Raw genomic sequence first — 70,596 nt, 5'->3', positions numbered from 1 at the left:
TTAATATTTTTGAATCAAATATAAGTAGACATGTTTATGACATCAGGGTGAGGAAGAAATTTTTTTTTTGGCTGCACTGCAGAATATGGAAGTTCCAGGGGATTGAATCTGAATCCGAGCTGCACCTGAGCTGTGGCAGTGCCAGATCCTGAACCCACTGTGCCAGGCTGGGGACTACATCCGCATCTCAGCAGAGACAACTCCGCATCCCTAATCTACTGTGCCACAGCAGGAACTCCACACATTCTTAAGCAAAGGACACTTCTAGGAAGGAGGACTGGGATGTATTTTCCATTTTAGCCACTGCGGTGGGCAGGATCTCTCTGTGCATAATTTACAATTCCCTTTTGAGGAAGGAGGTTTGGCTCCTTTTCCTATGTTTACTGGTTTTTTGGATATCCTCTTTTGTGACGGGTCTTTTCAGGTCTTTTGCCCATTCTTCTATTAATTTGTTAGAATTTTTCATGCCTTCTGGGTGTGTACAGTTTGTCCGTGTTATAAATATAATACTGTGGGTTTTTACTTTCTTGCTGCTGCCACTCCCTACTCTGGGCAGCCCACAGTCGATGGGAGAATGAGTTTCAATTACTTATTAGGAAAAGTCCTAACACAAGGAGTTTTCTGAACCCCACTTGCTCATTCAAGCACTTAAAAAAAAATTTTTTTTATTAGAGTATAGTTGATTTACAATGTGTGTCAATTTCTGCTGTACAGCATAGTGACCCAGTCATACATAGATACACATTCTTTTTCTCATATTATCTTCCATCATGTTCTATCCCAGGAGACATAGCTCCCTGTGCTGAACAGCAGGACCTCATAGCTTATCCATTCTACATGTAATAGTTTGCATCTACTAACCTCAAAATCCTCATCGATCCCACTCCCTCCCTCATCCCCCTTGGCAACCACAAGTCTGTTCTCCATGTCTGTGAGTCTGTTTCTGTTCTGTAGGTAGGTTCATTTTGTGCTGTATTTTAGACTCCACATATAAGTGATATCATATGGTATTTGTCTTCCTTGTTTTGACCGACTTCACTGAAGTGTCTTCTAGATGTTAGTCTCTCCTAGGTGCTCAGGATATTTGGAAACAAGACAAAGCCTCTGCCCTTATGGAGCTTACGTTCCAGTGAAGAATTAGAAAAAGGATAAGTTGGAATCTTCAATATGAGTGAGATAATAAATCAGCAAGACTGCTGAGTGGGCTGCGTGGGATCAGACATGATGAATGTATAAAACCAGAAAAAAAGCTATGACCTTCTCCAGCAGTTCTCAGAAACCTGGGAAGAGCTAGAACCAGCAGCGGAGGGTTGTAAATTAGAATGAGGGGGAAAAAAAACCAGCAACTCTTTGATTTGATGTTCCAGAAATATATTCCAGGCTCCAAAGGTTACAGCCACAGCTAATTTGCTTAGCTTTAACAAAATACAGCAATGCCCAGATGAATCCAGTGGTCAGATTTTTGGCATAAACACAAACCAGGAAAACTAGTGAGGATGAAAAGCTTTAAGAAAAATTGTTGCTGTGCAGCCTTTGGCATCCTGAGCTCCTCATCCAGATAATGTCATGTAAATTTAGACAGCAGAGAAGGAGAATGAAGAGCCACAGCAGCCATCGTAAAGGAGTGGTAAACAGAAAGAGAAGAAAAAGTAAATAAATGCCTTGAGAAGTAAATAGAACCAAAAAGGCACAGAAGCAGGGGGAGTACCATCAGTTAAGGTGATGGTCCGCCTGGGTGTTAAAACTTCTCATGATTATTTCCAAAGCCTAATGTCATTAATCACTTGCCCTTGTGAGCCAGTAAGAGGAAGTTTATTTACATTTTGTCTCCTCTCCATGAACTCAAGAACAAATGCCACACTCTGGAGGACGGAGAATTTTTTCCTCAGAAAATGACATTTTTAAGTTATCCTAAAGGAGAGGGGAAACTTCAATTATCAAGAAAACAAATCACATGTTTGGTAGCTGTCTTTTTTTTTTTTTTTTTTTTTTTTTTTTGGCTGAGGTTCCAAGCCAGGGGTCAAACCTGCAACACAGCAGCAACCTGAGCCTCTGAAGTGACAATGTCAGGTCCTTAACCCATTGCACCACAAGGGAATGCTGGTAGTTTTTAATCTTTAGAGTCTGGATCCTCTTCCTAGAAAACAAAGTCATATATTTCCATACAAACCAAATTGTGCCTACCATTCCAGGACCCTCATGCCTAGTTTTGAATTTCAGCTTGCAATCTCTGACTCATTTCCCAGCAATACGAATAAACAGTGTTGCTATTTTTGCTCTACTTTGCCGAAGTGAATGACCCTTCCAGGAAGCCCTCTCTTCAGTAAGACTCTTTCATAATCATATGCTTACAATCAATGTTTATAAATACAGTGTAATCTTGGCTAACCTTCCCCAGCTCTATTTCATTGCTGAGCAATTTACATAGGACTAGTATTTATTCATTTATTCAGTACCACCAGAGGCCCCACCCACTGGAGACATCTGGCCTGACCTCAGCTTCCTTCCATCCTGCAGGTCTCTTTCCAGATCCCAGCATGCCTGCTCCCCAGAGGCACCTGAATGTTGAACTCTTGCATCCTGCCTCCACCCTCCATTACTGCACCTGTATTAGGGTACCCAAAGAAACAAAATCAATATGAGATTATCTATCTATCTACTCATCCATCAATCAATTCACAGATACAGATACATATTTTTAAAAAAGATTTATTATGAGGAATTGGCTCATGCATTTCTGAGGGCTGAGAAATCCCATGATCTTCAGTCTGCAAGCTGGACACTCAGGAAAGACAGTGGTGTTTGCTCAAAGGCCTCAGAGCCAGAGCGCCAAAGGTACAGATTTCAGTCCAGCTCTGAAGACCTGAAAACTGGGAGTTCCCAGGGCAGGAAACACCAGTCTTTTTGTTCTATTCCTGAAGCCATCTACAAGCCCCTGTGTCCCTGTCCTTGGACATGCAAGGCTCTTGCTTTAGTCTCCCAAGCCTCCCTTGAGTCTCAAAGGGCTGACTCAAGAGTTCATGATTAGGAAACATGAAGATGGAGAAACAAAGAATAGCGGGTGGCCTGGACCCTAGTAAATACGCAGGCTATGAAATGTGCCACACAGCAGAACCATCAAACTCACAGTATCCCGAATGATATAGATAAAGGCCTGACATGCATTCCTAAGTTGTTTTTACAGAAAGCAGATCCCCACCAGGTGAACACTGCTGACCACAAGAAACAGACCCTAGACCTATGGAAACCAGAAGGCTGATGTTGCTTGAAACTTCATCTAGATGTCCACCAATCTGAGAACTGTGCACAAGCTGCTCATACACCTGCAGCTGCCTCCCTCACCCTGCCTTTAAAATCCCTCTCTGGGGAGTTCTATCGTGGCTCAGTGGAAATGAATCTGACTAGTATCCATGAGGATGTGGGCTGGGTCCTTGGCCTTGCTTAGTGAGTTAATGATCCGGTGTTGCTGTGGCTCTGGTGTAGGCCGGCAGCTGTGGCTCCAATTTGACCCCTAGCCTGGAATTCTCCATATGCCATGGGTGTAGCCCTAAAAAAGACAAAAAAGGAGTTCCTGTCGTGGCTCAGTGGTTAACAAATCCAACTAGGAACCATGACGTTGTGGGTTCAATCCCTGGCCTCGCTCAGTGGGATAAGAATCTGGCATTTCTATGAGCTTTGGTGTAGTTCACAGACATGGCTCAGATCCCAAATTGCTGTGGCTCTGGTGTACGCCGGCAGCTACAGCTCCGATTAGACCCCTGGCCTGGGAACCTCCATATGCCATAGATGTGGCCCTAAAAAGAAGAAAAAAAAAATCCCTCCCTGGAAACCATCAGGGAATTTGGGCCTTTTGAGCATGAGCTGCCCATTCTCCTTGTTTGGTATCCTGTAGTAAACGCTGTACTTTCCTCTTCCACAACCCTAGTGCCTATAGATTAGCTTTACTGCATGCAGGCAAGTGGACCCAAGTTTGGTTCATTAAAATTCAGACCCTCTATGAACTGGGTGATGCTCACCCACACAGGGATTTTAAAGGCAATGAGGGAGGCAGATGCAGCTTTACACATTTCACCAATTCAAATGCCGATCGTTCAGAAACCATCCTTACAGACTACCCACCTCCCAGAAGTAACGTTTAACTGCCCGTCTGGGCATTCCTTGTGCCAGTCAAGTTGACACATAAAATTGGCCTTCTTTCCTCATTTATACCCCACCCAGGGAGTCAAACAAGTCCCGATGTTCCTTTTAGGTGACTGTCAGGCCCCCTTCTCCGAATTCCTCAAAGAAATGGCTGACCTGATGCATCACTTTCCTATGACTTAAAGTTCTCCTAACTTGAACAAATGTTGTTTTGCTAGGGAGAAGGATTTTTTTTTTAGTTTGTTTTGTCTTTTCTTTGCAATGTGTGGAACTGTTGGCTGAGTGGAAGCACAAGGTGGAAGAAGAAAGGCAGATGGAAAAATGAAAAAAAATTGAAAAGGTAGATGAGAAAGAAACCCTGGAGTACTCATAAGGCACTCAAGTCATGGTTATTACCCCAATTCCCTTCTAAATATCCTGATCCCAGGTCTTTTATTAAAGGTAAAATTAATGTCCTCCTTTACAGGGAGGCACTGTGACATCACCCCTGCCCAGGGCTCACTTGAGCAGCAACCTCGATTATCCAGATGATTTCCCAGAACTCCAGAGTCAGTGAAACGCTCTCTGTGTGGTATTTGGATAGTTTAATGTCTACATCTTACAGCTCACGTTTCTGCCTTTAGCAGAGTGCTCAGGTCCTGCTCAGAGCTCATGAGTTTGCATAGTACACACACAGCATCCTGAGAAATTCATGACTTTTTTGTTGACAAAGACTAAAAGCAAAGATTTACACAGTGCAATGAGGGAAGATGGCATATTTGTGGAAATGGGTAACATTGCCTACTGTGTGTGCATGTCTGTGTTAAGTCTGAAATCAGGTGTGTATTTTACACCACAACACATATCAATATAGACTAGCCACGCTTCAAGTGCCCAATAATCACACGTGAATAGTCATTTTATATTAGACAGCAGATCCTTAGAAGATTTACCAAAGGCTCTCCTTTAAAGTGTTCTCAGAGGAATCATGCAAGAAGTGAAACCAGGAGTTCCCATCGTGGCACAGTGGAAATAAATCCGACTAGGAACCATGAGGTTGCAGGTTTGATCCCTGGCCTCGCTCAGTGGGTTAAGGATCCAGTGTTGCTGTTAGCTGTGGTGCAGGTTGCAGACACGGCTTGGATCTGATGTTGCTGTGGCTGTGGTATAGACCGGTAGCTGTAGCTCCGACTGGACCCCTAGCCTGGGAACCTCCATATGCAGCAGGGGTGGCCCTGAAAACCAAAAAAAAAAAAAAAGGTGAAACCAGGGAGTTCCCACTGTGGCTCAGCAGGTTAAGAACCTGACGTAGCCTCCATAAAGATGCAGGTTTGACTCCTGGCCTCGCTCATTACGTTAAGGATCTGGCATTGCTGCAAGCTGCAGCACAGGTCACAGATGCAGCTTGGATCCATTGTTGCTGTGGCTGTGACACAGGCCTTTAGCTGTAGCACTGATTTGACCCTAGCCCAGGAACTTCCATATGCTGCAGGTGTGACAGTAAAAAGAAAAAAAAAAAAAAAGTGAAACCAGGAAGATTTTAAATTGTATTCTTCTCTTGTCTACACCCCCACGAAGTTATGGAAATAAAAATAAAATTCCCAGGATGAAAAACTGCGTAGGAAAACTAAATTACATAATGGATACCAATAAATAGTAAATTACTGACCTAAAAAAAAAAAAAATCAGTCTTAGGAAGCTCCTGGGATTTATTAGCTAAAAGAGAAGGAAAGAATAAAAATGAGCTAAGATGTGGAAGATGGATACAGAAATATAAATACATATTCAATAATCCTTACAGAAGAAGAAAATTAGGAGAATGTGAGACAGATAAGATTTGAAGACCTAATCGCTGAGAACTTTCTAGATCTAAAGGAAAAAACAAGTTTGGTTCCATAGGCAAGAAAGCATGTAAGGCGCAGAGGCACCCAAAACCAAGAATGGCCTTAGAGAAATCAGGATTTACTCATGAGGCTGGTCATCCTTACTCCCAGTTACAGGAAGAGTTAAGAGGCAGAACACCCCACCCCCAGCCCAGAATGAGGTTTTCTGCAGCATGAAGACGAGAAATGAGGGTGGGGTAGGCAACCCACAGCACTGCAGTTACCGCCTCACCACAAATGTAGATCCTTTCAATAGACGCAGAAAAGGTATCCAGTAAAATTCAACACATATGGTTAAAAAAAAAAAATGAAGAAGTAGGAATGGTAGGACATTCTTTAACTGAAAGAGCATATCTACCACAGCTTTCAGCTAATGTCATGCTTACTGGTTAGACTTTAGAAGAATTCTTACTACAGACAGGAGCAGGACAGGAACACCTGCCATCCACCACTCCTGGTATTTAACTTATTTTAACAAAAAGTCATTGAGACAGAAAGAATTAGAGACTGAAAGAGAGAGAGGGTGAGAGAGACAGACAGACAGACAAACATAAGGAAGAATAAAGATTGAAAAGGAAGAGGAAAAAAAACTTATCATTTGCAGATAGACCAACTATCAAAACGAATGCAAGAGTTTAGCAAGGATGCTGAGTGCAATGTCAACATGAAAATTTTATTCTAGAGGGAATAAAATTCATTCATGGACTTCCCATGGTGGCTCCGTGGGTTAAGAACCCAACACAGTGTCCATGAAGATGTGCATTTGACCCCTGGCCTTGCTCAGTGGGTTAAGGATCCAGTGTTGCTACAAACTGCCGTGTAGGCTGCAGCTGCAGCTCTGATCGGACCCCAAAGCGGGAACTCCCATATGCTGCAGGTACAGCCCTCAAAAGAAAAAACATAGCGTTCATGCATGCCTTCATGCCATGTTATGCATGCATCAATTAAAAAAATGTAAATGTATCTTTTCCAACTTTGAAGGCATAATTATCTTCTAAATGATATAAACACAGAGAAAATAGAATGTTTTCATTTGGTACATAGTGACAAGAGGCAGATACAACAATTCTAAATAAAATTACAGCAAGTTAAAAATATTCATGTTGGGAGTTCCCGTTGCGGCGCAGCAGAAACGAATCTAACTAGTAACCACAAGGATGCAGGTTGGATCCCTGGCCTGGCTCAGTGGCTTAAGGATCCAGCATTGCCACAAGCTGTGGTGTAGGTCACAGACGTGGCTTGGATCCTGTGTTGCTGTGGCTGTGGCTGGCAGCTGTAGCTCCAATGTGACACCTAGCCTGGGAAGCTCCATATGCCATGGGTGTATCCTTAAAAAGCAAAAATCCCAAGAGTATGAAGAAAAACACACAGAAATGCAAAACTACAATTTTGAGAAAAAAAAAAAAAAAAAACAAAGAGAGATGACTTCTCCCATCAAGAATTTCAAATTCAGGAGTTCCCGTCATGGCTCAGTGGTTAACAAATCAGACCATGAGGTTGCGGGTTCGATCCCTGGCCTTGCTCAGTGGGTTAAGGATCCGGCATTGCCATGAGCTGTGGTGTAGGTCTCAGACATGGCTTGGGCTTGGATCCCCCGTTGCTATGGCTCTGGCGTAGGCTGGCGGCTATAGCTCCGATTAGACCCCAGCCTGGGAACCTCCATATGCTGCAGGAGCCGCCCTCGAAAAGGCAAAAAGATTTAAAAAAAAAAGAATTTCAAATTCAAATTCATAATAATGTTTAAGTGTGGTTTTACCATAGCGACAGTCAAATGGGACAGAACAGAGCCCAGAAACAGACCCATTTGTACATGGAAATGTCATATTTCATAGTGGTTGTGGAAGGATAAATTATTCAGCTGTCTTTGGGAGATTGGCTAAAAAAATTGGAAAAATTAAGAAACGACTAGATTCTGACCTAGCACAAGAAATATACATATTAGTATAAAGTATACTCTATTTTTTTTTATTTTATTTATTTATTTATTTATTTATTTATTTTTGTCTTTTTGCCATTTCTTGGGCCGCTCCCGTGGCATATGGAGGTTCCCAGGCTAGGGGTCAAATCAGAGCTGTAGCTGCCGGTCTACGCCAGAGCCACAGCAACGCGGGATCCGAGCTGCGTCTGTGACCTACACCACAGCTCACAGCAACGCCGGATCGTTAACCCAATGAGCAAGGCCAGGGATCGAACCTGCAACCTCATGGTTCTTGGATTCGTCAACCACTGAGCCACGACAGGAACTCCCTTTTTTTTTTTTTTTTAATTTTTTAATTTTTTTGTCTTTTTAGGGCTGCACTGGTGGCATATGGAAGTTCGCAGCCTCGGGGTCAAATTGGAGCTGCAGCTGCTGGCCTACACCACAGCCACATTCAACACCAGATCCAAGCCGCATCTGCGAGCTACACCACAGCTCACAGCAACACTGAATCCTCAACCCACTAATCAAGGCCAGGGATCGAACCCACACCATCATGGATACTAGTCGGATTCATTTCCACTTCACCACAATGGGGACTTCCTAGCATACTCTATGTATATACCTCATATAAAAATAAGTGCCCCATGCTGTTAACTGGTGAGAATTCCATTTAAAATATCCTAAAAATGAAAAGCTAGGTCAGGAGGTAACTGGGTGAATGGTACTGGGGGACATTTTCAGTACGAAAGCTAAAAGCACCATGTAGTTAATATATTTACCTCAGCTTAGATATCTTAGAAGCATGAAATGAAGGGCCATTTGTCTCTGAGGCATAAAGATATACGTGAAATATTTTTCTAAGGTCAAATGACTGTGATCAAATTAAATTAAATTAGAACAGAGGATGGAGGAAGAAAAGCCAAGCCACTGAGCAGCCCCAGAGAGGGGGCAGCTGTACCACTCCAAGTGCAGAGGAAGTCCAGGCTTGACCAGGGTTTCTGATACATGTTTTGGTAAATCTCAGCTTATCTCCGGGCAAAGGGGAACCCCATTTCCAGCTCTAAGTGTCCATTACGTTTCTACCACGTGCTGCTCCCTCCCCCAGTTTGGGAGGGTCAGCTCTTTGGTATGTTTTGAGTAGAAGTTATCGTGTCTGCCTTTGCATTTGTGTGGTGTGTGTCTCGGGTGAGTATAGGGCTTTGCTCCTCGGGGGTAGTTCATAGGCCATGAGTATCAGCCTCACCTTGGAGCTGTTAGAAAGGCAGAATCCCACCCCAACGCTACCCAATAAGAATCTGCATTTTACCAAGATGGCCCTATAGACTTGAAAGTTTGAGAAATGGGGGGAGAGGGAGGGAGTGGGGTGGACTGGGAATTTGGGGTTAATAGATGCAAACGATGGCCTTTGGAATGGATAAGCAATGAGATCCTGCTGTATAGCACTGGGAACTATATCTAGTCACTTGTGATGGAGCATGATAATGTGAGAAAAAAAGAATGTATGTGTGACTGGGTCACCTTGCTGTACAGTAGAAAATTGACAGAACACTGCAAACTGGCTATAATGGAAACAAATAAAAATCATTTAAAAATTTTTTTAAACTAAACTTTGAGAAATGCTTAAGACTTAAAGAAAACTCTGTTTTAAGTTTGAAAAGAGAGATAGTAGCCATGCAGGTCCCTGAGTTTCACTCAGACTATCCTTCTCCCAGATTCTCCATTAATCAAGAGAAAAAATTTCACCCCTTATGGGAAAAGGCTGTAACAGCCCTCTTACCCTGAATTCACTAGGTCATCAGCCCTAATTATCTGAAATATGGGCCACATGTTAGACTTTAAAAAAACAAAAATGTGTAGCTCAGTGGTAGTGAACCCAACTAGTATCCATGAAGATGCAGGTTCGATCCCTGGCCTCGCTCAGTGGGTTAAGGATCTGGCATTGCTGTGGCTGTGGCGTAGGTTGGCAGCTACAGCTGCAATTCAACCCCTAGCCTGGAACTTCCATGTACCACAGGTGTGGCCCTAAAAAGCAAAAAAAAAAAAAAAGAATTAAAAAAAAACCACACTCTAGGCGACTGGCACAGATGCAGCCTCTGTGCTCCACACACTGATGAGCCCTCAGACCCTGCCAATTCTACTAAACTTGCTGTTATGGTTCCCTGCACACGAAAGATTGGAAGCAGCAAATGAGAAGCAGAGCCTCGGGAAAGAGGCGAAGGGCCGGCTTGGGGTGAGGTTCGCAATGAGAGCTGATAGCCGAAAGAAGAGCCTTCACACTTTCACAGTTATTTAGTTTGAGAAATTTTGGTCATCCCTCAAAACCAGTAACTCAGATCTCGAGAGAAGTAGTTTGCAACGCTGGCTGCCTATTAGACTCACCGGAGGAATCCTTTACCGAAAACCAAAACAAAGCCTCCGTCTCAGAGATTCTATTCTAACTGGTCTGGAGTGGGGGCCCAGGCACAGGTATTTTATGAAAGCATCCCAGGTGATGCTAACAAACAGCCAGGGTTGTGATCCACTAGCTCAGTGACCTGGGGTCCTTCACGGTAGGGCCCGGAGGCCTGGATCCTAAGCAGCCCTAAAGAGGTTTTTTACAGGTTGCTACAGTCAAGGGTGATGGGATGCCACTGATGAGCAGGATTGTAAGAGAAAAACCCTTTACGTATCAGAAGTCATTGCAACAAAAAATAAAAGAGCCTAGAACTAAGCGATAAACACATATCCAAATTATTACTATTATTTTTTTTTTTTTAGGGCCACACCTCTAGCATATGGAGGCTCCCAGGCTAGGAATCAAATCAGAGCTACAGCAGCCGGCCTATGCCACAGCCACAGCCACAGCCACACAGGATCCGAGCCACCTCTGCGACCTACACCACCACTCATGGCAACTAGGGAACCCCAACCCACTGAGCAAGGCCAGGGATTGAACCTGCATCCTTATAGACACTAGTCGGATTCGTTTCTGCTGATGGGAACTCCCACCACGTATCCAACTTTGTGTCGTAGTTAGAGAATCCGTAGAGGGAACTGACATAAGCAGACAGACACCCGCCATCTCTCCCTCCTGGTCATGCCCCTGTGGGGACCAATGCTTAGCATGCCTGCTAATCCCCTGGGGACCTCGTGCCAATGCAGATTCTGACTCAGTGGGTCTGGGGGCTGGAGAGGCAGCTGGTCCAGGACCACACTTCCCGTAGCATAGCTCTAGAACACACTAATGGTCATGACTCACCCCCAAGGCCTTCTTTGGAACCCAAACAAGAAGAATGGCTTCCTCAGTCCTGAAGAAGGAATGCTACTGGGATCCCCGGTACCCAAGGCTACTCTGCTCAAAACCGCTCTCAGCCATACCCTCCTCCCATTAGGCAACTTTATCAGAGGGTCAGGGACCATTGTGTTAGAAACAGGCTTGGAGGGGACCCATCTAGTTTGGCCCATTCACTGCAAAAGTGTGGTGATGGGGCCAAGGCAGCCAAGGATTGGCCAAGTTCACAGGCTTGATAGAGGCAAAGGCAAAACTGGCTCCAAGTCAGGACATGAAAGCATCAGTTAAGGATGATATTAAAAAGATGAGTCAACCTAACTGCTTAGTGTTCCTTTCCATGTGAAACACGGTCTGGATTATCCTCTAGGAGCTGCTAGACTAATAAAGGCGAGGGTTGGAAAGGAATGCACAGCTCTAAAGCCAGGCTGCCTGGCCCTGAGCCCTAAGATGGGGCAGACAACACGGTCTCTGAGGCCACACAGGAGAGCTGTTTCCCCTCTCACGGAACTTCCATAAAGGCTCAGGCTGCCACCGAGGCTGCGCGATGAACTCCTCAGTCCTGCTGATTCGACTCCTCAAAAGATTTTCTGAATCCTACGCAAGATGACATATGAAATTGCAGAATTTGATTATTCTTTCAAAATGGTAGGGGAAGAGGGTCATAGCCCCAGAAACTTCAGAAGCCTCCAGTCAAATGGGTCCAATTCCTGCTCCATCATTGGTGGCCTTTGTGGCCTTTTGCAGAACCAGTGCTAATGAAGTCAGCAGGCCCTGGGTCACTGTGGGTCATGGAGCCACCCCTGTGGCCAGGTAGTGGCCACACTGGCTCCTGGGTATCCTTTTCTCTCGCCACAAGAAACCATCCCAGCAACACTGTTTAAGCTAGGCTTGTCTTTTTTTTTTTTTTTTTTTTTGGTCTTTTTAGGGCCGCAGTCATGGCATCTGAAGGTTCCCAGGCTAGGGGTAGAATCAGAACTGCAGCTGCCAGCGTACACCCCAGCCACAGCAACGTGGGGTCCGAGCCACATCTGCGACCTACACCACAGCTCACAGCAACACCAGATCCTTAACCCACTGGGCAAGGCCAGGGATCCAACCGAGTCCCCATGGATAATAGTCGGGTTCTTAACCTGCTGAGCCACAACGGGAACCCCTTTTTTCTTTTTTTTTTTTTTTCTTTTTTGCTTTTTAGGGCCACACCTGTGGCATGCGGAAGTTCCCAGGCTAGGGGCCAAATCAGAGCTACAGCCACTGGCCTACACCACAGCCACAGAAATGCAAGATCCGAACCCTGTCTGTGACCTACACCACAGCTCAGGGTAACACTGGATCCTTAACCCACTGATCGAGGCCTGGGAAGCTGGACTTATCATTTTTGACCTCAAAACTCAAGCCTGGGCTGAGACTTCCTCAACAGATAACATGGCTATATTATCTTACTACCAGTAGCTACCTGGGCCAAGAATTAAAAACCATTCACAAGGAAAGCCACAAACCTGAATATTAAAAAAAAATAGCACCACCAGGGAAGCTGCAGTGGGAAAAAGGTTTGCTGGGCTCATGTCAACCCCTCCCCCCACAACTCCCAACTTTACTTGGCTTTTGTCTTTTATTTTGTGTTCCTGGTAAAGTCAATTATATCTCTATTACCTTAGGCCACCTCAGCACCTTCTTGGGAATTAGGCTGTCTAGATGGGCAGAGAAGCAGATACATACCTTTGCTGTCAGAGGATCAGGTGTTGAGCTCATTTTCATTTCTGTGACATTTCGAAAGATCACACATCATTTTCTTAGTGCCTCGTCAGAAAGCGCTTGAACGTGAGGCATCAAACTCCTGCCCACTGCTGATGTTTGAGCAAGGAGGCTGCAGTTCCTTTTACATGTTTCTCATTGTATTTTATTTTCTTAATTGCCTTAATGGGCATGCGGTACGGCAAAATGAAGGGAAATTCTTTCCCTTATTGGATGTAATTTACAGAGAGGACCAGTTTGATCCTATAACCCAGGGACTTCAAATCCATTGATCTTGGAGTCGGAAAGGGGGGCTTTCTTTTTAAGCATTCATTTTGAGTGATGCTTTCACTAATTAATTCAAAAGCTTATAAAGGGAAAAACCCATGTTTCTTCACCACCGTGTTTCACAACAGCTATTAGGTGACCACAGCCTCATCAAAGACTGGAAAATGGGGGCAGGGGAGGAGGGGGCTTCAAGAGTTGCAGTTTGCCAAGGAAATTGATTCTGACACCCAAATCCTCAGGCGGAAAGTGGTGCCTTGAACCTGGGAAAGCCCAGGCCCGATTCAGGCTTGCACCGGTCTCTTCTGATTCCAGATGTGGAGGGGCCCTGGCTCTGGGTCCCCGAACGTCGTCGACTGTGAGTGAGTTCCAAGCAGAGACTCAGAGTCCCAGTCTGGGGTGTGGCTTGGGCAGCCAGAGTGGCTGCCTCCGACGGTGGGGTGCAGGCATCAGACGGAAAGGAAGACACCGGTGCCGCCTAACAGAAGGAAAGGCCAAGGCCGCAGACCTGAGCACCTCCCCAGCAGTGGGAGTGGGGCGCGGAGGGTGAGGCTGGCCGCCTGGGGGTCTGGTGGAAGTCCTGGGTCTGCGCTCCTAGGCCAGGGTCTCAGTGGACAAGGCAGGGTTGGGTGCGGGGCCAGCTCCGGATCCTGGTGGTCTTCCCACAGGGCATGGCACTCTGCATCTGGGCCTTGTGCCCATCCCCTTCCTCCGGCCCCGCCCTCCTCCCGCCCCGCCCTCCTCCCGCCCCGCCCTCCTCCCGCCCCGCCCTCCTCCCGCCCCGCCCTCCTCCCGCCCCGCCCTCCTCCCGCCCTGACGCTTGGGGGCGCCCGCGCACATCCTGCTATAAAGCATCCGAGCTTTGCATCCTGTGGACCAGCGAGTAGCTCTGAGAGGCTCCAGTGTTTGATTCCCAGACTCCAGGCACCATGGGCGAGGTCCCGTTCTTCAGGGTGCACACGGCCTTGCACCCGGACCACCTGTGGATCTGGGCAAAGGCTGTGTATGTGGACGAGAACCAGCGCACCTGGCTGCCCATAATCACCGAGGTACAGCCGCTTTGGGGCCGGGCGTTCGGGGCAGCATGGGCATCCCCATGGCCCGGGTTCTGGAGTCAGGGACATCCCCCGCCCCGGCTGTGCTGACTCTGGAGGAACCCCTCAGATTCCGCGGGGTGAGCGCAGTGGCCGGGGGGCTCAGAAAGCCAGGGCTGCCCAGGGCCGCCAGGACTCACAGATGCAACCACTTTGAGCTGGGCTCGCGGATGAGTAGTTCTCCAGGCCAGGAAGGAGGGTGGGAGAAACACAGAGGCGCGCAGGTCTGGAGTGTATGACTAGGATCTCGAGTAAAACAGGACTCTTCTGGGATTCAGGGTCCTAATCCATAAAATGGGAATAATGTACCTTTAAAGTAAACGATCTGTGCACATGGCCGATTATCAGAACTCCACAGGCGAGCCCCAGAAATCTGTATTTTGAAAGGACCCTCAACAGAGTATGATCAACTGAGTTTCATACTTCCTCTAGTTTTGGAAGACACGAGCTTCAAAAATAATATAGTATAAAAGCCAGTATTGAATAGATATTGCCTTTGTTTTATATGTGACGCCTTAAGATAGATCTTCAGTTAATGTTAACTTTTTTTTTTTTTAAAGAAATACAATTCTCTTACAAGCACTCTCAGAGCTTGGGTTTCCTCAAAGAAACAGAGGTGGAAAATGTTGAAACTTTCCATATGTAAACTGAAAAAGTACAAAAGCAAAACTAAAATCTATAATATTAGGAGTTCCCATTGTGACTCAGTGGAAATGAACCTGACTAGTATCCATGAGGATGCAGGTTCCATCCTTGGTCCTGCTCAGTGGGTTAAGGATCTGGCATTGCCATGAGGTGCAGTGTAGGTTGCAGACATGGCTTGGATCCCACGTTGCTGTGGCTGTGGTGTAGGCTGGCAGCTGCAGTTCTGATTTGACCCCTAGCCTGGGAGCTTCCATATCCCACGGGTGCGGCCCTTAAAAGCAAAAAATTTTAAAAATTTAAAAATTAAAATATGTGTATAATAGCAAAATAGCAAAAAGTTATTGAGAGTGACTGTTCCCATTTTATAGATGAGGAAACAGACATAAAATGTAAATCTATTCAAAGTAGGGCTGCTAGTAGGTCACAGGATTGGGATTCCAGGGCCCTCCAGAGTTTGGGCTTTGGACATGGCTGCCCATCTAAATGTGAATCTTTATTGGTGTTGAAATTTTTGAAATATATTTATATGTATGTGTGTATATATAATTTATATATTAGAAGTCAAGTTAAATATTCACTTTAAGTATTTGAGGAAAATTTAAATGAATATATTTTTATTTATTAATGTCTGGTCGAGAAATATTTTCTTCAGCATGCTGCCGAAACTACAGTGTAGAGTTTTTCACCTAATCATTATAAATTCTCAACAAAACATCACCCTTTAGCAAACCATGTGGCAAGGTTTGCTCCACATAACTTAAAGGACCAGTCTTTTTTTTTTTTTTTTTTTTTCTCTTTTTAGGGCCGCACCCTGCATGCAGCACATGGAGGTTCCCAGGCTAGGGGTCTAATCGGAGCTGTAGACGCCGGCCTATGCCAGAGCCACAGCAACTTGGGTCTACGACCTACACCACAGCTCACGGCAATGCCAGATCCTTAACCCACTGATCGAGGCCAGGGATCAAACCCGCAACCTCATGGTTCCTAGTTGGATTTGTTAACCACTGAGCCACGACAGGAAGTCCAGGACCGGTCTTCTTAATAGGCAAAGATTTACTTAAGTCAATAACAACAACAAAAGATGAATAAGCAAACTAAAAAGGGTTAAGGGATATGGAAGGCCCTTTACAAACACAGCAAGAATGGTGATTTCCACACTTACACCTTGCAGGATGATCTACATTATTTTTTAACAGGGAGTTCTAATTGAGTTCATAGGCAAAAATTTTGAAAGGCTATTTGTACTTTGGGAAAAGAGTCATCGAACTAGTTCTAATTCATGCACTAAAGTTAAGCACCTAGTTTATATGCCAGGCAGGATTCTGGGCTGTGGGGATTTGCAGTGAATGTGACAAAATCCCACTGTTTGTGAAGCTGACATTCTGTTGGGGAAGGACAGCAAGATAATTGAGGCCAGTGGTAAGCTGTGGAGGATAACTAAAGTGGGATGGCAAAAGCCGTTACGAGTCGGGGGGGGGGGGGGGCTTCGAGAATCTTCATTTGCATGTACCGGCCACACTTCACCCATCCTTTTATTGGAAATCTTCCTGAATGTCTGTTTTGAGCATGCCTCTTAAGCATATCATAGAGTTGGATTTTGCTGACGTTTGCCTCTATAGATAAACATTGGAGCAGAGACCTGCCTAAAAGAAGGGTGTGGTCCTGCATGGATCTAGGGGAGAATGTTCCAGGAAGAGACGAGCAGATGGGAGAGATTTCTGGGAGTGTGCATGTCCCAGACCGGGCGAGGAGAAGGCCTTGGTGATTGGAATTGAAAGAGGGTCAAGGAGGAAACAGTGGGAGGTGAGAGAGGAAGGCGCCTGCTCTCCGGGCCTGTGGGTCATCATGAAGATTGCAGTTCATCCGCCTGCATTTGGAAGGCACTGGAGGGCTTCAGGAGGGAAGTGACCTGATTTTTAGATGCACACTCTGGCTGCAGTGCTGCGACGTCACGGTGGGGTATAGGACCCACAAGGCAGCAAGCTGGGCGGTTGTCACAGTGGTCTCGCCAGAGGTGATGGAACAGAGGCAGGGCGGAGATGGCAGAAAGTGGTCTGTCACCTGATTCTCGGGTCCAGGGACATCTTGTTTAAAAGGGAATATATGGGAGTTCCTGTCGTGGCTCAGTGGTTAACGAATCCGATTAGGAACCATGAGGTTTCAGGTTCAATCCCTGGCGTTGCCGTGAGCTGTGGTGTAGGTCGCAGACGCAGCTCGGAGCCTCCGTTGCTGAGGCTGTGGTGTAGGCCAGCAGCTACAGCTCTGATTAGTCCCCTAGCCTGGGAACCTCCATATGCCGTGGGTGCAGCCCTAGAAAAACACAAAAAATAAAAATTAAAAAAATTAAAATAAATAAAAGGGAATAGATGATAAAGAAAAAATCTGAGAAAATCCCACATCAGCTGGAATAGGCACCAAATTGCATAGTTCCAGAAGCTCCAGGGCCCCATGGCATGCCCCAGCAAGCAGACATTTGTCACAAAGTGGACCTTTTGTGGCGCTCTCTGGGTTTCTAGAGCCGTTCGAGTGCTGGTCGTCCTGGTCCAGCCAGAGTCCCTAAGAGGAGCGTGCCAGCTTAAGGAACAGAGCCTAGGGGAACAGGGACACCAGCATCTCAGATGCGGGCTGGGTCAGGCAGGGGGAAGGGCAGACTCCACATATTTGTGCCCACAGGGCCCTGAAGGTGTGCCCTGGCCTTCTCTCTTCTTCAGACAGAAAGCGGCCGGCAAGTACTCATGCGTCAGGAAGATGTCCCCCTGATGGAGGCTCTGTGCCCCAGCCAGCTGACCCCGTACCCACTGCCCCTCATGTGGCAGCTCTACCCCGGCAGAAGGTACCGAGGCTCAGACTCCAGTTTCTGGCGCATAGTGTACCACATCAAGGCAAGTGTGGGCTTCTCCCAGGGACCCATCAGGCCACCGTTGAGTGGCCCTGCCCCCTCCCCCATGTCCAGTCTCTGCCCTCTATCTGTTCCCTCCTTTTCTACACCAGAGGCTAAAAAAGAACAATGGAGGGGAGTTCCCACTGTGGCTCAGCAGGTTAAGAATCTAACTCCTATCCATGAGGATGCCGGTTCGATCCCTGGCCCCACTCAGTGGGTTAAGGATCCAGCGTTGCTGTGGCTGTGGTGTAGGTTGGCAGCTGTAGCTCTGATGCTACCCTTACCCTGGGGACTTCCATATGCTGCAGGTGTGGCCCCCAAAAGAGCATTGGGACTTTTACAACTGCAGGTTTTAAAGGGCTGGATTGGAGAGACATTGGAAACAATCACCTGCCACCCTCCGAGGTCTCCCAGAAGCCTCCTCGGGGATAGGAGGGCCTCTCTGGGGGCAGTCACGTGGGTGAAGGCTAATGGGGGAGGGGCCCTGGAGTACCCCCCCCCCCCGCCCACCAAGGCAGGTTCCCCCTGCTGCTGCTTCAAGCTGGGCCCCGCCGTGGCCTCCAGCTCCCTCTCTCTCACAGTTCAGCGGCATGGAGGACATGCTTCTGGAGCAGCTGCCGGACCCGGAGGATGAGTGACCGGGTGAGCACCCCCCGCGGGGCGGGTCAGGAAGAGGGAACATCCCCTCCCCCACGACGGCCGGGCAGACCCCGACCCGACTGCGCCGCCGTCCCACGGTCCTGGCGCTGGCGACCCGTGCCTCCTCCTTTGACAGCTCGGGAGCCCATCCCTTTTAGGCCCCCTTCGTATTCGGGGCGCCCCTCGGTACCAAGCTCTGCAGCTGTGGCCGGTTCCTTATCATCGCGTCCGCCGACCTGGGTGGTATTTAACTTGACAGGTTAGAAAGATGAGTTTTCAGCAGCCCAGCGACTGAAGTGTCCAGTCACAGAGGCAGGTTTCACATCCGGGTCTTCTGGCCCCAAGCCGCTCCCTCTGCTCGCAGTCGGTCCTGGCTCAGGCATGCGGCCGAGGCTCTGGGGACCAGCAGGCCACCAAGCTCCGCAATCCAGACGCGCCCCCAGCAGCTCCACGCCCACCCGCCCCGCACCCCACGCCTTCTTCCTTCCCTTTGCCCTTGACCCTGTTTTCTCCTTGGCCCAGGTCCTGCAGCTCCATCGCCTCCCGCCCCCCGCCCCCCGCACACCGAGCCTGCGGCAGGGATGTTCGCCTTCATGTACCAACCCTGTGTGTTCTGCTCTGCCACACCTGGGGTCCAGAGGGCACGGATGGGCAGAGGATGAGCCTTCCTGGGACCTGCTCGACCTCCCTGCAGCGCCCCCTCCCCCGCTGCCCCCCCATCCCTGTGCCTCCAGCTGCCTAGTCCCCAGCCTCTCTCTCTGTTCTGTCCCTCCCAGCACCCAGTGTCCTGTCCTGCACGCCCAGGGCTGCTTCCCATTCTGTCCCCTCAGCTCTGTACCCTTCTGGCTGCAGGGGCCGGGCCTGCTCCCCTGAGCCTGGCCTATAAAAGCGCCCCCTGTCGAGCGGCCTTGGAGACAGTCACCAGGACTGAGCTCAGGACTTAGAAGCCTGCTGGTCAGCAGTCCCCAGCCCGGGACATGGCAGAAGGCCAGGCCAGGGAGTGCTGTGGCCCGGCCCTCAGGTTGCCCACCTGTAGGGGAATAGAAGTTGGAGGGCCCCCGTGCTACAGGTGCCTGCAGACCTGGAAGTTATGAAGTTGTATGTAGTCTGAACGCTTTGTAATGTTGATTGATTAAATGTAAGACGATTCATCTACGTTTGTGCAGAACCAGACTCTATCCTTGCCCTAGATTCTAGCAGAGAGAAGCAAGGACAGACAGTTGCCAGTACGACTGTTTGAAACAGGGAGTTTCCATTGTGGCTCAGCTGATTAAGAACCCAGCGTGATGTCTGTGAGGATGCGGGTTTGATTCCTGGCCTCGCTAAGTGGGTTAAGGAGCCTTGCCATAAACTGTGGTGCATCCACTGTGGCTGTGGCCGGCAGCTGCAGCTTGGATTTGGCGAGGAACTTCCATATGCCACAGATGCAGCCCTAAAAAAGAAAAAAAAAAAAAAAAAAAAAAGACTGAAGAGGAAAGAATACTCATGAATTTAGGGTTTTGTTTTGTTTGCTATGGAGATTGGCTGGAATTTTTAAAATTTTTCATATAATCCAAATGCTCAAAACCCCAGTGTTCTTGGAGGCATAACTGGCGTAAGTGACTCTAAGTCTCAGTCAGCATCTCCTGGATTTCAGGATGGCCCCCATCCCCTGTCCCCCTCACCTCCTGCCCCCGCCAGCCCTGTCTACTCCCTGCCTTGGTGCCCACCAGGCTCTGTCCTTAGATGGGTCGTTCCCAGCCCAGCAGGGGTCCCTCCTCCCTGGAGCTGTCCCCAGCCACCCACCCAGAGCCCCTTCCCTACTTCCCACGCCCTGGAGTCATGGACCAGCACCGGAAGCCTAGGCTTCCTTCTCTAGATCCGCTGCCCTCCTCCGCCGGCTGAGCAGGTGGGCGGGGCCTCAGGTGTTACAAAGAGAGGCCTTCCGGTGAGAGGAATCCATTGTGTGTGGAAGACTGCCCCCCCCCCTTGGTGTGACTTTAGTCCCTGGTTCTTCATCACAGAGCCCTGTCGGGGTAAGGACACGTTCAAGCAGTTAGGTCTCTACTGTGAGAATTAGCTAAGAAGAATGCCACTTTTCCTCTTCTGTTCTCTGATCCCAGTCTGCGTCCCTGGCACCAGACGGACAAGCATCGGGTACCACCCGCGACAGAGTGTGCGTCTCTTATCATTATAACCCTAGCGCCTTGCACAGTGCTGGGCAGACTGAGCTTGGGCTGTTGGAGCATCAGCACCTCAGAGCAGGAGGGATCATCAGAGATGAGCCCGTTGCCTCGTTTTAGGAACAGGCCCAGGAAGAAGAAAGTCCTCATTTGGGGCTACATTTTGTGTCGTTCCCCCCCCCCCCCAATTCTGTTGATGCTGTAATGGCCAATGTGTTTATTTGGAGGTGGGACCTTTGGGAGGTGATTAGGGTTAGAAGAGGTTTGAGGATGGGGGCTCTCATGATGGAATGAGTGCCTTTATAAGAAGAGGAAGAGAGGGGCTCCCATCTGTGGCTCAGAGGGTTAAAGACCCGAGGTTGTCTCGGAGGACACAGGTTTGATCGCTGGCCTCACTCAGTGGGTGAAGGGTCCAGCATTGCTGTGAGCTGCAGTGTAAGTTGCAGATGCGGCTCAGATCTGGCATTGCTGTGACTGTGGTGTTGGCCAGCAGCTACAGCTTTGATTCATCCCCTAGCCTGGGAACTTCCATATGCCTTGGGTGCAGCCCTAAAAAAAGGAAAAAGAAAGGAAGGAAGAAGGGAAGGAAGAAAAAGATCGCACCTTGAAAATGAGAGGGAACCAGATTCTTAAATCAGGGATGAGTGTTCCAGGCTGAGGAGATAGCAAGTCCTATCTGGCGGGTTGAATTTGCTATGGAAATTAGAACAGTAAAAGGGTTTCTTCTCCCTCACAGAAATGCTCTTTAATGAGAATAAGTGGCCCTAGTAAAATAACTATAAATTCGATGCAGAATCTCAGTTTTCCACAAGAATGGCTTTGGGGTTGTGGCTGGGACAGCCAGGGGGATAGGGGGACTGTCGCAGTGGGGGAGGTGAGAGCTCAGGGCAGAACCCTTCCGATTTACCCGATTTGGGCCTGAGCTGCTTGTGATAACCTCCAGCCGGAGGGTCGATAGGCTGTTGATTGACTCTGGAGCTGGAAGTCAGGTCAGGACGAAAAATGTTGATGTCTATGACTGGGTCACTTTTTTGTACAGCAGAAACTGCCCGAACATGGCAAATCCACTATAGTGGAAAGAATAAAACTCTTTAAAAAATAAAGATGTCAATGTCAGAGCCGTTCGAATATAAATGACGGGATCCTGCTGGGCAGCAAGGGAACCATTTATCGAATTACTTGTGATGGAACGTGATGGAACGTGATGGAGGATAACGGGAGAAACAGAACATAAGTGTGCGTGACTGGGTCACTTTGCCGTAGGGCGGAAATTGACAGAAGGCTAAATCAACTATAATAATAAAAAGTAAATTAAAAAACATATATATATATAAATGGCAATGAAAGCCAGGGGCCTGATGGTGGCAGGTTGTGGAGAGATGGTGGCGTCTCTGACACGGGGGAAGAAAGGGTTTCCAGAGGGTGGAAACCGACCGAGGAGCACGCAGGTGAGAGGCTGACGAGAGGGAGGTGGTCACTGGGTTTGGCCAGACGCGAGCTGGTGGTGGTGTCGTCGTCAGGAAGAGTGTGCTGTGAGAGGCAAGGCCCAGTTGGGTGGGCGTGGGGGGGGGCGCCCTGTGGGGAGGGGCAGCCGTCGCTGGGAGCTTTGCCAAAGGACCATCGTTCTCGTGGAAGCTGGAAGAATGGACCTGGGGGCGCAAATGGGATGTTGGCATCTGACAAAGAACCGTAGCCGACCCGATATCACGCCAATCTTGTTCCATTGCCCTACCCCCAACACACACAAAGGGTTTTGTTTTTGTTTTTTGGCTGAAGTATCTTATTTTTTATTGTTGATTTATTATATGTGTGTATATATATATATATATATATATATATATATACGCATTCTTTTCTCACATAATCTTCCATCATGTTCCATCACAAATGACTGGATAGGAGTTCCTGTTGTGGCTCAGCGGTGATGAGCCTAATTAGTATCCATGAGGATGTGGGTTCCATCCCAGGCCCTGCTCAGTGGGTTAAGGATCCAGCTGTGTGGACTTGGATCCCAAGCTGCTATGGCTGTGGCATAAGCCTGCAGCTATAGCTTCAATCGACCCTGAGCCGGGCTGGAAACTTCCATATGCCCCTTAAAAATAAATAAGTAAAATAAACACATCAGCTCAAGTGGGTTTGGGGCTGGGGGGGTGGTGTTTGTTTTTATTTTCTGGAAGTTTTTTTAAAAAAAGTTTCTTACATTTGTTCTTTTCCATGATCCTAATTTTCTGAGATGGGGGGGCAGGGGGAGGAGGAGGCACTTTTATTATGCATATGTTGCATCTTCTTTGCCTGTCTTTTATAACTGTCACTTCCACTTGAAATCCTTTTGGTCTTTGTTCTTCTACTGACTTTTTTCTCCTTTTACACTATTTTTCTTCCTCCGTCCCACTTGTTCCGCTGGTTTTTATGAGGGTTTTGAGGGGACAGGGAAACAATGGCACTGTTACCAAATCGCCCTCGTCCTTATTGTGTTTTCAGGCTACTTTGTCAGCGTCACTGTATTTTGCTTACAAAACAACTTTATATACAAAGGGGACATGCCTTTAGAACTATACTCATCCTAAAAGATTCTTTCTCTCTCTTTTTTTTTTTTTTTTTTTCTTTTTAGGGCCTCACTCACAGCATATAGAAGTTCCCAGCCTAGGGGTCAGATTGTCACTACAGCTGCCGGCCTGCACCACAGACACAGCAATCCCAGATCCTTTACCCACTGAGCAAGGCCAGGGATGGAACCCCTATCCTCATGGATACTAATCAGGTTCATTACCACTGAGCCATGATGGGAACTCCTCTTCCTCATCTTTTTATACCAAAGAGGTTAACCTGAACCAGTCAAGTCATTGTCATTGACTGAATCCTCCTAGTTTAGGTGACCAAACCTCCTATGGCACAATTTACAAACTGAAGTGAGAAATTTTCCCAAAAAAATGCTCTCACAAATGCTTTACTGTAATGATCATTCATAGTTTTGAGATGAAAAACCAATAGTCCTTTGAAAGTACTAAACCGAACATCTCAATAATGTAGAGAGCTCTTTGTGCTTCAGAGTTAATCAAACGTATAAAGCTGAATTTTGGAATCTGGTCCAGATGATAGGGACTTTATACAGCAGGTTCACTGGTTAAGATGCCCCTTACCTGGGCCCGTGGGCTTGGAGAGCCAAAAACCCTAAAATCTAGGGAAGTTGGTTGGTGTTGTCTTGATCTCTTGGTGCCTCCCCTCAGCAACAGCCTTATCAGCCCACCAACCAAGCACACCGAGAAGCCATGTCCACTTCACCACCTTTTTGGTTGGATTGTACTGGGTTAAGTACCTGAGTGTCTTAGTCTTGTTGCCGGATTATCAGCTGCTTCTGTGCACTGATGCCAGATAGAAGTGCGGAGACAGAGTTGAAGAAAACAGAAAAAGTAGCTTTCATTGCCAGGCAAAGAGGGGAACACAGCGGGCCAGTGCCTCAAGGACTGTGCCCCCCCTTAGAGGGGGTAGTGAGTCCTAACGTGTTTGAGGAGCAGGGCGTGATCACCTCGTGATCAGTTTTCGTGATTGTTGGGTGGTGAGGTCACTGGGAGCCAGTGTCATCAACCTGGTTCCATCCGGTCTGGGGTCTGCGTGCTTGTGGGCAGCATTCATTTGTGACTTCTTCCACCTGATGGGGCTTCAGCACCTGCGAAACAGCTCCAAGGACAGGGCTCAGAATATGATCTATAGTCTGAAGAACTGAAGGTCCTTGACATTGTCGAATGACTGAATTATGTTTTATGTTTTCTCTGCATTTTTTTTTTTTCACTTCTCAGATGAAATTGGTTCTTGGACTAAAGTTTTTCTATAGATGAAAAGGCAGGTGGAGGGCATGAGTCTGGGAAGGCCTCCCAGGGTCCTGCTCGGTTATGTTCCTACTGCTCCTCGGACTCCTGAGGACCACGGATGACCGGGGTAAATCTTCATCCTGGAAGGGACACACACAGATTTAGCACATTTCACCGAAGAACAGTAGGCTCTGATTATAATTTGATAACCCCATCTGGATCATCGTGAAATCCTCTGTATTCACTGAGCTCTGTTTGTCAGCTGGCGCACTCCTTTTAAACGAGATTTAATTTGGCGTGACCCCGCCCCCCAGCCCCAGCACCTCCGTATCACAGGTCGCTGTCTCTCCGGGGATTTCACGAGGTCTAACACATCTGCCCGTCACCTCTTGCTTCAAGTTCCAGCATCTACTACTTTTCTTTGGTTTATGGATTATCTCCCATGCATCCCCTCCTTTTGTGTTATTGTTGCGGCGGGGGGCGGTTTGTCATAGGTTTTTTGGTTTTTTTAATTTTATCAGTTAGTTAACTTACAAAGTTGTGTTCGTTTCCGGTGTACAGCAAAGTGAATCAGTTAGACAGATACATGTATCTGTTCTATTTTCAGGGTCTTTTCCCATAGAGGTCACTACAGAGTATTGAGTAGATTTCCCCACTATGCAGTAGGTCCTTGTTAGTCATCCATTCCGTACACAGTAGTGTGTCTGTGTCAATCCCAACCTCCCATTTAATTCCTCCCCCCAACAGTTCCCCTTTGGGAACCATAGGTTTGGTTCTGAAATCTTCGAGTCTGTTTCTGTGTTCTGAACAAGTTCCCTGGAAAAGTCCTGTTTCTATCAACTCTCTCCCCCACCTTCCACCCTTCTCAACACGACCATTCTGAGCAGGTGCACGAGGAAGAAAGGAAGCAGAAAGAGAAAATAGAAAACCCACAATGAGCCACAGTAGCTCTCAAGTCCCCAGAATAATACTCGTTCTTTATTAGATTCCACGTATTAGCCATCTCTTGTGATACTTGGCTTTATCTGACTGACTTCACTTAGGATGATGTTGCTGGCCCATTCTTGTTCCCCCACCTCACACTGGGCACCGCTGTGGTTCCTTTGCCACAGGGCTGCAGGTGACAGACTTTGGAACCTGTCTGCAGTTAAGTTTGAGAGTTTGGGGAGGTCTGTGGGTTCACATTCAGACTCTGCCTTAAGGTGGGATATTGAACGTCCTGGTTTTGAAAAGTCCCTTTAGAGCCTAACTGCCCTCTCCCAGTTAAGCCCATCACCTGTTTTTCCAGATTTCTCCCTCCACCACAGACCCACCTCCTTTCCTAGACTGACCTTTGAAATGCTAACATTCTTACTTTATTATGCAAAACGACTTGGTTCTGTTTGACCTGGGGCGAGCTTTTCTCCATACAAAGCCCCATCCAGGTGTTTTTCTAAATCAAAGACAAACTATTCCAAAGAGAGTCACTCCTAGGAGGCAAAGCTACTGTGGCTCCTAGTGAGTTTTTCTACTTTGTTTCTCTTTCTGCTTCCTTTCTTCCTAGTACACCTGCTGAGAATGGTCGCGACGAGAAGGGTGGAAGATGAGGGACAGAGTTCATATAAGCAGGACTCCTCCAGGGACAATTTCTGGAAGTCTGGTGGGACTCAGGCCAGCTGGAGGCGGGTCCGGGGCTGTTCCAGGAGTGGGTCAAGGCCAGGAGAAGGGACCAAGTCTGGCCCTGGACTGAGAGCAAGCCTGCTTGGCGAAGAAAGAGCCGTTCCCCTCGGGGAGATGTCATCGAAATGATGCCTCTTTTACACACAAGAAAACAAGGACTTAGAGCAATTACCTGATATGCCCGCAGTTAATCTAGCTGGTGAGTAGCAGACCTGGACTCACGCGTGGGCAGCCTGGCTCAATTCTGCAGTCTTACTGGTCACCATGCTAGTGTACAGATTTAGAAACGGGCTTGGATGGAATCCCAGCTGACCTCCTGCTCAGACCCAGAGTCTCAGTTTCCTCACAGTAGTAAGGCAGGAGCATTAAAACCTATCTCAGAATGTTGCTTTGAGTATTAAATCAGCTAATGGCTGCAAAGTGCCTGGCACATGGTCGCGTCTATCAATTTTAGGATTCCTCCTTTGTAATATTGTCCATGTTGAGGGGAAAGTATCACTAACAGTGTTCTTGAGGGGGAAAAAAGTAAAAACTTTATACGATGATTTTACTTTATGAAAAAAGAATCCTAAGAATTGAGGGACAAAACTGAATGTCAATGCCTATTCTTTCATGTTTGTTAATATCATTTAAGCAGGAGGGAAGGAATGACGGTGTGTAGCTAAAGAGACGAATATTGCAAGCACAATGCAATTTTCTCTATTAAAAATAATCAAACAATTGGCTTATTTGAGGGGTTCGTCTTAAAAAGCATGTCCTAATTATCATACATAGTGAGGTCGATTTTTGTTCCAAGTTACAATTGCCTTTTTTCAACGTTTCTGCTTTCCTTGGAGGCTGTTTAGCAGGGCAACAGGCACCCCATCCCCATTTGCTTCAGGCTCCCTAAGAATGAATTTATTCAGGTGTTCAGGCAGCAGAACAAAGGTAAATAACACTGTCCCATAGCTTTGTAGCTGCTTGAAACACAGGTTTTTGTATATATAAACAAAAGAATAAAGCTTGTGTGTCGTGGATGTTTTCCTCTCATATTTCTAGACATCCTTTTAGGGAGCTTGGTAAATATCATACCCTATTATGGTAAAATATCATATCCATCCATCCCAGGTTTTAGTATGCTTTAAATGGCCATGGTCATTCCCCCCCTGCCCCACTTATTTGCAGTTTTACTTTCCAAGGTTTCAGTTACCCACAGTCAACTGTGGTCTGAAGAATTAAATGGAAAATTCCAGAAATAAACAATTTGTAAGGTTTTTTTTTCTTTTTTTTTTTAAAGCTTTTTTTTTTTTTTTTTTTTTTGTCTTTTGTCTTTTGTTGTTGTTGTTGTTGTTGTTGTTATTGTTGCTATTTCTTGGGCCGCTCCCGCAGCATATGGAGGTTCCCAGGCTAGGGGTTGAATTGGAGCTGTAGCCACCGGCCTACGCCAGAGCCACAGCAACGCGGGATCCGAGCCGTGTCTGCAACCTACACCACAGCTCACAGCAACGCCGGATCGTTAACCCACTGAGCAAGGGCAGGGACCGAACCCGCAACCTCATGGTTCCTAGTCGGATTCGTTAACCACTGCGCCACGACGGGAACTCCTTTTTCATTTTTTAAAGTTTTGGTGGAGTTGATTTGCAATGTTGTTATAATTTCTGCTGCACAACAAAGTGTTTCAGTTATACATGTGCACATATTCATTCTTTTTCAGATTCTTTTCCCATATAAGTTACCACAGAATACGAGGCAGAGTTCCCTGTGCTGTACAGCAGGTCCCCCTTGACCGTCCACTCCATAAACAATGGTGTGCCTATGCTGGATGGAACTAGAGACGCTCATCCTGAGTGAAGTCGGTCAGAAAGAGAAAGACAAATACCCTATGGTATCACTTATAGCTGGAATGTAATATTCGGCACAAATGAACATTTCCACAGAAGAGAAACTCATGGACTTGGAGAACAGACTTGTGGTTGCCAAGGGGGAGGGGGAAAGAGTGGGTGGACTGGGAATTTGAGGTTAATAGATGCAAACGATGGCCTTTGGAATGGATAAGCAATGAGCTCCTGCTGTGCAGCACTGGGAACTATATCTCGTCACTTAGGATGGAGCCTGATGGAGGAGAATGTGAGAAAAAGAATGTGTATGTGTATGTGTGACGGGGTCACCTTGCTGTACAGTAGAAATTGACAGAACACTGTAAACCAACTATAATGGAAAAAATAAAAATCATTTAAGATTGAAAAAATTAAAAACCCAGGAGTTCGCGTCGTGGCACAGTGGTTAACGAATCCTACTGGGAACCATGAGGTCGCGGGTTCGGTCCCTGCCCTTGCTCAGTGGGTTATGGATCCGGCGTTGCCGTGAGCTGTGGTGTAGGTTGCAGACGCGGCTTGGATCCTGCGTTGCTATGGCTCTTGCGTAGGCCGGTGGCTACAGCTCCAATTGGACCCCTGGCGTGGGAACCTCCATATGCCGCGTGAGCGGCCCAAGAAATAGCAAAAAGACAAAAAAAAAAAAAAAAAACAAAAAACAGTGTGCATATGCCAATCCCAAATCCCCAACCCATCCCTCCTCCCAACCTGTCCCCTTGGGTAACTGTAAGTGTTTTTCTTTTTTTTTTTGGGGGGGGCGGCTTTTTGCCTTTTCTAGGGCCACTCCTGCAGCATATGGAGGTTCCCAGACTAGGGGTCTAATCGGAGTTTTAGCTGCTGGCCTACACCACAGCCACAGCAGTGTGGGATCCGAGCCGCATCTTCGACCTACACTACAGCTCACGGCAACGCCAGATCCTTAACCCACTGAGCAAGGCCAGGGATCGAATCCGCAACCTCATGGTTCCCAGTTGGATTCGTTAAACATTGCGCCACGACGGGAACTCCTGTATGTGTGTTTTCAAAGTCTGTAGAAGATGTGATACATATATAAAATGGAATATTACTCAGCCATAATAAAAACAGCATTTTTTAAAAGAATGAAATAATGCCATTTGCAGCAACATCAGTGGACCTAGAGATGATACGACTAAGTGAAGGCAGAGGCAGAGAAAGACACATAGCACATGACATCACTTACATGTGGAATCTGAAAAAAGATACAAATTCACTTAGCTACAAAACAGAAAGAGATTCACAGGCCTTGGAACAGTTCCAAGAGTTTTAAATCGTGGGCTGTTCTGTAGCTTGAGGAATTCTCACGCTGTCCTGCATGGGCCAGGAATCACCCCTTTGGCCAGCATGTCCCGGCCATTTGTCACGGAGTGGCCACCTCAGTTTTCAGATCAGTTATTGTGATGTCGCAGGGCTTGTGTTAAGTGACCCCGATTTTATTAATAGTGGCCTCAAAGCACAAGAGTGGTGATGCTGGCAATTTGAGTCTGCCAAAGAGAAGCCATGAAGTGCTTCGCTTAAGTAAAACAGTGAAAGTTCTCATTAAGGAGAACAAGACAAGAGCCCCGCACTCCTGAGCTTGAATCAAGGATGCAGAGCAGGACTTTCGTGGCCAGGATGAGAATTTCGTGCTAAGCACCTTGGGGAGCCAAGAGGTGACCGGTCTCACTCACCTCCTGCTGGGGTGCAAAGGATGAATTATAGAGGGACAGGCCTGGATGCAGAGACACCAGGGAGGGTGTCGAGGGCAGAGGTTGGCAAACTTTCTGAAAAAGGATCAGATAGTAAATATTTTTGGCTTTAGGGGCCCTAAAATTCTCTGTCATAGCTACACAGTGGCCACTGGTGTGGAAGGCAGCCATAGGCAATACACAAAGACGAGCATGGCTGGGAGGTAATAACAGCTTCAGTTATCAAAACAGGTGCCTGGAGTTCCCGCTGTGGTACAGAGGGTTAAGAACCCCACTGCAGCGGCTCTGGTTGCTGCAGAGCCGTGGGTTCATTCCCCAGCCTGGCGCAGTGGGTTAAAAGATCTGGTGTTGCCACAGCTGTGGCATAGGTTGCAGCTGCAGCTTAGGGTCAGTCCCTGGCCCCAGGAACCAGGCACTTCCATGTGGCAGGTGCAGCCATTTAAAAAAAAAAAAGTGCCTGGCTGGACTGGGTCCATAGGCTACAGTTTGTCACCCTCTGGTCCAGGTGGGAAATTGGACGATGCCAAGGTAGTGGCAGTGATGAAACGTAGGTGGAGAGCCGTCTGTGATTATTTTTCGGTGGGAGGGGTTGTTTTCCACTTCTTTAATATCAGCTTTATTTGCACAAGTGTGACATAAGTACATTTTTCTTACAAGGAAATTAAACATTACAAATTGGACCATTTCCTGCTCATCAGGTCAAGTCCACAAAGTCTTCAGGGTAGTGACTGCCATGCTGTGAAATGCCAAGGGACAAGGTCCCTGTGGACTTAGTCAGTGGGGGTGTTTTCTCGACTTTGGTCATTCTCTTTTATTGGCTATGTTCTGTGTGATTATATGTCATGGGGGGAGGGGAGTGTGGCACCATGATGCACAGCCCTGGGGGCACCGCGCCGTCCCCTCGAGTGGGGGATGTCCCCTGGGGCTGTGGCCTAAGGCGGTGCCTTGTTTTCTTGGCCATCTGGCCTCTTTAAGAGGAAGGTTATACGAGTTCCCATCGTGGCTCAGTGGTTAATGACTCTGACTAGGAACCATGAGGTTGCAGGTTGGATCCCTGGCCTCGCTCAGTGGGTTAAGGATCCAGCGTTGCTGTGAGCTGTGGTGTAGGTTGCAGAAGCGGCTCGGATCCTGCGTTGCTGTGGCTCTGGCATAGGCAGACAGCTACAGCTCCAATTCGACCCCTAGCCTGGGAATCTCCATATGTTGAGGGAGTGGCCCAAGAAATGGCAAAAAGACAAAAAAATAATAATGATAATGAGGAAGGTTATATTTCCTTTTTTAAACTCCTTTTCTCATTCTCCACATCCCTCAGACATTTTTCTCTTGCTTGCAACTGGCTGCCTTCCATGGTGGATCTTTTTGATTCTTCTACTTAGTTTCCTTTGTGGATTCTTCCGCTGTCATGCTTAAAACCTGGCATTTTTCTTTTGGCTTGTCGTACTTGTTCCCTAGATCAGGGATCAGTACACTCTGGCTAGTGAATGCTGAGTGATTTTTTGGTTTGTTTGTCTTGTCCTTTCAAGGTCACACCCGCCGCATATGGAAGTTCCCAGGCTAGGGGTCAAATCAGCGTTGCAGCTGCCCGTCTACACCAGAGCCACAGCCACGCAGGATCCAAGCTGCATCTGTGACCTACACCACAGCTCACAGCAATGCCGGATCCTTAACCCACTGAGCAAGGCCAGGAATTGAACCCGCAACCTCATGGATACGAGTCGGGTTCATTACTGCTAAGCTACAACGGGAACTCCCTGCTGAGTATTTTGGTAGGTAAAGTTTTACTGGAACACGGCCCTGCCTACTTGTGATATGTCATGTGGGGCTGCTTTCATGCTACAACAGCAGGGTTGTGAAGTTGCTACACGTACCACATGGACTGCAGAGCCAAAAATATTTCCCACGTGGCCTCTGTGCAGAGAGTTTGCCGGGCTCTGCCCCCAGGTAGTCCTTTCTTCTGCTCCGATGACCACTTCCCGGCCTAGTCTTGGATTCAAGCCCAAATCTTCCTCTGGTCCCACATGACGCATCCTCACTGGGAAGTCCAACTGGATATTCCACGTGCACCTGCAACTCAGCATCCGCAATCCAACTGATCACTTTACTGACCCTGAATCTCCGTCTCCCTTCCTGTTTCTCTGTTCCCACAGCCCCTGCCTGGCTGGGCAGAGGGGGAGAGCTGGGATGGGGAGCCAGGAGGCCTGAGCTCCAGCCCCAGCTTTGCCTGCGGAGTACGGACCAGGGCACATTGCTGAGGCCCGAGTTCCTCGTCTGGAGCAATAGAGGTAGCTCTGCTCGACCTGCCTCCCGGGCTCGCTTTCAGGATCAAGCTTTCACATCAGAGTGTGCATTTCACTCTGAATCTGTAACGTAAAGTGCTGTGGGGGTGGAGGGCATCGTGTAAAGGGCCTTTTTCTACCCTGCTTCTTCCTCCAGGAAGCCTCCCTGGGTCCCCCCAGCTGCATGGCACCCACCCCCTTCTCCTCTCGTCGCACCTCCATTGGCCTCGCTTGAACCCAGCCCTGAAGCACAGTCCCTTGGGCGGGCGCTTGGTTTCTGTGGCCAGACGGTACCCCATGGGCAGAGATGGATTGCTGCCCATTTCTCTGCCCTAAAACTCACCATAGGGCCTGGCACAGACTTGAGGTTCTATAAATGTTGATGGAACTTGGCCAGATGCCCTCAAGATGCTCCCAGACTCAAGGAGACACAGACACACAATGAGCAGAATGGCCCCCGGAAAGAGGGCACCTAAAGTCTAGGTCCCCACGGGGGTGATGTGCAGTGGGTGACACAGCTTGAGAGGAGCTGGGCTCACCAGGATGCAGACGTCTGGGGCATGTGCCCAGCATCTGCTCCCATTGGTCAGTGCATCGGCCACGTGGGTCCTGCAGGGTTTCCCTCATCGCCTCTGGCTTTGGCCGACGAGGAGAAGGATCAGTCCTCCAGAGCATCCTTCGCTGTCAGTAATTCCGACATACAGGGTGACCCCCAGACTCCTGTACGTAGTCTTGAAACCACCAGTTGCTGCCTACCACCCTTTACAAAAAAAGTAATTTACCCCCATGTTCTTTGGGGCAGCCTCTCCTTTGTTCATCACTCAATGTCCTTACGCTCCCTAGTAGCTGCTTTTAGTCTTTGGTTCCCGGCAGGTGGAGCTGGGAGGTGTTTTCTCACCGTGCTCCAAAGCAAACGGTGAGACTTGTTAGGTCCAGGCTTTAAGGAGGCACCTGCACAGATCTCACCCCGTCCCCAAGTCAGAGGACACACGTTCGGGAACCACACAGAGGGTGAAGGAGGGCACGTGGACGACCTTGAACAACTCACCCACGTCATCGCCATGCAGCTCTCCTGGATATGCCCCGGGAAGGATTTTAACTCTGATGTGCTTCTCTTGCTTTCTCGCACACCAAGCCTCTGCCCCGATGGCAGGTGGCATCCACTTCCTGGAGGGGGGGGTGGGAAGACGCAGACTCTGTTCTGAGGAAATGGATCGAGATCAAAGGCTTTTGACATGTGTGCTTGGACCCTGCAGCAGGATGGCACCCCTGCCAGCTGGGCTGCCATCCTGTGGAGAGATTTCCAGATTTTTCTGGTCCTTGAGCATTTCAGGCACTGAGCTCAAAGAGACGTAGGGGAGGCAAAGGAGAGCCTGCCGCCTCTGCTGCTGGGACGGAGCAGGGAGTTTGGACCAGGTTGTCCTCCCGGATTCCATCCTGGTCCTTCCTGCATCCCATGCGCCACCCACCTCAGGCCCACAGGAGGGCAGCGGGGAGGGGAAGGCGATCTGAGGGGAGAAGGGTTTTCTAAGGAGCCAGCTCATCAGACCACACAAGCTTCTAAGCTCGCTCACGGGTCTCCCTTTCCTTAACCACCTCTCCAGGGTGGGCTTGAGCCTGGTCACCACACTCCCTCTCCTTCCCTCTCGTGCAAGAGTTTTTCTAGGGCAGTGGTTCCCAACCAGGGAAATTTTGCCACCCCCACCCCCCCAGCAAGGGACACACCCTTGGGATGGGGGCAAGGGGCTGCTACCTGTACTTCATGGGAAACCAGGGACTCAGCCAAACATCAATGGTGCATAGGACAGCCTTTCCTGACAAGGAATTATCTGGCCCCAAGTGTCCTCGGCGCTCCGCTTGGAAACCCTGCTCTCAGTCAATACTCTAGGTTATGGCTCCTTGTGCAATATTTTTTCCGGGCTTTTTAGGGCCGCACCTGCGGCATATGGAGGTGCCCAGGCTAGGTGTGGAATCAGAGGTGCCACCATCCTACACCACAGCCACAGCAACACAGGATCTGCGCCATCTCTGTGACCTACCCCACAGCTCATGATAACACTGGATCCTTAACCCACTAAGCAAGGCCAGGGATCGAACCTGCATCCTGATGGATACTAGTGAGATTCGTTTCCGCTAAGCCACGACGGGAACTCCCATTTAAAACTTTGACAAATGCTTCTGAGGGGTCCTCCAAGCCTCCAGAGCATTTACCACAGGCCGCTCCTATCACATGCCCACCAAGGCTTCACTTCTGCCAAAATCAAGGACACACATGTCTGAATTCTAAAATCTGCACTTCCCAATGCTCGCCTGTCTCCTGGTCTGTAAATAGCTAATTCCTGGCATTTGCCCACTTTTCTTTTCCTGAGGATTTCAAGGCGTCCTCTACACAGTCTGCATCCTAGGGCTTTGTATCTCATCCTGGCATTTCCGGCCTTGCTTCTTAGCACCTTGTGTCCCAGAAAATGTTGACTTTGAGAAAGTGAATTGTCCGCTTTACCCCCTCTTTCACTTTCTGCGTCCCGTTTAAGGTATTTCCTCCTCCAAGATGATGAACCTATTTCTCTGCACTTTCTTGAGTCATTTTACAGATTCGGCTTGAAGGTTAGGACTTTAATCCATCGGTGATCTCTTCTCGTGACTGGTGAATGGTGGGAGCGAGTTCCCTCTTTTCGCCGCCACTAAATTGTCACCCTGCCCTATGTCTGCACTGTCCTCTTCCCTCTGGTTCCAAAGGCAAGACCCGGTCGGCACCTCCCTGCAGCCCTCCCTGCCCAAGGACTGTCCTTGTCATCCCATCTCCCCTGCAAAGACATCCAGGTGACTGTCACCTGCACGACAGCGCACGCCTTCTGCTGGCTCCTCTGCAGCTGCCGCCACGGTCTTTGCCTTTCACAGCAGAGCCTCGCAAAGAGCCCACACTTGTCTCCACTTCCTGACCCCCCACCACTGGCCTCCTGCTGCAGCGGGCCAGTCCCAACTTCCTTCTCCATGTGGAAAAACACCAATGGGATCATTACAAATTTTTTTGTTTGTCTTTTTAGGGCCACAACCACAGCATATGGAGGGTCCCAGGCTAGGGGTTGAATCGGAGCTATAGCTGCCGGCCTACACCACAGCCACAGCAACGCTGGATCCTCAACCCACTGAGTGAGGCCAGGGATTGATCCCGCAACCTCATAGTTCTTAGATTCGTTTCTGCTGTACCACGACGGGAACTCCAATAATTATAATTTTATGCTAGGTGCCAGCCACTGCTTTTCTGCACTAGAAGCCAGGTTTTTGTTTTTTGCTTTTTAGGGCTGCACTTGCAGCGTATGGAGGTTCCCAGACTAGGGGTCTCATCCGAGCTACAGCTGCCAGCCTGTGTATGACACAGAAACACCAAATCCAAGCCGCATCTGTGACCTGCACCACAGCTCATGGCAATGCCAGATCCTTAACCCACTGAGCGAGGCCAGGGATCAAACCCACAACCTCTAGTCGGATCTATTTCCACTGCACCACGACGGGAATCCTAGGGGCCAGTTTAAGATAAGCTTTGATTCAGCAGAGAAGTTGACAACGAGCAGCAAAGTTTAATCAATCAGGACTGGGGGGGGACCCTCCTGGACCAGCATCATTTCCCTGAGCCGATCAACTGATGAAGCAGGAGAACCACAGGCCAAGTCCATCCCCCGCCCCCTGGCCAACCCTCCTCTTGTGCTGATGGGCTAACTGAAGCTCAGGACTTGGCAGCCTGCTCAGCACTTGATCTGTTCGGGGTTGAAGTGTCAGCAGAACGGACGTCCACAGGGCATGTGAGTCCAAGACCTGGGTCCCTCCGAGCCACTCCCTGGCTGAGGCAGAGCGGAGCTGCGGGCCAAGTTTCCAATCACAGGCTGTGCTAGGGGCCCAGGCAGTGGGGTGGGCGAACAGGGGAGGGGTTTGGGGAAGTGGCACCTGGAATGACAACCTGAGGGACAAAAGGGGGGAAGAGGAGCCACGGCAGGGCACCCTGAGCACAGACCGAGGAAGACAGAGAACGCAGAGTGGACATGGGCCCAGCTGCCTCCTGCTCCCCCAGGAAGGCCATGTTGGGTGTGCCAGTCAGAGGGCGGGGGCAGAAAAATCCTCGCCGAAGATCACAGGGCCAGCAGGACCTGGCAGAGGACAAAAGGTGACAGTCAGGGTACCTTGGAGGAAAAGGGTGGGTGCCCAGTCTAGGCAGGGCCAGAAAGGGAGGGCAGGCCCTGCTTCGGGCCTCTGTGCAGTTCAAGCTGCTGCCAATCTCTGGGAGAAGGCCCGGGGGGCAGGGGGGCGGGGAGAGTGCAGGATCTCTGAAGATCACTGCCATTGACTGGACTTGCAGTGGCCTGGTGCCACGGGCAGACCTAGAGATCCAGGCTCACGGGATTCAGGCTTGACCTCGACTGTTCCAGCTCTGAGAGCGTGTCTTCCCATCTGTAACATGGGACATTAATATGTCCCATTACCTGGAAGTCTTGAGAATTAAATGATGGCTGTTATACGGCACTTTGTGAACATACTGGGTGTCTGTCCGCGGTGCAAGCCACATCCAAGGGGGTTGGGAGGGGAAGTTAAGGGGTGCTGAGTGTGTAAGAGAAGCTGGGGGAACAGCACAGGGGCACGGCGGCCAGCACTGCCTTCCTGTAGAGAGGAGTGGCCTCCTTGCTGGTGTCTGCTGTCCACACTGAGAGGCTCCCAGCCTGACATACCAGCCCATCAGCGGCTTCCCATCCTCACTCCTGCCCTCTCGGCCGAAGCCTTAGGATCAGCTGTTCCCTGGAGTTGATCTGCCGAAGGGGGAGCTGTGATCAGAGCCCTTGGGAGAGAGAGGCTCTTCCATCCAATTAAACGGGAACCTGGGTTTGTGGATTTCAGGAGCCCAGGGAAGGGAGGCCCCCACCCCACGCCCCACTCTGCACCCCCGCAGTCACTCCTCAATGCCCATCCCCCTCACCTGGGTTGCCACGCACCTACCAGGCCATGGTCCACTATTTGCCAGAGTCTGGAATCCGCTGCTCGGTAGCGTCGCCCAGGGCAGAGCTCCCACTTGAGGGGCAGCCCGGTCACGGGCAGATGGATGGAGAACCTGGGTGTCTGGGGGTGCACTGCCATCTGCCACATGTGGACAGTGACACTGGTGTCACGCTGAAGGGACCAGAGAGGAGGGGGCACATCAGGGATGGTTGAGCTGCACACAGACACAACTGTGGTCCCGGATCCTCTGGCCCAGCGGGGCTGCCCGGGTCAGTGGGTCGGATGTGCACGTGTTTACTTCTTTTTTTTAATTTGTTTATTATAGTCAATTTACAATGTTCTGTCAATTTCTGCATACAGCAAAGTGCCCCAGTCATATATACACACATATACTCATTCTTTTTCTCACTTTATCTTCCATCATGTTCCATCACATGTGATTGGATGTGGTTCCCTGTGCTATACAGCAGGACCGGGTGGGCCCGCTTTTAGAGTCCCTCACCTAGAACCCTGGCACCGCCACTTCAGGGTGGGGGTGGGGATCCGCCTGGACCTGAGATGGCGAGTTGTCTCCAGGCCGTCCTCTGATGCCATCCTCCTGCTGACCTGCACCCACCTCAGCCCACCGCCCCCTGAAAAGGTAGCCTCTGTTTACAGCCTGTCAGCAGCCCTGCGCCTACATTCGTGACTCTCTTGGCCTCTGTTTTGGCCAATTCTGTTGTTCTAAAAGATCTCCCTTTTTTTAGGAGTTCACTGGTGGCTCAACAGGTGAAGGATCTGGTGTTGCACTGCTGTGGTTTGGGTTCGATCTCTGACCTGCGAACTTCCACATGCTGTGGGTGTAGCCAAAACAAATTCTCTTTTATAAAATAAGATATCCATAGACCTCCGGATTTGGGAGTGATGGCTCCCCCCAAAAATCAGTATATTGTAGTGCTCATCATGGCTATCACTACCTGTTATGAACAATAAAAAAAAATTCAACCAATCCATAAAGGTATAAAAATGAGGGCAAGTTGGGACTTCCCTTTGTGTCTCAGCGGTTAACAAACCCAACTAGGATCCATGAGGATGCGGGTTTGGTCCCTGGCCTCACTCAGTGGGTTAAGGATCCAGCGTTGCCATGAGCTGTGATGTAGGTTGCAGAGGAGGCTCGGATCTGGCATTCCTGTGGCTGTGGTGTAGGCCAGCAGCTGTAGCTCCTATTGGACCCCTAGCCTGGGAACTTTCATATGCTGCAGGTGCTGCCCTAAAAAGTAAAAAAAAAAAAAAAAGGAGGGAAAGTCATCAGACAACTGTAACCAAAGTTCCATGTATCGTGGAACTAAATGGAAAGTTCTTTACAGACTTTTCTATCAGAGCGTTTGTCTTCTTTTCTTTGCGATGAATATTTTTCCAAGTGAAGAATCTAGCTCTTTATCAATCATATGTGCTACAAGTAATTTTTCTCAGTTCATTGTCCTAATTTTTTATGGGCTGGTTTTACAAGAAAGATATTTGTAATCGTGCAACAAAACCTCTTTCCCTTTGGATTCTGGCTTTAGAGCAGGCATCAGCAAAGTATGGATGCAATCTGGCCCACCACCTGCTTTTGTAAATAAAGCTTTATTGCAAATAAACAAATTCTTCTTCCTTTGTGTGTTGTCTTGGCTGCTTTTGCACTGTGAGGGCAGAATCGAGTAGTTGCTATGGAGTCTTTATGGTTTGCAAAGCTGAGAATTTTTACTCTCAGATCCTTTACAGAAAGTTTCCTGGTCCTTGCATTCACGCTGGGAAAGCCATTTCCCATCCTAAGAGTGTATGTGAAATCCCAGATCTACTAAGAAGAAATAATCATTTTAGGGAGTTCCCTGGTGGTCTAGTGGTTAGGATTCAGCACTTTCACTGCTGTGGCCCAGGGTTCGATCCCTGGCCTGGGAACTGAGATCCCACATCAAACTGCCACATGCTGTGGCCAATACTACTACTACTGCTACTACTACTAATAATAATAACAATAAAATTTAAAAACAAAAAAACAAAAATAATCATTTTAAATTGTGAAAACAATGCTCATGTGCCAAATTCCCCTCCCCATCCTATGGCTGAGTTATTTGAAGAATCCGTTTTTTCCCCACTGAACAATTTTTTGTTTGTTTTTTAATCTTACTTATTTTGTTCAGAATTTTTCTGCATGCTTTATGTGGTGGAGGTACAGAAAAGACTTTACATGTTCTCTATCAAAAATTTTCTGGGAGTTCCCATCGTGGCTCAGTGGTTAACGAATCTGACTTAGGAACCATGAGGTTGCGGGTTCGATCCCTGGCCTTGCTCAGTGGGTTGGGGATCTAGCGTTGCCGTGAGCTGTGGTGTAGGTTGCAGAGGCAGCTCGGATCCGGAGTTGCTGTGGCCCTGGTGTAGGCTGGTGGCTACAGCTCTGATTAGACCCCTAGCCTGGGAACCTCCATATGCCATGGGAGCAGCCCAAGAAAATGGCAAAAAGCCAAAAAAAAAAAAAAAAAAAATTTCTGGAAAGGGAAAACCTATTCAAAGATTGCTAGGAAATGTGTTCTATTGTTTAAATGACAGTGAATTGTTTATTTAATACCTGGATGAGTGTTTACTGTATTACCTTGAACTATTTATATTTTAGCACTCAAAGATAGGCTGTGATCCAAAATCCTACTTCAGGGCAGCTGTTTCCAACCCAACTGATTATTCTTATCACCTGGGTTGCTTTTACAACGTAAAGGGTCTTAGACTCCACCTAAGCCTCCTGAGTCAATTGCCAAGGTGGGGTTCTGGAATACGTTACCTTTCAAATGCTCACGGGGGGCCCCTCAGTTGGTGAGCTGGGTCTGTGACACCCTTGCCACAGAAGTTGATTATTCCCGTTTTGTAGATTAGGAGGCGGAAGGCAATTTTACACAGTTGGCCCACCTGCTGCCTTTAGATTGCAAAGCTTTTGCTTGGGCTGGTCCGGTCTCTTTTCCAATCCCGGAGAACTCCTACTCATCCTACAGAGCCCAACTGAATAGCCGCCACACCTGTGAAGCCTTTTCCGCATGCTCTAGGGCCAGACTAGGATCTGAGCTACCTCCCCAAAGAGGACCGCATCATTTCCAGTAGATAAGCTCATGCATGGAGCTCCTCCCGGCAGGTCTAAGCATGCTTAGACCCCACACAGACCAAGTTTTCTAGAGCAAGGGAGAAACACATCCTCTTACTTCTACCCCAGGCAGGCGCTATTGCAGAATGTGCCAGCCCCTAGGGACTGGAGTTCATACACCGCCCTTCTGCTGCCTCCCCTCGGGTCCCAGGACTCACTGTGCTGCCCGGGGAGTTCCTGCCCAGGACTTGGTGGGAGGGATTGATTCGTAAGACCACGGTCATCCAGGTCCTCCCCTTCTCATCCTCATAAATGCCGGGCCTCTGGAACGACAGGCAGGATGGGGGTGACCCGAGGGGCGGAGAAGCCTCCGCTGCCATTGCAAAGCTGGACCTCGGACAAACCTCAAGGCACACGTGGCGCTTCCCAGCTACTCAACCTCCTTAAGTGGGATGGGGGCCCGTGTGGGGCGGGGCTAGCGATCCTGAGGGCGGGGCCAGCGAACCTTGGCGGGGGAGGCAGGGATGAACCAGGCCAATGAGCCTCAGGTGTGAAGGCGGGGAACCAGAGAGGGGGCAGCCCCCAGCTTCAGCGGGCAGGCACGGGTGGGGCCAAAGAGGAAGGGTGGAGGAACTGGACCCACCCGCCTCTAGGGGCAGGGACGAGGGGCAGGAGCTTCAAAGGCGAGCGGGGTAAGAGGTTCCCCAGGTACAAGACCACACCAGGCCTCTGCGCAGGGGGCAGGATGGCTTCCTGAGATCAACCCTCCACCTCCGTTCCCATGGTTCTTCCGCTGCCTGTGCTGTTGCATCCTCTGCTGGTGCCAGGCTTAGGCAAACCTCCGAGCAAGCCCCAGATTCTGAGTAGTTGCGGGCTACCCTGGTATTCCTCCAGCTCTGCGGCCATTCCTTCAACAGGATGCTTGTCCCTGGGGGTATCTGGCCAAAGACTGTCCTCAGAAAATGAGTCCGTGCCCCAGGGGCGTTTGCGATCCAGATCTTGTAAAGGGCGAAGGAAACCAGGCCAGGAGAGGGAGGGCACGTGACCATCCGAGACTAACAAGGATTAGCCTGTGTTGAGGATACAGGCGCATCAGAGACGGGTAAGAAGATGGTAGTGGTATGTGTGGGTGGTGGATTCCGATGCCTCATTATAAGCCTCTTAAATGCCAGTCCAACTAGTTGATTTTGACCAAGTTGGTCCGGAGCAATGACAGTGTTTACGAAAGGGAGTAGCGTAGGTACACACTTAATGCCACTACTAATGATAAAACAAAATAATGACCCAGTAATCAGTGCCTACTGGAAGTGGACTGAATAGAGGTGGTTCAGACAGTATGACACGCAAGAACATCCAGGTTCCAGCTCTGCTTATTTCACATGGGCAGCAGAATAAATTGGCAAGTTGATACAAGAAATTTGACCCAGCCTTGGAATGAACGAATGGGGCGCTTAGGGGAGCTTAGTCTGCTCCAAGGCAATGAAGATATACTCTGTTTTCTTCTAAAGGTTTTATTGTTTTACTTTTTTTTTTTTTTTTTGTCTTTTTGTCGTTATTTCTTGGGCCACTCCCGCGGCATATGGAGGTTCCCAGGCTAGGGGTCTAATCGGAGCTGTAGCCACCGGCCTACGCCAGAGCCACAGCAACACAGAATCCGAGCCGCGTCTGCAACCTACACCACAGCTCACGGCAACGCCGGATCGTTAACCCACTGAGCGAGGGCAGGGACCGAACCCGCAACCTCATGGTTCCTAGTCGGATTCGTTAACCACTGCGCCACGACGGGAACTCATGTTTTACTTTTTAAATTTAGATGCAATTTATTTTTATGTATAATGTGAAGAAGAGATCTTGATTATTTTTTCCGTGTTGATATCTAATTCCCTTAATACCATTTATTAAAAAGACTGTCCTTTCTCTCCTGGACTGTCTTATCATTTCTGTCATAAACCTAGGATATATATGTATGGGTCTGTTTCTGGACTTTCTTTTACATTATTTCCATTTCCTTCTCTTCCATTATTCTGTTGTTGTTGTTGTTTTTTAATCTTTGTGTCAATAGCACATTGCTAATTACTATAGCTTTAAAATAGGCATTGATGTCTTACAGTATAAATTTCCTAGCTTCATTTTCCTTCTGGATCGCCTGGCTATTGTGATGGTTAATTTTATGTGTCAACTTAAAGGGTGTTCAGGGATAAGAGTAATATTTATTTATCTTCTTTTTATAGCCACACTCGTTGCATATGGAAGTTCCCAGTCTAGGGCTCAAATTGGAGCTGCAACTGCTGGCCTACACCACAGCTCACAGCAAAACCAAACCCCTAACTCACCGAGCAAGGCCAGAGATCAAACCCTAATCTTCATGGACGTCAATCAGGTTTGTTTCCACTGAGCCACAATGGCAACCCCAAGAATAACGTTTAAATCGGTGAACTTTGAGTAAACAAATTGCTCTCTCCCCAGACTGGGTTGGTCTCATTCAATCAGTTGAAGTCCTGAATAGAACAAAAAGACTGGGAGTTCCTGTTGTGGCTCAGCGATAACAAACTCAATTGGTATCCATGAGGATGTGGGTCCCATCTATGGCCCCACTCAAACCTGCATCCTCATGGATACTAGTTGGGTTCGTTTCTGCTGACTCACAACAGGAACTCCCTGATGCTAATTTAAATGCTGTTATTTTAAACTTTATTATTGTTGTTCATTGCTGGTGTAGCAAAAAAACAACTGACTTTTGCACATTGTCCTCATATCTCAAAATTTACTTAATTCTAGTAGTTTTCTGATATTTTGGGAAATTCTCAGCTGCTATAGCTTCAATTATTCCTCTCTCATTCTCTCTCTCCTCTTCGTCTGTGATTCAAATTTCCCTTTGTTAGACTTTTTAAACTGTGTACCTTGCCTTCTATGCTCTGTTCTGTTTTATTTTGGGTTTATTTATTTTTTCCTCTCTGAGCTTCAATTTCGATGTCTCCTGTTGGCTTATTTTATAGTTCATTAATCCTGCCTTTTGCTTTGTCTCATCAGCTCTTAAGACAATTAGTTGATTTCTTAATTACAAATGTTATATTATCAGGTTCAGAATATCCATTTGACCTGCTTTTTTGTAGAGTCAAAACTTCTCTGATAATCTTGACCTTTTAAACCATTTTGCCCATCATATTTTCCATATCCTTAGATATACCACTCAGTTCTTTTCTGATAATTCTGGGTTACTGGTGGGTCTGCTTCTACTGTCTGCTTTTTCTCTTGGTTTTCAGTGATGCAGTTTTTTCTTTTGGATAAATTTTAAAGGAATACCGAATATTGTGTAATAAAGCCCTGAAAAATTCTTGATAATATTGTCTTCCCCCAGATAGAATTAACCCTCTCATCTGCTGGGCAGATAGAGTGAGGTACTGAACAGCTTAATTCTGATAAAGACAAAACTGAGTCAAGGTCTGGTTACAGTTTCAGTGAGAATCAGGCTCTATCCCACCAGAGGATAGGAATCTACCCTGTTCCTAGAGTGTGGCTTTCAGTCAAGAGCCTGGTAGTGTTTGGTCTCAGCACAAAGACACTGCAAGAGATTCTTCCTTTTGAGGCTTTAGCTTTGTTCTTCAGCATCCTGTCCTGAGCTGCTTCTATTTGTTTAAGAAAAAAAAAAAAAAAAAAAAGCCTTTGGGGAGAAGGCACTGGTCATGTGTTTGAGGTCCCTCCAGTCTCTGCTTTTGGCCAGATGCATCAGAATCAGCCAGTGTCCTCGGGAAAAATACAGCCACAAGTGCTTGATGGCTAATGTCAGTTCACCGCCCTCTCCCAGTGCTTTCAGCTCTTGCCAAGTTGTCCTCAGGGACTCCAAACCCTGGTGAGTCTTTGTCTTCTCAAGAGACTCTGGAAAATCCCACTCTGCTTTCAGAGGTCTTCGGCTTAGCCCTCTAGCCTCTTACATCACACAACTTCATAATTCAACAGGTATCTCAAGTGGAATCTGGCGGGATGTGTGAGGGCACTCCCCACCCCACCAAGCCTCCAGTTTTATTATTCTGCCCCAGCCTTGTGACCCAGCCCAGATTTCAGCCTCAAGCCTGTGCCCAAAATCATCAAATGACCAGAAGGGAAAAACCCTGGCAGATGCTCATTTCTGAGCAGTACCCCCTGCTCCAGAATCTCAGTTCCTGGTTGCTCCATAGCTCCATGATGCTTTGGAAAATACAATTTTTATTTTTATCCAGATTGTCTAGGCTTTGCTGGAGCACTGTCCCATTCCAAACTATTTCATCTTACCCCACAGGAGGAAGGGTTTTTTTCAAAGATGGAAGAAATCAAACCATGTCTTTGTACTGATGGAAATGATCCAGGAGAGAAAGGAGGGATGATGATAGGTAAGGTATGAACTGAAGGAAGTTCTTGAGAAAGGAAGGCATATACGTGAGAGCCCAAGTGGATGGCTTGCCCTTGAGGGGAGGAAGGACTTGCTTTCCATTGTAACTGGGGGTAAGAAGGTGAAGCAGGATTAGATACATGTAAGAGTTTCAGATTAGTGGGGGTGGGAGTAAATTCCTCTCCTCTACTTTTCACAAGAAAATTACAAATAGCTTGGAGAGACCTAACCCTAGGAAATAAATATCATATATGAATCATTAGGAGGGAATCACAGAAAATATGTTTATGACCAGGTAGGGACAGTCTCCTTAGAGATGGTGCCCAAAGCAAAAGGCAAATGAAAGGGCTGGTTAATCTTGAGATGCCCAAAAGTAAATCTTCTCCTGGCAATGCATTAAGGGAAAAAAGAATGACCAAAGTCAGAAAGGACTAACAATACTAACAATTCAATGGAATTGCTTTAATTTAATTAATTAATAATAATGTATAGATTCTTTTTTCTCCATCCTCCATCATGCTCCATCATAAGTGACTAGCTATAGTTCCCAGTGTCACACAGCAGGATCTCATTGCTTATCCATTCCAAAGGCAGATGCCATTTCTTTATCTCTGTTCCAGCATCAAACTCTGTGCTGGAAGAGTTCCCGTCATGGCTCAGTGGTTAACAAACCCAACTAACATCCATGAGAATGAGGGTTCAATCCCTGGCCTTTCTCAGTGGGTTAAGGCTCTGGTGTTGCCCTGAGCTGTGGTGTAGATTGTAGATGGGGCTTGGATGCTATGTTGCTGTGGCTGTGGTGTAGGCTGGCAGCTGCAGCTCTGATTCTACCCCTAGCCTGGGAACTTCCATATGCCTCAGGAGCGGCCCTAAAAAGGCCCTAAAAAAAAAAAAAAAAACAAAAAAAACAAACAAAAAACCCAGTGCTGGAAACACAGGAAGGACCCATTTAATATTAGTTGGACTGAAATATTCTTTATTTTTATTTTTAATGTTTAAATTTTTTATTCTTTTCTTTTTAGGGCCACATCTGCAGCACATGGAAGTTCCCAGGCTAGGGCTGAATAGGAACTGTAGCTGCTGGCCTACACCACAGCCACAGAATGCCGGATCCGTGCCACTCTGGGACCTACGCCACAGCTTGCGGCAACCCCGGATCCTTAATCCACTGCGCAAGGACAGGGATCGAACCCACACTCTCATAGATACTAGTCAGTTTCTTAACCCTTGAGCCAAACGGGAATTCTTGAAATGTTCTTTAATCAAATTGTTTGCTGGTTCAAAAGAGCTCCAGCCAAGCCCAACGTGAGCCCAGAGGTGTGCTGAAATAGAACTTACACACTCTTCCTGCCAACACCTCATAGAAAATACGCTTAGAAAGAAAAATGTTTGCAGCACAGCAGAGGCCTTGGGTTTTGAGAGTTTGCAGTGAAAGAAGAGCGGTCAGGATAGATGAGCCCCACGCTGCACAGATGGCCCCTGGGTCTCTGTAATTACTGTGTCTCATTGGGAAGTCTGCTTTGTGCCTGGCCTAGTTAGGTCAGCACCATTGCCACGGTGGGTCATGCAATCTGATTGGCTATGGGGGCTGCCCTTGTGTGCCCAGGGCTTTCCCTACCTGTGGTACTAAGCTTCCTCGGCATGCAGGGGACCTCACCGGCATCATTCCTCCACAGGCTTTCCCTCTGGCTCTTTGGGCCGTGGTTTTAAATGGTTCTTCATTTAATCCATCAGAATGACCCCGAAGGAAGCAGTTGGCTGTAAGTGGGTCATTCCCTGAAGCCCAGAGGCAGCCTTCTTATGACAGAGAAATTGGGTGTTTGCAAAGCGCAAGCATCCAACCAAAGGCTGGGATGATGGACGGGAGGCTATGGTGTGATGAACACTCCATGGGAACTTTGCTGTGTGGTCCCTTCTCCTCCTTCTAGAGATGAGGAACTGAGACTCAGAAAGCCATCATCACTTGGTCAAGATCACGGAGCTGCTGGGTGGAGGAGCTGGAATCTGAACCCCAGGGTATCTGTTTCCAAAGTCCCAACCCTCTTCCACGACACCACAGGGACATGGCAGGCACTCTGCAAACGCTATTCATGCTATTCATTGACTGATAGAAACCAGGCTGGCATTCACGAGCTGGGCACACATGCCCCTAGAATTTGGCAAACCTCAGCTACGGCAACACTGGATCCTTAACCCACTATGCTGGGCTAGGGATTGGACCTATGTCCCAGTGCTCCAGAATTCCCTTCCAACTATCTATCTATCTATCTATCTATCTATTTATTTTGCTTTTCAGAGCCTCACCCAAAGCATATAGAAGTTCCCAGTTTAGGAGTCAAATCGGAGCTACAGCTGCCAGCCACAGCCACAGCAATGCCGCAGCCAAGCCACATCTGCAACCTCCATTGCAGCTCACAGCAACACTGGACACTTAATCCACTGAGCAAGGCCAGGGACTGAATCTGCATCCTCATGGATACTAGTTGGGTTCTTAACCAACTGAGCCACAACAGGAGCTCCCTGACCAGGCTTATTCTTGATGAGTGGTCACATGGAAACTTAATATTGGAAACTCCCCACCCATGCTGCTTTGAGAAGGGAACTAAATCAGAAACAGACTTTTTCCTTTAGGAAAAGAGTGAACTACAGTTTAAAAAAAAAAAACCTAGGAAGCCGTTACTTGGACCTTGCTTTATCCAGTGCCAAAAGTTGTCTCTGCTTGGAAGTATCTGTGGACCTTCTGGGTTACAAGACTTGTCAGCTGAGCTCTTTGAACTAAATGCAAGTCTCCATTCAGATTGCATTTTACTCCACTAAGATTTTCTTCTAGGTGTTCATTCTCTTTAAGTTTCCTGACAGACAAAGTCTAGGAATGTTAGGGATTTCTCTACTGAATATGGCATTTATAGCATTTGTCTTTATTGCTTCTTCTTCTTCTTTTTTTCTTTTGTTTTTTTTTTTGTTTGTTTGTTTGTTTGTTTTTGTTTTTGCTTTTTAGGGCCACACCATGGCATATGGAGATTCCCAGGCTAGGGGTCAAATCCAAGCTGTAGCCGCCAATCTACATCACAGCCACAGCAACTCGGGATCTGAGCTGTGTCTGCAACCTACACCACAGCTCACGGCAACGCCGGATCCTTAACCCACTGAGTGAGGCCAGGGATGCAACCCGCAACCTCATGGTTACTAGTTGGATTTGTTTCTGCTGAGTCACAATAGGAACTCCTTTATTGCTTTTTAAAATGTACATCAAGAATTCCCGTTCTGGCTTAGCAAGTTAAGAACCCAATATAGTGTCCGTGAGGATGTGGGTTCAATCCCTGGCTTCGTTTGGTGGATTAAGGATCCAGCATAGCCACAAGCTGTGTCGTAGGTTGCATATGCAGTTTGGACCTGATGTTGCTATGGCTATGGTATAGGCCTGCAGCTGCATATCCAATTCAACCCCTAGCCCAGGAACCTTGCATATGCCATGGGCGTGGCTGTAAATAGAAAAATAAATAAATAGGTAAACTATAAATCAGCACCCTGTGTACTGTATAGACTGGAAGCTTTGTGAAATACATTTTACATCATGGCCCAAGGCATATAAAGCATGGCAAATGGAGGTTTCTGGGGGTACACAAAATCGCTTAAGAGGTTAGCCTTCCGCATTTGATCTGTGTTGTATTGTTTTTCATTGCTTCTCCTCTTACTCTGGGTCCCAGGTCCTCCAATGCTATACATACGTCTACCTGCCTTCAGGGGGATGAGGGAGCAGCTTTCTGTGCTGATTCTCCCTGTCCCATTGGTTTGTAACCAGCCGCTATGGATAAAAATGCTCCGGACAGTTTCAGAAGCTAAAGCACAGCCCAGAACACAGTCATAGCAATTGTTACTGTTCCTACTGTTACTGAATCCCCCTAAGTTGGCTGTTCTCAGATAGCGGTAGTCCCCCTCCTGCTTAAGTGCCAAATTTACCTCTTTGCTGGTTCCCTCCCTCAACTTTCTATCGCCTAGCTTCCATGAATTCACTCAACAAAGATTTTAGGGGCCCCTGCTTGGTGCTGGGCATGGCCCTGGGTGCTGCAAGGCCATTGGTGAATGAAACCCATGCATCTCCCCATCACTGCCATCACTGTCCATCGCTAGAGCGGGCGGCACATGATAAGCAAAAAGCAACGGATAGGAGTTCCCATTGTGATTCAGCAGGTTAAGGACCCGACTTGTAACCATGAGGATGTGGGTTCCATCCCTGGCCTCACTCAGTGGGTTAATGATCTGGCGTTGCTGTGAGCTTCAGCGTAGACGCAGCTCGGATCTGGTGTTGCTGTGGCTCTGGTGTAGGCCAGCAGCTGCAGCTCCAATTCAACATCTCCTAGCCTGGGAACTTCCATATGCCACAGATGCAGCCCTAAAAAGAAAAAAAAAAAAGAAAATAGGCAATGGTGTTATAGAATTCTGGAAGAGTTATGGGGAAATAAAGCATGGGGAAGCCGAGGGAGCGACATCAGACCCCATGGTCCAGGATGCTTGCTCCCAGAGGTTGTTCAAGCAGAGACAGACTGTTGGGAAAAAGCTGCCTCTATGACTTAGGGAAGCATCTTCCCTGGAGGAAGACAGACGGGCTGAAGATGCCAAGGGCAGGGCCAACCTGGGGCGTTTGAGGACCAGAATGTTCGGCCTGAAGAAGGGGAGAGTGGATTCAAATGAGATTAGGAGGTGAGCCTGAGCGGCAGGTCGTACAAGTCTCTGAAGGCCAAGGTTTCATTCCAAAAGCTATGGGAAGCCAAGGAGAAGCAGGGGTTGGCTGTGGACTCATCCAAGAGACTCAGCCTGGCTGCTGTGTAAGGAATGGACTGTAGGGTTTGAGAGCAGGACCCACAGACACTTGGGAGGCAGTTGCAGGAGTCCCGGTGAGAGGAGTGTGGTCTGGGCTGGAAAGGAGGAGGGGCTGGATTCCGGTCCCTTTTTGGAGGTCAAGGTGGTAAGACGGGCTGGTGGATTAAAGTGGGGGCAGCAGAGGGAGGGGCAGGCAGCCTCCCGGGCATCTTCCCAAGCCACTGAGCCCAGTCTCCATCACCGTTCTAGAAACTTCTGGGCTCCCCTCCTCCCAGTCTGGACATTTCAGAGCCCCTCTCTCTTCCCCATCACCTCCCACCTTCTCTTCTGACTGCCTCCAAGAAGGAGAAGAAGGAAGGAGGGGAAAGAAATACGTGCCTAGATTCTGCAACAGCAGCTGCTCCTCGACCCGAGTGACACTGTCTGGGATGTAAATCCGTCATCTCCGGACAACACGGGAAACGATTACTCTGCAGATGAAACACTTTTCTTCCTCTCCGTGACAGTTAACAGTTCCAACAGCTTATAGCCTTTACCATGTCAGTCCTCAGTGGAGACAGAAGCTAATATTTTCCATCTGGGGTCTCTGGGATAATAGAAGGCAGCTCCCAGTTTAATAATGAGCTTCCGATGTCTGGCTGGGCTACCTCGTTACAAGGAGGTGGTGGGGAGGGAGGCTCCGAACAGCAAGAGAGATGCAGGAAAGTACGTCTAAGAACTGCGGGGTGGGGGAAGTACTTCAAAGTCAGGGGGAACCAGCCTAGTTATGGAGATGACACAGGGGCTCCCGGGAGAGAACCAAGCAGACAGCGCCTGGGCAGGGCAGGACGGGACCCAGAACGGGGAGCCGGGGATCCTATGTTCCAAGCTGGGGCCTGGTCATTCATTCACTCATTCATTCAGCAAGTGTTTATTGGATGTCCAGATCCTGAGTTGATTTGACACTGGTGGTGATGGGGGTGGGGGAGGGGATTGATAAGTTAATCGAAAAATTCCAGAGCAGAATTGAGAAGTTAATGGGAACATTCCAATGCCGGGTGATAAATGCTATGATAGAAGAAAGCAAGACTGGTTTGGGTGCTGTGGGCAAGAGCTCAAAGAAAAGAATATCTTAGCAGAGGCCCTCAGGGGAGCAAAAGTGGAGAGGGCGGAGTTCCAGGCAGAGGGAACAGCATGTGCGAAGGCAGAATGGCAGGGTTCAGGGAGTTGTTAGGATCACAATGTAACTGAAATACGGGTCGAACAGTGTGGGGGGCAGTTTCTAAATTGATCCCTGTCTCCCAGTGTTCCCACCCTAGCTGTGTCCCCTCCCCTTGAGAGTGGCGTGTCCTATGACTTCTAACCCACAGAATACAGGGCAAAGGTGACATGATGTATAGCTTATACATAACACAAATGATCATTCATTCATTCCTGTGATGATCTGTCGTCACAGCACTTAGAGCCTATTGGAGAGACTTTACGGATGGAATAGAATCATTAACAACAACAGGTGGATTATAAAATTCTCCAAACATTAAAAATGTTTCACTTAATTTTTACTCTTACATGTCTTTAAAAATGTTTGTTCAACTCTTTGCTCTGTGGTTGTGTGTTATGATTTTTCTTTTTTTTTTTTTTTTTTCTTTTTCTCTTTTTTGTCTTTTTAGGGCCACACCCGCAGCATATGGAGGTTCCCAGGCTATGGGTTGAATCAGAGCTGTAGCCACTGGCCTACACCACAGCCACAGCAATGCCAGATCCAAGCCAAGTCTGCGACCTACACCACAGCTAATGGCAACGCTGGATCCTTAACCCACTAATTGAGGCCAGGGATCGAACCTACGTCCTCATGGATACTAGTCAGATTCTTTTCTGCTGAGCCATGATGGGAACTCCCTGATTTCTCTTACCTTCTTATGTATACTGTGTCTCCATATTTTGAAAAAGATTTATCTCTTTGTATTAAACAAGGAAAGGGGAGTCCCCATTGTGGCTCAGCCAGTTCCAGACACAACATTATATCTGTGAGGATTCCAGTTTGATCCCTGGCCTCGCTCGGTGGGTTACAGAGCCAGCACTGCTGCAAGCTGCTGTGTAGGTCGCAGATGTGGCTCAGATCTGGTGTTGCTGTGGCAATGGCTCAAGCCTTGCCTGCAGCTCTGATTCGGCTCCAGGCCCAAGAACTTCCATATGCTGCAGGTGCAGCTGTAAAAAGAAAACAAAAGGGGGGAATACATTAAATTATCCAAGTATTAGCAAATTAAAGTATTAAACAATCAAGGTTTTATGACCCCCCCACCCCAAAAAAAACTCGGAATGAGCAGATTGAGAGGAAGAGTGACCTGGGGTCCCCAGGGGTCTCTCGTCCCTGGAATGAGGTCGCAGGTTCTAGGTGAACCCCAACAGGATGAGAGGAGGTGGTTGGCCTCAACCAGCAGCCCTGAGCATGCTGCCCAGCAGGGGCATCTCCAAGGTGGCTCACGGGCTCCTGGGTGTGAACCGGGTCCTCTCCCTGGCCCAGGCCAGAGCTCCCAGGCATCAGGCAGCTCGCCACACAGGCCTCAGACAATCCCTCTCCTCTCCCAGCCTTCAAGTCTGCCACCCTGTTCTGGGGGAGCAGAGCCAGCAGGGCTGTGCCAAGATGCCAAGGGAGTAGACAGGTGCGCTCCTGCCTGTCACCCCCAAAATGGGGCCTGTGCTGCCCAGACAGCAGTGGGAGTGCTGGATCTGGAGCCTGCAGACCCCTGGGTCAGACCTTGGGCCTTCTCCCTTCCTGTCCCTCAGTCCCCTCTGTAAAACAGAGAACTTTTCTTTTTTTTTTTTTTTTTTTTTTGGCCACCTCATGGCACATGTCATTCCTGGGCTAGGGATCTCATCTGAGCCGCTGCTGTGGCTACATCAGATCCTTAATCACCGTGCTGGGCTGGGCCAGGGATTGAACCTGTGCCCCGGTGCTCCAGAGACACAGCCGATCCCATCGTGACACAGCGGGAACTCCCTGAGAGCTGTCTTGATCAGCGTGTATCCCCTAGTGCTGACCCAGCATCGGTATGAGCCAGGTCAAAAATGAGGGGCTGAGCGTGGCTAACAATCAAGCTAGCAATTTTATACACACATTGTTCCAGATTGTGTGGTCATGTCACACTGTGCGATAATATTACACTGTCCATCTATCCAGCGCTTCTTACAGGCCAGACTCGGATCTAAATGTTTTATATCCAATATCTCATTATATCGTCACCAAACTGGCACTGCCCCCTTGGTAGCTGAGGAAAGCAAGTCTCAGAATGGGAAACACGTGTCCCCCTAGATGGGCCTTGGCCGGCCACACCCCACCTCCCAGCATCACAAGTGGGTTCGGCACCTCGGAGGTTCCCGGCAAGGCTTGGGTTAACTAGAGTCGCCACACCCTTCTGGAACTGCGGTTGGGGCAGGCGGGGGGGGGGGGGGGGGGGGTCCTCTCTGGTCAGGGAATGACTGATGGGAGTTGGACAGCGGGACAGAGCAGAGGTCTGGAGGCCTGTCCCTGATTCACAGTGGACCTTGGCCTAGTCACTCCCCCGTCTGAGCCTGAGCATTAGAGAGATGACAGAAAGTGAAAATCTTTGGAGAATTCTCCAATTCCCTCTGATCAAATAGATCAAACACAGTCGTTAGGATCAGAGCGCAAGAGCGTGGGTGGCACTGGTGAAAGCAGAACCAACTCGGACCTTGGTCCCGCCATTCTCTAGCTGTGTGACCATGGGTGAGTCACTCAACCTCTCTGAGCCGCGGGTCCAACTCAGTTTCCTCGTCTGGATCACAAGGACAGTAGTAAGGCCTCCCTGGCAAGGTTGCTCTGAGGTTAAAAGAGACTGCAGGTGAAGTGCCTGGGCCCGGTTCCAGGCCACACGGGGGCGTGATAGCAGAGGTGTGGTAAGAGGGGCCCCCTAGGTTTTAGCCCTGCCTCCCTGCATCCTGCTGGCTCTGTGCACTGGAGGGGACGGCCAGGGAAGGGACTGTAGAGCTGAACTGAATCTACCCACCATCCCGGGCCTATGACAGTAACTCCCTCGCCGCTAGGGGGAGACCTAGAGGTGGAAGCCTGAGCTTTGCTCTCGTAGCCGGGGACCCCAGGAGGCGCTTCCCTGAGTGGGGTGTTGCTTCGAGCAGAGTCTATTTTCTTTCCCTTCACCTGCAGGAAGCTCCACATCTGGGGAGATCATCTGCTGGGCCTGGAGGGGTGGCCTAGTGGGGACATTCTGGGGACCTCAGGCAGCTCAGCTCTCCAGGTCTTACCACCCCATGTGTTCACCAGGGCCCCTCAGCCCAGTCTCCCTCTGGGTGTCACTCAGAGCCCCATCGCCCGTGTGAATGTGGAGTCAGGCAGGACCCGAATTCAAATCTGGCTCTGGGCGTTCCTGCTGTGGCACAGAGAAAATGAATCCCACGAGTATCCATGAGGATACAGGTTCGACACCTGGCCTTGCTCAGTGAGTTAAGGATCCCGCGTTGCCACAAGCTGCAGTGTAGTTTGCAGATTCGGCTGGTATCCAGTGTTGCTGTGGCTACAGCGTAGCCCGGTAGCTGCAGCTTCAATTTGATCCCTGGCCCGGGGATACGCATATGCCGCAGGTACAGCCCTAAAAAGAAAACAAAAATAGAAAATGAGCAGAGTGGATACAGAAAGGGCACTGAAGCGGAAGCCAGTCACCTGTCTATGTGATCTTGGACATGGCAATCCTTATCTGGGCTTCAGTTTTTTCCTCTGTAAAGGGGCTTCTCATTAAGCCTCCTCTCCGCTCAGCTCACCTGGGTCTAGGAGAGTCTTTCTTCTCCATCTGCAGTTACAAACGTGTCAGGCAGGGGAGTGTGGAAGGGCTGGTTGTGTCTGGGGAGAGAAGCAGTCCTGAGTCTTAACTCCACCTCTGATGCCTAAATGCCAAGTTACTGTTGAACAAATCCTTAACCATTCTGATCTTGAATTTGTCATTTGTATAAGGGGAATAAGGCTACCACTTCATTTGAATCATTAGAAGGAGCGCCTGGGAGAGAAAAGCACTTAGCAGATGCTCCACTGAATCGTAAAGATTCTGGCGTATTTTTAGTTTGACTGTTGTCTTTCTTGTTATACGGCCATAATGGAAGGCAGACAGGCATCTGCCTAAATGGGCAGGTGGAGCCGGCAAGCACGTGAGAGTAAAGTAACTAGAATGGAAACAGAAAATTAGATGCCGCAACTGCTATAACTCATTCTTGGCTGGAAATGATACAGACCTCGGCTGGGAGCATCATTAAAAACTTGGAAAGGACGGGGGATGATTGGCACAGGTGGCTGGGTGACTGCCCTGCGCTGGGCTTACATCCTGTGAGACAGAAAAGGAAAGCCAGCCTCGCTGGGAGCCTAAGCTTTAAGTTCGTTTCCACTTGTTCTGTGTCTTGTGTCATCACAGAATCAAGTGTCCCCGTCTACTTGCCAAGAGGGACAAAGCCCTTTCCAGTAACAGGAAAGGGCTTGATGCCATGGCCCCAAGGGCTGTTGACTTCTAACCTGAGACTGGAAACCGCATTTGTCAAAACGATGGTGGTAGAAAAACATGTTTGTTTACTTTAAGTGGAAAACACAATTTGTCAGAGGCGGTGGAGTCCACTCCACCTTCCTGGTGATTCGGTATTCACAAACCTCCCACGTTCAGCTGGAATCAACTCAACCTGCCCCACAGGAGCCTACGGAACATGACAAAAGGCATTTTTTTTTCCATACAAATATTTGTTTTGCAAATAAGAATGGAGTGGTTTTAAGCAAATATAGAATAATGATTTGTTTCAACCGCAGTAAAGTCCCGGAGATGCAGCAAACAGAAGACTTGAGGTCCAGCAGTGTGGCCACGGGGACTCAGGGGAGCCCTGAGGTGGTTCCTTTCTCCAGCCTGAAACCAGGGAGGACAATGATTCTGGTGGATTTGTGCTGTTGTCGCTTATTTCCCAGAATTCCCTTTCCTGCATAGTTCCGGGTTAGAACCACCCGGAGAGATGCGGAGCGGGAGAATTGTAGGTTAAAGCACATCTGGAGGTTAGTTCGGCTGGAGGAGCTGCAGCAGCTCCCACTCATTGCCACCGCGCTGGCTGCAGGTGTGGGCATGGAACAACTTGTCCAGTGCAGCCCTGACCTAGTCGGTCAGCCCTCACAAGTGCCAACAGCTTTCTCACGCATCTCTCAGCCACTGGCTAGTGTCCAGCTGGCTTTTAGACTAAAAACTCTGGAACCCTAGCCACTGTCTTATTTATTCTCTGCATCTGCTGTTCCTATCAATCATATGATCATTTATTTATTTAACAAATACGGCATCTACTCACAAGGCTCAAAGCCCTTTCCTAGATCTGAAGGTGAGATGAGGTCAGGTCAGTGGCCTCGCCCTGCAGTAGCCTGCAATCTGGCAGCATAGTCAGCAAGGGGACAGTCACTCCAGCCACAAACACCGGGGACACAGTCAAGAGGGACTGAGAGCTGCTGGCTGAGGTCATACTTGCCAGCCTCATGGTTCCAGACTAGACCCCAGGGCTGATGGGTGGCTGAGTGATACACCCAGAAATAGCCAGGATCTAGTGCCCAGGACATGTGAGTCTTACCTTGACCTCAGGGCAAAATGAACCTTGAAGATATAATGAAGTTTGGGATCTTGAGATGGAAATATCATCCTGGATTATCCAGGCGGCCCCTAAATGCTATCACCAAGTGTCTTTATAAGAGGGAGACCTGACTACGGATGATGGAGGCAGGGGGGGATTTGGAGATGCCAAGTTGCTGGTCTTGAACACGAAGGAGGCACCACGAGCCTCAGAACACAGCACTAAAAGCTGGAAAAGGGAAAGAAGTGGACTCTTCCCCAGAGACCTCCGGGGGAACATGGCCCTATGTTGGCTTAAACCCTTTGAAATCCATTTTCTACCTCTGACTTCCAGACCTAAGACAATAAACCCGTGGTTTTGAAGGGGCCAGTAGCTGTAATTTGTTACCCTGGCCGTAGGAAACTCTCACAGCTGGCTAGGGGTCAGGCTCCTTCCCAGATGCCCCCTGAGGAGCCGACTTAGGCAGGGGGCTGCCAGCAGGAGCATTTGCCTTCGGGAAATTCAAGGGAAGAGTTGTGAACAAAAGATTTTTTAAGCTGATTGTAGTATGAGCTCTACTGGGTTTTAAAAACCGGAAGAGTCGGTGGCTGGAAGGAAACAAAAGGCAACGTTGCAGGATGTACCTGACGGCTGATTCCTTCGGGTCCCGTTGCCTGTGGTTGCTGTTTTCTTTACCGTAGGAGGATTGGGGGCTGTGCAACAGCAGCCACTGAATGAGCAAGCTATAGCCGGCAGAGAGGGAGCTCCTGGGTAAACGCAAGGCCTCCCAGCCGCCCAGCGGACCTTCAGGCCGGAATGGAGGCGTGGAGGAGGCAGGCAGGGAGCGCGGGGGAGAAGGAAGCAGATCGCAGACAATCACCTGCTCTCAGCCTTTCCAACCGGCTTTGCCTGCATCTGCTGTCGTGCCCTCAGGCTCCCTTTGTGCTCCTGAGGTCTATGAATGATTTGGAGACACAAACCTAGGCCAGCAACAGGCTTATTTTATTTTATTTTTGCTTTTTTAGGGCCACACCTGTGACATATAGAAATTCCCAGGCTAGGGGTCGAATCAGAGCTACAGCTGCCGGTCTACACCACAGCCTCAGCCACACCAGGTCCGAGCCATGCCTGCGACCTTTACCACAGCTCATGGCAATGCCAGGTACTGACCCACTGAGGGAGGCCAGGGATCGAACCCACATCCTCATGGACACTAGTCAGGTTCGTTACTGCTGAGCCACGACGGGAACTCCAACAGGCTGCTGGAACAGTGCTGTTTCTTATTCCTACCAGAGCCCCACGGAGAAAATGACTTTCACCTTCAGAAGAGCTGCTCCTTAGTCTCCGTGTGGTTCAGGCATCCAGAAGCCCAGGGCTGGAGGAAGAGAGGGCAGTACCCCTGGATACCGGGTACTGCCGTGTCCCCCCTGTGAGCAGCTGGGCTGACCGCTGACACCACTGATGCGGGGATGGTCAGACCCCGACTGGGGCCTCGTCTGACAGGTGGGGAGGAGATGTGCCCGCTGGAGGCAGCAGGCTCACAGCAAGGAGAGACCGAGGGGCTGGAAGGACCAGGCTTCTCCTGGCTCCGGGGTGATGGGAGTTGAGCTGAGAAGGGCCTACCCTTCCAGCAGAGCTGAGGCTGGAAGCCCGGAGCAGGGGACTGTCTTTGGGCACCAAAAAGCAGTAACGTGGAAATCTGGGAAAGAAGGAGGCTGGGAGCCTGCCCACCAGGTGCCTGGGCAGAAGACGCATTCTATTTTTATCTAGAAGTGCCGCAGTCTATTAGCTATTCCAAAGCTGGTGCTCATTTTAACGTGGCAAGGAAGGCTCGGTCAGGGCGGCCCTGAGAGGAGACGCCTGCAAGCAAGGTGCATGTGCGTGCGCACATGTGTGTGTGAGTGAAATTGTGCGTGTACATGTGTGCATGTGTGTACCTATATGTGCATGTGTGCATACGTGCATGCATGTGTACACACACAAGTGTATGTGCATGCATGTGTGTGTGCTTATGCATGTGCATTGTGCCTGTATGCACATGTGTGTTCTATGTACATGTGTGCATTGTGCACACATGTGTGTGCATGTGTGCGCAGACGTATACATTGTTATGTACACATGTGCGTGTGTGCATACTTGCACACATGTGTGCACACATAAGTGTATGTGCATGCTGGTGTTGTGTGTGTTCATGCATGTGTGAACACGTGCGTTGCTCTGTACATGTATGCACTGTGCACATGTGTGTGCGTGCATGTGTGTACACACATGTGCATGTGTGAGCACCCACTCATGGAGGCCTTTCAGTGGAGCCAGAAAAGGCTACCACAGCACCTTCTAACACCGGCAGCCTGCTTCCCTCCTGCCTCTCAGAGATGCAAGCCTAAGGCCAAAAAGGCCAATTTTCTTTTTTCTTTTTCTTTTTCCTTTTTTGGCTTTTAGACCCCCACCTGTGGCATATGGAAATTCCCAGGCTAGGGGTTGAATCGGAGCTACAGCTGCCAGCCTACACCACAGCCACAGCAATGCAGGATATGAGCCAGGTCTGCAACCTGCACCACAGCTCAGAGCAATGCCAGATCCTTAACCCACTGAGCAAGACCAGGGATCAAACCCTCGTCCTCATGGATCCTAGTCAGGTTCATTACTGCTGAGCCACGACGGGAACACCCTGTTTTTCTATTTTAACAATAGGGGCGGTCTCATCATCCTTGTCTTTATCTGGATGCTTTCTAGATGTTGGCAGAAAGTAGGAATCTCTCTGGATCTCCTTTGACTGGTCTATTTTGATGCCACCATTTTCAGAAGAATCTCCCAGGCAGCAAATACTTAAAAATCAACCAAGAAACACTCGTCCTTCTGTTGATGAAGTAGGGGTGAATGCTAGGTCACGTCCTTTGGAAAGCAACTTGAAATTTTCATCACAAGCCTTCAAATCTAGATATCTAATTTTGTTAGTTCAAGAATGCTATAAAATAGAATTATTCGGTATGTAATTTTTTTTTTCTTTTTAGGGTTGTGGCACATGGAGGTTCCCAAGCCAGGGGTCAATTTGGAGCTACAGCTGCTGGTCTACACCACAGCCACAGTAATACCAGACCCGAGCCAAGTCTGTGACCTACACCACAGCTCACAGCAACGCTGGATCCTTAACCCACTGAGCGATGCCAGGGATTGAACCTGCATCCTCATGGTTACTGAGGATTCATTTCCACTGAGCCACCACGGGAATTCCCAGTATGTAATCTTTTGAGGTTGACTTTTTTCACACTGCATAATTCTCTGGAAATTCATCCAGGTTTGTGTTTTACTTATTCATTCTCCGTTATTGAGAAATAGTATCCCATGGTATGGATGCCCTGTTAGTTTAACCATTCGCCTCTTGAAGAGAATTTGAATTGTTTCCAGTTTCTGACTGTTACGAATAAAGCTCAGCGAGTTAAAGATCCTTCGTTGCCGCAAGTCGCAGCGTAGGTCACAGATGTGGCTTGGCTCCAATATTGCCGTGGCTGCTGTGTAGGCTTCAGCTGCAGCTCCAATTCAACCCCTTGGCCCAGAAACTTGCATGTGCCTCAGTGTGGCCAAAAAGAAAAATTAAATAAATAAATAAACAAACAGATAAATAAAAGCTGCTATGAACTTTTGTGTACAGGTTTTGTGTACATGCAAGTTTTCATTTCTGGGTCATACCGTCGTTGCGTGTTTCGTTTTCAAGAAACTGCCAAACTCTTTTCCAGAGTGGCTGTACCATTTCACATTTCCGCCAGTGAAGGAGGGGCCACCCCATCATTCTCACCAGCACCGAGGGTGTCACGACTCCTTATTTCAGCCACCGTGATAACTGTGTGGTAGCATCTTGTTATGGTTTTAATTTGTGACTCCCTAACAATTAATGCTGTGAACATCTTGTCATGTGCTTATTTACCATCTGTAAATTTGTGTATTTCTGTGTATATACAAACATATACCTATTTCTGTATATTTCTTTGGTGAAATGTCTATGTCTCTTGCCCATTTTTTAACTGGAATTTAAGGCCCCCCCCCCACTTCACAGCACCTTAATGATGGATAGAAAGAGTGATTTTAATGGTATTTGACTTTTTCTACTGCTGAGTTTTGAGCATTCTTTATATACTCTAGACATCCTTTCTCATCTGTGTAATGTGCCAGTATTTTCTCATATTCTTTTTTTTTTTTTTTTTTTTTTTTTTTGGCCACACCTGTGGGCAAGAATCAAACCTACACTCGCAGGGACAAACCCGGATCCTTAACTGCTAGGCCACCAGGGAACTCCTATTTCCTCCCATTCTTAATTTGTCCGTTCATCCCCTTCACAGTGTCTTTTGCAGAGAAAAAAGGTTTTTATTTTAATGAGGCCCAATTTTCTCAGTTTCTGTGGATCATGCTTTTGGTGTCAAGCCTGAGAACTTTTTCACCGAGGCTGAGCTTCTGAAATGTCTCTCCTGTATTTTTTCTCCTTATTATTTTTCTCACAAAAATTCTCTGACACATTTCTACAGATTACATTTAGCTACATGTTTTAGTAGCGCCCATCAGAGGTTCTGAAAAGACATAAATGACAACATAAATGCCCCCAATATTAGTGACTATTAAGGGTGCGCTTCCTACTCATCATTGAGGTGATGTGAAGTGGGGAGTGGGGGGGACTTAAATTCCAGCTTTTGTCCCAGGGTCCAGAGCATCAAGAGTCAGTACGGGGCTCCGACCAGCTCCCTCAGCTGGGACAAAGGAGCAGGAGTTTGCCTCCTGGGCTGAGGCTGGGTTCATCAAAACACAGATCAACACACGCAGATCACACATAAATACTCTCATTTCCTAGGATAAAAACTGCTGGGCCGTGGGGGAGGGGTGTATAGTGCACAGAAATCTGCTCGGGGGTGTTTTCTGCACATCCAAGGGGGACCCGTCAGTGGGTGGGAGGAAGCCTTGGGCTTGACCTCAGCCATGTGGCTTTGACGATGTGACTCCCCCCTCTGAGATGGTTTCTTACCTGAAAAATGATGTCATCACACCTGTCCTGACGGGGCTGATGGGGTGATTTAGGGAACGCGAAGGCTGGTGCGTAGCCCCGGGCAATTGGCGTTACTACGGTTACAGTCAACCAGGAAATCAACAAGCAACTTTGAAGGGAAAACAGAGCGCAAGGCCACTCCTTTCCAAATGAGGAAGGAGGCTGCCGTCCTTCCCAGGGAGGCAACTCCGGTGTTCACAAGCTCATCAGAGCATCCAGGGGACAATCATGGGTAAACACTGAAACAGAGAAAGTGAGTTATTACAACCCATTAAGCCCTTGTCTCCTAGCGGATCTGGTTAAACCCCGTCTGAACACGAATGCCACCGCCTCTTGAGGATCCCAGTGACCCTGCAGCTCTTCCAGTGGCTTTTGCTGCCTGTCCCACACCTATGACTAATTCACCATTCATTCACTTACTCACTCATTCATTTATTCATTCAACGCACACTTGGGTGACTGCTGTGTTCCAGGTACTAGGGCAGGGGCTACAAACACAGTGGCAAGCAGACTCCAGCTCTCATGAAGTTTGCTCTCATTCTGGTGAGACTCAGAGGATGGACTCATAAACTGGGGAGTTTGGGCTGGTGGCCAGTCTGAGAAGACTCTAGATGATGGGATAGAGAGTGGCAGGGGTGGGGGAGGGGCTGCGGGAGGCAGCACAGTGAGAAATGTCTTCTCTGAAGGGGGACCAGAAAGCTGAGATGGTAAAAGGAAAGAGACCCAGGCTCGTGAAGTCTAGGGAAGAGCATTGGCAGCAGAGAACACTGATTGCAAGGTCCCTGGAGCAGAAACAGGTGTAATCAGCTCAAGAGCAAGTGACATGGCCAGTGAGGCTCAGGGTGCTGGAGGCCAATGGATGGGGGGGGGGCCGCAGAGGCCAGTTCCTGTGTGGGCTTCTAAAGAGAGGGCTTCAAGGGCTATCAGCATCAGAGTCATATCTTCAGTGGGTCACACTGGCTGCCACCTGGAGGAGGAATTGGAGGGGCAGGAGAAGAAGCAGGGGCCAGTTGGAGGCAATCGGACTGGCCCAGGACAGTGAGGAAGGGGCTTAGAGGAGGGGCAGCGACTCCTTGGTGATGCCTGTGTTAACAAAGCCTAGGTCTGACCCGAGGGTCCCCAGAAATCCCCTTCCTCATTCATTTGCCAAGGGTACCATCTTCTTATTTTTAATGAATTTTTGTATTGAAGTATAGCTGACTTACAATGTTGTGTTAACGTCTGCTATACAGCAAAGTGATTCAGATATATGTATGTAGGTATGTATGTATGTATGTATATACCCTTTCTATATTCTTTTTCTTTGTGGTTTAACAGGACATTGAATATAGTTCTCTGCTATACAGTAGGACTTGTCCATCATCCCCTGCATGTATAATAGCTTACATCTGCTAACCCAACCTCTCACTCCATCCCGCCCTCAATCCCCTGCCCCTTGGCAACCACAAGTCTGTTCTCTATGTCTGTGAGTCTGTCTGTTTTGTAGATAGATTCTTTTGCGTCATTTTTTAGATTCCACATACCAGATATCGTACGGTATTTATCTCTCTCTGTCTGACTCACTTCACTTAGGATGATCATCTCTAGGTCCATCCATGTTGCTGCAAATGGCACTCTTTCATCCTTTTTTATGGCTGAGTAGTATTCCACTGTATATATGTACCACATCTTCTTAATCCTTTCATCTGTAGGTGGATATTTAGCTTGTTTGCATGTCTTGGCTCTTGTGAATAGTGCTGCTATGAACACAGGGGTGCAGGTGCCTTTCAGGGGGAAAGTAAGTTGGTACAACCATTATGGAAAAGAGTTTGGCGGCTCCTCGGAAAATGAAGGATAGAGTTACCATACCATTGCTGGCAATTGCACTCCTGGGCATAAATACATTAAAGGGTTTGGAGTCTCTAGGCTTACCTGCGAGGTCAGTGCTGCCGGGGTCTCAGTGAGTGGAGCATGAGCACTGTGGAAGCGGAGTCTGGTTCCCATCCATCAGCCCCGAAGATGGAGGGCAGACCCTGAACCATCGGCCATCAGGCTCAGGACCATCCCAATGTGGTCCCTCCACTGCCCATCTTCTCGCACAGGTAACTGCGAGGGAGGAACCGCTCCAGTCACGCACAGAATGATTTATGAGCCGCAGTCCCAGGGCTTGGTTTTGCTGTGGAAATAGAAATCCAGCTTGAAGGCTGCAGCCATATTTCACCTCCCACTTTCCTTGCAACACACTTCTGGCCATTGATCTTCCAAGTCATGACAGGTCACGTCAAAATGAGGCTTAGGGCGCTGGGCCATCACAGAAAGCCCTTCTGGGTGATTCCAATGCCAGACCCTCATTCATCCACTTCCTTGCCCTGCATCCCACCTGGTCTCCCCCACGGGCAGCCCTCCCACCTTGGGACCCTCCACAGTGGGCCAATTTTGCAAAACGCCCTGGTAGGGGTCTACCTTGGCTCAGGCTGCTGTTATGAGAGATAGCAGACCCGGCGGCTTATAAACAACAGGAATTTACTTCTCACAGTCCTAGAGGCCGGAAGTCCAAGATCAGGGGCCAGTGTGGTTGGCTTCTGGTGAGGACCCTCTTCTGGATGCAGAGGGTCATTTTCTTGCCCTGTCCTCAGGCACCAGAAACAAAGAGAGAAAGAGAGAGCCTCACACGTCCCGTTATAAGGACCCTAACCCCACTCATGACCTAATCACCCCCTAAAGCCCTAACGCCGTTGCCATAGGGGTTAGAATTTCAACATGGGAATTTTGGAGTGAGGGACACAAATATTTCATCCACAATAGGAGGTGCTCAATAAATTTGGGGTAAGAAACTAAGCCTGCTGATGAGCTCTGGGGCCCATTACTTGGGGAAAGGCCTGACAGCCTGTCTCCCAAGAGGCCTCCTTGGTCAGGGTTTCACAGTCTGGAGTCTAATAGTCTAATTCTCAGTGCTGAGTGCTTGAAAAATAGATTTTTCCAGCTCTCATTAGACATGCATTCACGTAGCCCAAAGAAGTGACGTTAAGAAACCAGAAGGGCCGTTTAGGAAAGCACTAATACACTAATACTCTTGGGGGAACCAGAATATCCCCATCTAAGGGGACCCCTCTCCCCCTGCAGTCAGACTGGGAGGGAATCTCAGGCTGAACCTGAGAATTAGAACTCGCACCTAGGACCTCTGTGCTGCTGTGCCCTTCCCACAAGTTCCGCTACCCCGGGAAATTTCCATCAGAAATGAGCATGAGGTCTGTCCACCCACAGCCACCCTGGGCCCATTTCTTGTTTTCCCAGGGGGCCTTTCATCTAGTCTCAGACAAGTCTCAAAACCCCACCCAACTGGGGAGCCTCACCAAAATCACCACCAGGAGGCTGACTTCAGGTTCTCAATTCAGAGCTTGATTTGAGCTGGCTCCCCTCAACCCACAAAAGCAAAGCAAAACAAAACAAATCTAAATCCCCAAACATGCTGAATCTGTTTTAGCTCTTCTGTTTGTAAGTGACATAAAGCCCAATCCAAATGGCCATATGCAAACATGAAAATATGTTTGTTTGGAAAATTGAAACTCCAGGGTTAGAGTCGGCTTCAGGCCTAGCTGGTTCAGGGCTCAAATCCTACTGACAGTCCTGGATTCTTTCCTCCTTTACTCTGCCTTCATCCTGTTGGCTTCCATCTCTGACTTCCTTCTCAGGGATTCTGCTTTCATGACTGCAAGGTGGCTGCTACAGTCATGTCTTCTCTTGTTCTCAAAAGAGCAGGGGACAACACAAATCTGGGGTTGGGGCCCTTTGTCTCTGTGGCCAGAATTGGGCCACAGGCTCATCCTTGAGCCTGTGGCTGTCATCAGAGGGGGGACTGATGCCTGATTGGCTGGGCCTGGGTCACATGCACCTGGGAACAGGGTAAAGTCTCTTCTATCAGAGCTGAGTTGTGGGGATCCTTCAAAGAGAATCGGGATTTTAGCTGAGAGTGGGGTACGTGGATGCCGAATGGCTCCAACCCACAAATGCTCACTGCCAGGGCTTCGTACTCACCTCTCTGCTTTTTCTCACCCCAAGGCCCACATCTGCAGGTCCTGGGCCATCCCACAGCAATCCCCACCCTCTGCACTTATTCACCCTTCAAAACCCACATCCTGCCTCCACCGAGCAGCCTTCCCAGATCACCAGGGTCTACACACGCCCCTCCTCGGCACTCTGAAGCCTCTTACCATCCATGATGCTCACAGGGCACTGGCACAGGCTGTCTGGTCAAGGTCATTGTCTTTGGGGTGCATGCATTTTCTCTCCAACACAGTCCTCCGGGGCTGGGATACAAAAACCTTTTTGGTAAAGGAACAGATAAATATTTCAGGCTTTGGGGGCCATACTGTCTCTGTAGCAACTACTCAGCTTGGCCCTTAGAGCACAAAAGCAACCCCAGAGGATGTGTAAATGAATGGGCATGGCTGTGTTCCAATAAAACTTTATTGACAAAAACAGGCAGTGGGCCAGATTTGGCCTGGGTGCCAAAGTTAGTTGACTCCTGCTCTAGGGCCTCGAGGACTGGCCTTTGCCTCATTTGTTTTTCAATGTCCCCCTCAGTGAGCACAGTGCTTGGCATTCGGTGATCAACAGCCATGGTAGCAGATTGAACAACAGTGCAATTCCATGACTTTCCTTTCTTTTCTCTTAAACAAACAAACAAAAAGCTTTGAGGAGTGACTACAGCCAAAGGGGAAAGATTGTTCCCGGTCTGCACCAAGAGTGAGACCCAGGGCCCACCAGGAAATTCCCTTTCCTGACTTTTCCAGAAGACTCACAACCAGAGCACTTGTTACAATTTGCTCCTCTCCCTGCCTCAGTGGTGGCGAACCCGACTAGTATCCGTGAGGATGAGGGTTCAATCCCTGGCCTCACTCAGTGGGTTAAGGATCCAGCATTGCCATGAGCTGTTGTTGGGGACGTGGCTCAGATCGTCGGTGTGGAAAAATGAGACACATGAACAGGGGGAGATCTCGACAAGGCTCTTTACTTCTGCAGAAGGGCGCGGGTGCTCCAGAAAACGCGCGCGCCGAACAAGGGGCTGTCCCCTATTGATCCCCAGCGCAGGTGATGTTCCTGTCCCCTTCCCAGGGGTCAGGGCAGGGTGCACACTCTTCCCAGTTGGCTAATTTGAAGCAAATTGTTACTGGGAGAAGAGGGAAGGAGGGGGGTCCCAGGGGTCAGGGCAGGGTGCACACTCTTCCCAGTTGGCTAATTTGAAGCAAATTGTTACTGGGAGAAGAGGGAAGGAGGGGGGGCGGTCTCAGGAGGGGAACAGGAGCAAAATGGAGTCGCCAAGATTTCCTTTGATAGAAAAGATGTTACTTTCCACACCGCTGCAGGTTGAAGACCCAGCTCAGATCTGGCACTGCTCAGGCTGTGGTGTGGGCTGGCAGCTACGGTTCTGATTTGACCCCTGGAATGGGAACTTCCATATGCCAAGGTTTCAGTCCCCCCCCAAAAAACAGACAAAAATAAAAATAAAAAATAAAATAAAAATATGTGAGCTCCCGTGTGTGTGTGTGTCTACACACGTGTACATTTGTGTGTAGGACTCACACATGACAAACAGGTATCTGCGTTGCAAAAGCCAGCCACCCACTTGGGCCAAGCCAACATCCCTGTTGCAGCCCCAGCCAAGACCACCCCTCAGTGTGCGTGTCCGCTAAACATCCTGGGCAGAGAGGGCCGGGGCCGGGCAAGTCTGCGGCCGTGTGCTGGGCATCTTGTCACCCTCCGTCTCTCCGCAGGGCCACATGCTAAAGACATCACAGGAAAACAAGGTGTCTTCAGCAGAAGGATCACTGCCCTGTTTGTCTTTAAAAGTCAGTTTTGTCTCTGAGTTGGAAATGGAGGGAGGGAACAGTGGGAAATGAATGGGGCTGCTCCCCAGGGACCCCCTTTTGTGCCAGTGGAGGGGCTGGCAGGCATCCAAGCTCGCCACTTAGTACCTGTGTGTGGGATCCTGCCCCAAGCGAGTTGCTCCCTGGGTCTCAGTCACACACCTGTATGTGGGGAGTAACGCCTACCTCTCAGGACAGGTGTGAGCATGGAAGAAGGCACACGGGACCTTCTGGGGACATAACTTGCTCCCAGACATGGCAGCCAGCGTTAAGATTAATAGTACCATTTATTATTCAGCATTAATATTAATAACACTATTTATTATTTTCATAGGTTATCTAAAATGCTTCACGCTTTCCAGCCTTGTCGCTGTGGTCGCATTTCCCTGGAGTTCCTCCAATCTATCCCCCGCCCGGGGGCGCTGGCTTCCTGCCAAGGGGTCAAAGCCTTCCTTAACGAAACTTCGTAAACATTGTCTTGTAAACACTAAGTCTTTCACGATATCTTGTTGAGTCTTCTGAGTCAAACTGGAAGGGTGACCTCATCCTCTTCTGAAAAGCCTATGGTTCTGCCAGGTTCAAATTCCTGCTCTGCCCCTTGCAAGCTAGAACCTAAGAGGGGACTCAGCCTCTCCAAGCTTCGGTTGCCTCATCTGGAAAACGCTAAACACTTAACTCTACTGGGTCATCATTGCTTTAACGTGACCGTTCATAATACCATGAAGTCTCCAAATAACAAAGTCTCAGTTTCGACCTTATAAGCCCATAAAGGCATCTATGATGCAGGCTATATGAATTTGATTTTCACAACTAATGCAAACACGTCTCTGAATCAATGGTTTCTTCTAAGAAGCCACCCAACAGCAGAGAAGACGAAATCCCATTTCCGCCTTCCAGTGGCTGGAACAGCTGTCTGTACCTTTATGGGTCCTTGTTACTTTCTCGCACTTCCTGGTGGTGGCGCCACCACAGCTGCTCCATCAGGGCAGGAAACAGGCAGCAGTTAGGTCTTTGCCACGATTGCTTAGACTTTCCCGTAAGTGTTCATTAAGAGATTATTGTTTTTAGTTCTGAATGCAAAAGCTAAGATGAAGGTCTTTTTATACCTAAATTAGAGTGGAGCTTTCCATAAGAAAGAAATACCCAGGGAGTTTCCGTCATGGTTCAGCAGTAACAAACCCGACTAGGAACCATGAGAACACAGGTTTGATCCCTGGCCTCGTTCAGTGGGTCAGGGATTCAGCGTTGCCATGAGCAGTGGTGTAGATCACAGATGTGGCTCAGATCTGGCGTTGCTGTGGCTGTGGTGTAGGCAGGCAGCTTCGGCTCCAATTCCACCCCTAGCCTGGGTGTGGCCCTAAAAAGACAAAACAGAAAAAAAAAAAAAGAAAAGAAAAGGAAATAAACTCACAAGCCATTAGCAAAATGTGAGCAAGTGTTCACGCCTCTTCAGCTTCCCTGGGCTTGGCCAGAAACAAGTCACACCTCTTCCCTCTGCAGATGAGACCACACAGAGAAGGGTGGGCATCAGCCTTGCAGACACTAGAGAAACGCACCTCTCTGTCCACTGGTCATTGCATTCAATGATCCAAAATTGCTTACCGAGCACCTACTGTATGCAAGGCTCTAGTCTACAAGCAGGTGAGACCCCAGGGGTTGAGGAGAGGTGGATAAGTCAACAGTGACAGTGGCATATGTTTAGGGAAACCTCGCTGTCCCAGGGAGCTGGCCCTGGGCCTCTTCTGTGGGCTGACTCTTCTCAAGAGAGGCCTGAGAGTGACCTGCTAATCCTGTAAAATGATGGTCCCCTGACACCCATCATGCTCCTTCACATTCCCGATGGTGCCTCAGTCTAAACACTGCCCATAATAAAGTGGCATCAGCCTGGTCTAAATTCTTTTTTTTTTTTTTTTTTTGCCTTTTTGCCTTTTTCTAGGGCTGTGCCCGTGGCATATGGAGGTTCCTAGGCTAGGGGTCCAAGCGGAGCTGTAGCCACCGGCCTACACCAGAGCCACAGCAACACAGGATCCGAGCTGCGTCTGTGACCTACACCACAGCTCAGAGCAACGCTGGATCCTTAACCCACTGAGCGAGGCCAGGGATCAAACCGGAAACCTCATGGTTCCTAGTTGGATTCGTTAACCATGGAGCCACGATGGGAACTCCCTGGTCTAAATTCTGTTTCAAGCAGCCTCCACGAATTTAAAAGAAAGTCGCAAAGTTCCCTAGTGGCTCAGGGGGTTAAGGATCTGGCATTGTCACTGCAGTGCCTCTGGTTACTGCAGTGGCATAGGTTCAATCCCTGGCCTGGGAACTTCTGCATGCCGCAAGTGCAGCTAAAAATAAAGAAAAGAAAGTCTCACCCCCAAGAGGGAGTCTCCCCGGAGAGCAGAAGATGCTTGTGGGGCTGGAGGCCCCAAACGGGGCCAGCAGGTACCTGTTTGCTTTCCTCTCCATCCGGGGAAGATGTCTGAACTGAAGCAGCTCTTACCCAAGGGCTCAGCCCTGTGTTGCCGAAATGGGAGTTCGTCACATTCCCGGAGCCGAAAACAAAATAGAACGAAGTTTGAAAGCAGTGCGTGCCCGGGGCATGGAGAGATGGAAAGAGAAGGTTGGAGGCTGCCAGGAACCTAGGGTTGGCAAGGACCCACAGAGCCATGGGGCGGGGGCGGGGTGCTCCTCATTGTTCCCTGAATGTGGGGTCTATTTGCCTGCTAATTAGTACCAGGAATCTTAGCTGCCCATGAAAGCATCTCTGACACCCACAAGATGAATTTTGTTTTGCACAGATAATCTTTCTCTCTCTCTCTCTCTTATTTTTAGGGCCGCACCCACAGGATATGGAGGTTCCCTGGCCAGGGGTCCAATCAGAGCTACAGCTGCCAGTCTACGCCACAACCACAGCAATACAGGATCCGAGCTACGTCTGTGTTGTACACCACAGCTCACAGCAATGCTGGATCCTTAACCCACTGAGCGAGGCCAGGGATCGAACCTGCATCCTCATGGATCCTAATCGGGTTCATTATCCACTGAGCCATGTCAAGAACTCCAGATAATATCTCTCTTAAATCAGCATTTTTTCCTTCCCTAAGAAACCTCTGAATGGTACAGAAAAGTAAAGATTTTCCCAGAGAATGGCTATTATTAAAACACTACAAAAACCCAAGGAATGGGAGTTCCCATTATGGCTCAATGGGTTAAGGACCGGACAGAGTGTCTGTGAGGATTCAGGTTCAATCCCTGGCCCCACTCAGTGGGTTAAGGATCCGGCATTGCCGCAAGCTGTGGTGTAGGTCACAGATGTGGCTTGGATCCAGTATTGCTGTGGCTATGGCGTAGGTCTCAGCTGAAGCTCCAATTCAACCCCTAACCTAGGAATTTCCATATGCTGCAGGTGCAGCCGTAACAAGAAAAACAAACAAATAAACAAACAAAAAAAAACCCCAAACCCAAGAAATGGATGAAGGTATAGGAAAAGGTCTCAAAAACCGTAGCCACTCTTGCTGATGGGGTCCCTCAGAGCAGGTGCCATCCACACCTCCTCGGTCGGATGGGAATGTGGTCTCTCTCTGCAAGCCTGTTGCTGGGGAGTCAAGGTCACAGTGCATAGCGGCGGGGAGCCCCTCACTGGCTGCCCCATTCCCAGAGAGCCTCTCGCCCCAGGCGGGGGCAGGGGAGAGACTCTGGCTACATGACTTTGGATCGGTTATCCTCCCCTTGTGACCTTGAGTGTTATACTGGGGGGCCAGGGCTGGGTCTGAAGGTGGTGGGGAGTCAGGGGAGGATTTTAAGCAGCAGATGAACACCGAGTTAGCATTGTTTAAAATCCTCTCTGGGCGCTCTTTGCAGAGCAAAGTCACGGAAACGGAAAACATCCTTACTTTGGAGTCAGACGGACCTGGGTTCCCGACACGACGCTGTCCCTCTCCAGCGAGACGACCTTGGGCAAGTCC

The 70,596-nt window shown here is 48.7% G+C and overlaps 2 protein-coding genes and 1 non-coding gene across 6 annotated transcripts; 2 read left to right on the top strand and 1 right to left on the bottom strand.

Annotated features, from left to right (window-relative positions):
• The first annotated feature begins 14,085 nt into the window (after window positions 1-14,085).
• Window positions 14,086-19,621, top strand: TCL1A (TCL1 family AKT coactivator A). Its single transcript, NM_001435428.1, is given in 4 exon segments — window positions 14,086-14,259; window positions 17,661-17,831; window positions 18,412-18,472; window positions 18,992-19,621. Coding segments are annotated over 3 exon segments (348 nt in total). The 5' UTR covers window positions 14,086-14,139; the 3' UTR covers window positions 18,469-18,472; window positions 18,992-19,621.
• A 10,272-nt stretch (window positions 19,622-29,893) lies between these two features.
• Window positions 29,894-40,423, bottom strand: TCL1B (TCL1 family AKT coactivator B). Of its 4 annotated transcripts, XR_014811502.1 has the most exons (6): window positions 40,224-40,423; window positions 36,918-37,088; window positions 36,653-36,730; window positions 32,983-36,076; window positions 31,565-31,722; window positions 29,894-30,661 (listed from the first exon to the last, which is right to left on the bottom strand). XR_014811502.1 is itself a non-coding variant. In XM_005656460.4 (4 exons), exons 1-3 carry the CDS (start codon window positions 40,383-40,385, stop codon window positions 36,660-36,662), a joined length of 408 nt encoding a protein of 135 aa, XP_005656517.1. In that variant the 5' UTR covers window positions 40,386-40,423; the 3' UTR covers window positions 35,493-36,076; window positions 36,653-36,659. The 4 variants fall into 4 exon arrangements, 3 of the variants coding, with proteins under 3 accessions (XP_005656517.1, XP_020955681.1, XP_013844688.1); XM_005656460.4 differs by lacking the exons at window positions 29,894-30,661; window positions 31,565-31,722 and having other exon boundaries at window positions 35,493-36,076; window positions 36,914-37,088; XM_021100022.2 differs by lacking the exons at window positions 29,894-30,661; window positions 31,565-31,722; window positions 36,653-36,730 and having other exon boundaries at window positions 35,493-36,076; window positions 36,914-37,088.
• On the top strand, window positions 38,765-38,837 carry TRNAE-UUC (transfer RNA glutamic acid (anticodon UUC)). The gene has a single exon. It is a non-coding gene; the product is annotated as a tRNA-Glu (tRNA).
• Window positions 40,424-70,596: the final 30,173 nt, after the last annotated feature.

The sequence above is a fragment of the Sus scrofa genome, chromosome 7 (genome assembly GCF_054392235.1).
Source record: "Sus scrofa isolate SSC_HxYL_T2T_F1_AM1 chromosome 7, Sscrofa_HxYL_maternal_Yorkshire_Landrace_v2.0, whole genome shotgun sequence".
NCBI lineage: Eukaryota > Metazoa > Chordata > Mammalia > Artiodactyla > Suidae > Sus > Sus scrofa.
This window is presented reverse-complemented; position numbering and strand designations above follow the sequence as displayed.

Excerpts from the sequence above, each read along its gene's own strand:
- TCL1B (XM_005656460.4), bottom strand. The coding sequence starts at position 40,385 with ATGGCAGCGGAGGCTTCTCCGCCCCTCGGGTCACCCCCATCCTGCCTG. Across the intron at positions 37,089-40,223 it reads GGAACTCCCCGGGCAGCACA|CGTGACACCAGTGTCACTGT; the intron begins GTGAGTCCTGGG and ends TGGTCCCTTCAG. Across the intron at positions 36,731-36,913 it reads AGTGGACCATGGCCTGGTAG|ATCAACTCCAGGGAACAGCT; the intron begins GTGCGTGGCAAC and ends CCCCTTCGGCAG.